The sequence below is a fragment of the Gambusia affinis genome, linkage group LG05 (assembly GCF_019740435.1).
Source record: "Gambusia affinis linkage group LG05, SWU_Gaff_1.0, whole genome shotgun sequence".
NCBI lineage: Eukaryota > Metazoa > Chordata > Actinopteri > Cyprinodontiformes > Poeciliidae > Gambusia > Gambusia affinis.
The window spans coordinates 6,369,744-6,441,832 of record NC_057872.1 but is presented as its reverse complement, the minus strand read 5'-3'; the positions used below and the strand labels follow the sequence as shown (position 1 = coordinate 6,441,832).

Below are 72,089 nucleotides of genomic sequence, written 5' to 3'. Positions count from 1 at the left end.
AATGTCACATTGTAGGTGATTTATTGTCGTTTCTCCATCACAAAAAGGGTGTTTGCACTTTTGAGAGTTTTCCAGAATGTATAAAACACTTAATGCGTCACATACATAACATTAACGGTGACATCTTGTACTCTTAAGATACCGCGTCTAAAGTTTTTCCCACAATTTCCACCAGCTGGAACTCTTGTGGTAGGTAATTAATGCTACCAAATCATTTGTCAAATTTTCATTTTTATTGTGCAGGCTGTTCATTCTTAACGTTCTTACTGCCGCTCAAGTCCTAATTCATCTGACAAACCAGCGGAACTCGGGTAGACCCTAATCCTGGTCCAGTCAAAGTACAGTGGGAATTTCCACTAATCAGATTTTCATGGTTACACACACACACACACACACACACACACACACACACACACACACAAAAAAAAAGCAGAACAAGAGTAAAATCTCCACAGCCATAATTCAGAGGCAGCAGAGGCAATGGCATTAAAACAAAAAAAAAAAGGTGCTGAAGTCGAATAAAAATGGACCGCCGTCAAGGTCGAGCTGCCGCAGTCCTCCCAGACACGTAGCTTCAGGAAGCTGGAGATGTTGAAACAGATGTTTTTCATATTGACTCTGTGTTGCTGCAGCAGATGAGTGCTCTGTTTCATTAGAGCAACCCGCTGTCCCTCCAAAGCCATCGCACTCAATTTCATCCGTCCCCAATTACTCGCAACAAAGTGTCACTCTGTGTGTACTTGTGTGTGCGTGGTGATTTGCATGGCCCGTTTTCAGCAGCTAGTGCAGGTGTGTCCCCCGTATCCTCGGATGGCCTAGTGAAAAGGTTTTGACACTTTGCATTGGAGTGTGGCCACTTTCTGAGTGGAACAAAATGTGAAATCCAAACACAGGAGAGCTGATCGAAATGTTTAAACCTACAATACACACCTGGAGGTATGGATAGGTATGGTTTATATTTAAAAGTACTTTTATATAAAAAAAATTTTAAGGAATAAATATATAAAAAAAATAATTTCTATATCTAAGAAAAAACCATATATATAAATAAATCAGAATTTTATAATGCTGTGTTGGGTTTGTTGGAATTTTGAAAGCATTTTCCAGTCATAAATGCGACTAGGTTTCTTCTGGATAGAGCTGACATTGTCCTGTTCTGTGAGACATATCTGTCCTTGTCCCGTGTCCTCTTTTGCTTGCTCCTTTCTCTCACACACATGCACACACTGTGCTCTCTCCTGTCCCGGGAACGAATGAAAGTGGACATGCAGCTAACAATATTAAAGCAGGTCCAACATTGGCTGTCTCTGTTGCCCTATTCATCTGTCTCCTGGCTGTCCTATCCTTTCCCTTTAGAGATAAAGAAGACTGTTTACCTATTACACCATTACCCACAAAGCTGAAGAACGTCTCCTTTATCGTGCCTCCGTCAATTTGAATTGAATGCGTGTGTGCATAAAAGTGCAGTTCTTTAATTGAAAACTCGCTGTTGCTAAACTGAACTACTCGAGACAGTACAAATGCAGGCAAATCTTTGTCAGTATTCTGCTAATGTTGAAAAAGAAAACAGAATTTCTCAGCAGATGTGAAGTGCCACGAGGTGTTGCTAATTGCTAGTGGCTAGTCTGAAGGAGCCGAGACTAGATTAGAGACTGCAGATTCGAAGAGGACCGTCTTAGAAAGACGCGTCTTCAGGAGGCACTGAAACACAAAGCGGATACTGAGTAGAATGAATGAGTGTTGGCTAAAACAACCCCGCTTTTGCTAAATTGTTGCTCCTCATCCAAAACCCCTAAACTTCCGCAAATCATCGTTAGCCTACCGTCCTGTTTCGAATAGCTGTGCAGAGCTTTAGGAGTTGTCTTCATTTACTCGTGTGTCACAGAAACACAATAACAACATGGACTCTTCAGCATGAGAATGGTGATTTCATGTGACTGACGTATTCTTCATCTTTTTCCATGCTTCTGGTTTTCGTCTCCCAGTTGTTTGTTTTCTATCAGTTTGCAAACGGAGGACTTCGTAGCTCGGTGCACAGTGTCCTTATCGGTTTAAAATTTGGATGTTCCTTTTGTTCAGAATGTGCTTGTTCCCTTTTCTCAAACAACTCAGGTTTACTTTCATGGTTGTCGCTCAGTCACTTGGGGTCGATTGGAGATCGTTGCAACATGGCCCTGTAGACTGTCTAACCTGTTTGAGTCATGCTCTCCAGCAGCTGATAGCTGTAATTTCTCAATTTTTCATCTAAATTCAGACTTTATCCCTAAATTCTGACCACAGTATCAAAGGTTTGACTTTTCCCCAGAATTTCCAATCGCCAACTTCTGAGATAAAAAGTCAGAATTCTGAGACATTAAACTTGTGCTGACTTTAAGGCAGAAGTCTAAAGTCAAAATACAGAGGCAAAAAAAAAATCTAAACTTTGAGATTTAAGTCAGACTTCTGAGAGAGAGAGAAAAAATCAAGATTCGGAGAATAAAGTCAGTATCCTGCGTTTAAAATCAGAATTGTGAAAGAAGAATAAGTCTGATTTTTTTCATTGGCTCTAATCCTCTTCCATACAGCTGTTATTAGCTATCTATAAATTTATGTCTTATACTAACTGGCCACTCAAAATGATCGGTTTCCTTAAGAACATGTCTGGAACTTCAATTTGCAACTCCGTAGAAACACTGACACATTTTGCAAAACGGATAGCTGTTGGTTATGGATTTTCGGCGAGTCCATATTCATCCAGCAACTTACTAATTAGGCTCATTAATCTGATTTTAATGTAATTTCAGGGATCAATGGGAAATGATGTGAAGAACTGAAAAAACTCAGAGTGTATTTCAGATTAAGAAACCCAACCCGTAGACCGCTTAAGTGCAAGACATGCACACAAAAAATATATATATATATATATAAAAATGGAGCGGACGCGCAGTGGAAAATGTGCTGTCATTTGGTATCATTTTCTGCATCCTGTCTGGGTTATTGGAGAGCCAGTGAAAAGAAGTGCTGGTCTGGACTCCGAGCCCCAAAATCCCAAACGTTCGTCCACGTTTTGAAACGAAACAGAATTAAACTGCGAGCGACCGGCCTATTATCTCCGAATAAAGTTCCGTGTCCACTTTATCGAAAAACGTTTCCAGTAAGCGTGGGTGAGTCATCATTTTCAGAGAAACCGTACCGAGAGCACGTCAGCGCTCCCTCCCTCCTTTCAGCGCGGCTTCCGCTCCAGGTCGGCGCGACGCACAACTGGCCCTCGAGCCACACAAATGCTTCTTATTTTCACTGCAAACTACCTCTTCTGTTCGACCTCTGCCAGAGCAGGAAGGCACTCCGGGTTTTCGGAAAGAAAAGGCCTGGCAGCTGCCAAAATCCATCGGTGGTTGGGAAACAATGGCACGCCCTGTGTGGATTCTCAGCCGCTCCCCCCTCTCGCCGTTCCTTTTGCTCCGTCAGATCACGGTTGCCGCCTCCAATTTGTTTTGTCAGCTTTGGCGCGGGAACACCGAGGAGACCTGACCAACATGGTCGCGCCGCTTGCCAAAAGGGTGAAAAGAACGGAGGAGGGAATGCGAGAAATGTTGTAATTGCTGCAATAAGTAAGAACGAAGAAGAAGAAGAAGAAAAAACCCTTGAGAACGGTAACAGGAATCGCGGCGATCGAATTAGCTGCGCTTCCTCGTTCGACTTGTGTGTCAGATGTTCTTCGTTGGCCGCTGGCCACGCCGGGGTAATGGCAGGGAAATGAGAGCTATTATACAAGTGTGCGGGTATGAGTGTTTGTCGCTGCAGTGAGGGTCGTGGTTGCGATGCCCGGGGAAGTCGTGGCTAACTGATGCTGACAGATGGGGAAGAGGTCTGCATGTCTAACAGCTGGAAAATGAGAGCAGTGCTGTTCAGGCCCCTTTGACTGGGCTCTCTCTGAAAGTCTAAATGACTCTGTAGTTAGTTGGTGTCAGTAGCAGAGTCTCAGCTACAAATGTGCGCAAATCTATGTCTACATTCTGCTCTTGTCGGGGAAAAAAAACAAAACACAATTTTGCAATTATGGGCTTTCCATTAAATGAGAAGTGAAACTGATGCGTTAATATGTCTGTTCACGCGATAAGTCATTCAAAATCATGGCAGCGACGGATGTAAACAGCTACACAAGATATAGTTGCAACATGGAGCTAAAGTCCAGGCCATGTACATTTGAGTTAAGGGGCTCCGGTGCAAAACAAGAAGCTCTTGATTTTGAGCTCAAAGAGTATTGAAGATCTCCTTGAGTGGAACTTTGATGGCTCCAGTACCTACCAGGAGAGTGAGAGTGATCGCCCTCTATCTCCATCTTAAAATTCTACTGCAATCCTACAACGTTTGACCTTGCAGTGCACAAATTGAACAATGAATGTTGTCGGGTCCCAAAACATTTTATCTGGTGGGGGGAATCGTTCTTGTGCGATTTCTGGTGGGGACGCGTGGGAAGAGCACAAGATTATTACTTTATCTTGGCGAATTAAATTCCAGTAATAAAAAGAAAAGAATACATTTTATCCTGCCAGCGTGAGCGCTAAACTGAGACTTGATTGATATGTGCGGCTGAAAGTAGTTCCAAAAAGTCTGCAGGTGATTCTTTTACGGCCCAGATATGCGGTTCAAACTTGGAGGGTTTTATGAGCTTCGGACCGTTGTTATGGCGGTGCTCATTTCCCAAATGAAGCGCCGTTCACCTCGGCGTGCCCGTCGGAGGGAAAGATTTACAATCCGCTGCTTCGGATTCCTCTTTCTTCACTGCAGCATGTTTCATTAGCGCTCCTTTAATATGCTTCACACTAATAATTGGAAGTAAAATGAGCCCAGCGTTCTCCATAAATAGATCATAATTAGAGTGAGATTGTTTTTTTGGATTTTTATTTATTTTTTTGCCAGAAGGTTGTCATGAACTCTACAGGAGATTGAATAAATAGCTTTTAATGCTTTTTCTTGTGTTTAATTCAAAGTGCATGGATTTATGAATCAACTGCTCAGGGTTTATGGTATTTGTGTTTTTTGGTATAACATAGCTGCTCAGCTGGCCAAATTGCAGACTCTTATCTGGAAGTCACTTCTCTTTACATTCTGAAACCGTCTCATGTCTCTGCGTTTGAGTGAGAATTTTTAAATAATGATACCTTTAGAGCAAAGTTGAGACTTTTAATGCAACTTTTAGTACAACTTTGCCTTATTTCCCAAATGACATTTAATGACAACAAGCATTCATGAAGACACTTTCATGTTCATAACAGATGTTGTGTCATGTTTATGACAGGGTCAAGTCAGTCTTTTACACACCCCACCAAATAAAACGTTACCAGATTTTCTCCTGTTCACCTTAAGATTTTTGCATTTCACAATCTCAACGTTTGCCTTTTTGGTGCAAAAGAAACATTAATCCTGACTTTCCTTCAGAACGCCCCGCTGACCACGATGAGAAACAGATATACTGCCGTACCAAAGTATTCACACCCTTTGCAGATTGTCAAATTTGGTCACGTTGCGACCCCCGACCTTGAGTTTGTTTCATTTGAACTACTCTTGAGTGTAGCTTGCTGTTTTCCGATCAGCCGAATTCGTAAACAGAGTTCACCCACGTGATATTTGATTTCAGTATAAACATTTAGGGAACAAACAGTATCATGAAGACCAAGACTGTTTAGAAGAAAGTGGAAGGAAGAGAGGTACAAACTGTTCATTTTAAAAAATTTGCACGAGGCAACACTCGGCATCGTGATCGCAGATGTTATCGTGCGTCCGAAATGCTTTGTATGAAGCAGAATTAACACGAGTTGTCCACAGCTTTTTTTTATTTTTTTTTTCTGGCACTGACTTGAAAACTGATCAGATTTTAGAGGAAGACAGATGGAGCTCAATACACTACAACTGTAGAAGAAATCCCACCACTGTCTGCAGAAGACTTGACACACAAAAAATGACCTTTTAGCACAAAACTAAATCTAAACATAAAGCCAGAGCTACAAATTTGAAATGGCTAAAATTAAAAAAAAAACTATCCATTTGTTAGAATGGCTCAGTCAAAGTCTGGAACTACATTCAGGTGTCAATCCGCTGCTGAACTAAGGTCCTCTCTGTCCAGTCTTCCTGACCTTAGGATGTTTTTTTTTGTGTGTTATTAATACAAATGTTCGTTTTAATGCAACTGACAGTTTGAAAAAACTTGAGGTTCGTGTCCTGTATCAGAGTAATGTCTATTATCAGATCAGAAATCTTATTTGTGGAATTTGGAACAAGAAGTTACATTATTCTAAAGTAAGATGAGTAGGTATTTTTAACTTGATATTGTGAATAAAAACAAGAGAGAAATGTGTGCTCGTTAACTCGGTGAGGGCAGCATTTTTCTTGCATATTGAGAAATAATTATTTGGCTTAAATTGCAACATTACGTTAAAAAGTCAGTTCAAGATTAATGAACTTAAAAAAAACAATGTTTAAACAATTTAAGCAACTCATCTCTTGTTGTTAAATCCACTTAATGAACTGTCATTTCTGCGTTAAAACCAAAAGAATTTTCTTGTTGACCTAAATTGTATTTTCAAGGCAGCAGGTGGACTTTCATTTACCAGGTGAACCACCTTCAAGCGTTTTATGTTACGTACATCAATTCTCTCAGCCAAATTAAGTTTTCAAGTTTTAGTTGCACTTCAGTTCACTTAAGCTTCACTGACTTCAGCATGGAGGCATGGGGCAGGGCTAAAGGGGTACACGAAGCCTCTGTGGTGGCCTGTGGTCAGGTGCCAGTCTGGGCATCTTCAAGAAAGGGCCATCCCCGTGAGACAAGATATCACCATAGCCTGGTTGGCTGACAGCTTCAGAGGCCTTATTGAAAAATCAATGTCCATTTGCCCGTCCAGCTCACCTGGCCGTCTGCCAGCTCGGCTGAAGTCACCTAATGAAGCCTGATCCCGTTACCTGATTCCCGATTTTACTGAGTCAAAGTGACTTTGCAGCTGAAGTCATCGACACATCGGGGGACCTCAGACGTGAGTTCAACATGAACCGTGTGGCATGTCAGTGTTGTTGTTTTGCATGATCCAGCTCTTTTTGATGTAGAACAGCAAAAAGAGCCAAGCCACAGGGCCATCGATCGAAAATCAGGAGAGCGGGTCGCGGACAGTCAGAGCGAGACATTGCATCCAGCAAAGTCTTCAAAGTTTTGGTTCCAGGTTGTCAAATTGGGATTAATCTGCTGCGATCATGTAAGTGACCTGAACTGCCACTTATTGATGGCCAGACATTTGAGTTTCAATCATCCAAAGGAAGATGTAATTCCTTTGAAAAGCCAAAGTTATGATCAGAAATATAGTAATACCACAGAGATGAGGACAAATGTATCAATATGGCAAACCCACATATGGCAGTATACTGTATTTCCAACTCTACTATTGTATCAGCTTTGATAATGTTTGAATGAATGACAACTTTTCCAAAAATCAGAACGTTTACTCCTTTCTTTCAGAAGTGATAGTGGACCGACTTATTCCTATTACTGACAATGAAAAACATTAAACTCTCCCTTCAAAAAGCCCAGCAATCCCCTCAGCGTCTTTTGAGAAAACACCTTCTCGTAATCACTCTGCTGTTTCAGCAGTTGGAAAACTTGGGCAACCCCTCGGCCGTAAAGCATACCATAAATGACTCACGCCGGGCTTGGTTGCTCAAACCAAAATGCAGTGTGTTTCCTAGACTATACACTGTACAGGAGTAGATTCTAGATGTGGTCATCTTTTCTAGTTCTGTGGATGAAACCGCTGTAATATCGCTACTGCGATTGAGGCTTTTCTTCCAGTCACTCCACTCACAGTTTACCATTAGATGGATGGAGGAACTACACTATGCTATTGTGCATTGTGATCCATTTTTAGCCCATGTGAAGGCTGTGGTCTAATTGTGTCCGGGAAACCTTTGCTGTGTGTAAACACCAGGCCACTCTGACTGATCATTATGTTAAATGTCAGCTGGCTTGAAAGTTGTGGCTGTGGAGCAGCTGAGCTGCCCTTCCTCAGTGGATCACTTTTCCCTGTGAAGTTTCATCTATCCGTGGATGAAGGGCAGACAGCAGCAGCAGACAGGAATCCCTCCGTCTGTGACAGCAGTGCCCACTCCTAGGTGGTAGTAAGCATCCATCTGTGAAACCCCCAATCAGAAATCCAGCCCCACTAACGCTAGTGGGCTAAGGCAGGTGGTGGATCTGGCAGCAAGTGATTACCAGATTTATAATCCCTCTTTTTCTGCCTTAGCAGCGCTGTTTCTTCCCTCCAGAAGTAGAGAAGAAACAGGAGTTTTCATGACAAAGGCCACTCCCGGTGTAAGTTCTTATAAGTTTCAGTCATAGTGGGTAGGGAGGAAGGGAGTTAGGTGAGTTTTAGTGAGGCTGGGGGAGAAGAATGATTAGAAAGGTGCTTGAGAGGGATAGGATAAGGGGGTGGACTGTCGAGCTCATGAACAGAGACAACATCGTCCAGAACGGAGAGTGCCCTGCCTTTAAAGCAGCCAATGCTGGCAGCCATTACCAGAATGACGTATTCTGTCTGTGCAACTTGTCTGTCCCCAGTCTGACCCTGAACTCACACTGGACCCTGGATCCACTCACTGTCGGAGAACCAGAGACGAGCCAATGATGGGGAGGCTCTGTGGAGTTGAAATTCTTATATATAGCTGTATATATTGGGGTTCTATACAACATTGCTCTACTTACTGGGAATAGCCCCCTGCCCCTACCCTTTGGTCGTCTCTGCTTCCCCAAGCACCATCCCTGCAGACTATATTCTCTTCCCTTCCTCTGTGTGATAGAGTCTTGCAGAGGGGGCTCTCTGTGTAATGCAATTTGGTTGATTAAAAGAAAACATTAAAGCACTAGCTTATTGAGTTTGACGGCACGTACGAATCCGGATCTCACTGGCCACTCTGTTTTATTGGCTGGGAGAAAAGAGGATCACGTCATCCTCCTGTACCCCATCCCACCCCCCGCCCTCCGCGGCCGACTCCGCACTGCCATGCACACCCGTTGGCCCCCTCCTTTGCTCATCCCCTCCCGCCCCCAATCCACAGCCAGACAAACCTTGACAGGAGGACGTCCTGGCAGGACACACGTTTGTTTACCTCCCACCCCAACCCAGCATGTTTCCATCTTCTTAACCTTTTTCCGTACATTTTCACCTTGAACAGTCACAATTATCTGGGATTTAGCAGGAAAGATTATTTGCCATATTGTCCACTGATACGTCAACTAAAAGTTGAACAGACACGTTGCGCACCAACTTCTTGTTGGTCATGTTGTCTTGTAAGGACAAACAAGCTTGTAGGTTGCAAGAGGTTTCAACTCTTTCTTTCTCTGAAGTGACTCTTACAAGCTGCTTCAAAGTGTTGTACTCCATAATTTAGCCTCAGACAGGGGCGGTGGGAGCCGAGATATAAGGCACTGGGCGGTAGCCTTCAGTGAATATCAAACAGCCAATCTCTTCAGCAGAGGCCAAATACACTCTCCGTTCACCATATTCAGTCCATATATTAGAGTTATGTTGATGGTCCCTCTCAATCCGTTTGTGTACGGGGGGGCAACAAAACAACTTTGGAAGGATTGGAAGTCCTGTATTTTAGATGACATCATCTGTGGCTACTTCAGTTACACTGCAAGAAATGAATAATAGCCCGCCGAGGATGATGTAATGTTCCAGCTCTAAGTTGGGCCACCAAATGTAGACTTTAATCCATATTTGCTTCGGCGTCTTGTTGATGCCAAAAACTTCATTACATCATCGAAAATTTGGTTTGTCCTCGGCAAGACAATGATACAAGACAGAACGTTTGTTCAAAGAATCTGCATTAATCAGTCTAACACACACACACACACACGTAGTATGATTTTCTATCTTCACAAGGACTCTGCTTTGACTTTCATTCAATTTTCATTAAATTTTACAGCCTAGCTCTGACCCTTAACCTAAACATAACAACTACTAGTACACGCCTAACCCTAAACATAACCTAAACTCAATTTATACCTTAATCTCAAACCTACCTCATAACCCAAAAAGCTGCACTTCTTCTAAAGGGGTCTAGACTTCAGACCTCATAAGGAGCAATTGGTCCTTACAATGTAGTATTTGTTGGAAAGATCATTCTTACACTGTATTAAATACAAGGCCACACACACATACACAAGTTGGTGAAGTAATCATTATCAAGACATTACAATGATTTCCACTACTTATCCAGTCAAGAACATGTCCTTGACTTAACATCATTTAGGGGCTCTGTATAGTCGGGCCAATGTAACATAATCAGTTCTCATTGTCACAGTTGCGTAATGAAAATTGCATCATTTTTTTCCCAGGCTCATACCATCCACCACTTCTTGTCATATTTCCTCTAGCAAACTTTCCACCCTCCTCTCCATGGCAAACTATTGTGTGATTGGTCAGAGTGTTGTGGGCATGTTCATGTGGAAAACAGCCCTAAGTACTCAACTTCCATAACCCGAATTTTCAGCCAGAAAGGAGGATGAATAGTTTGAGGAACAATTGTCCAAGACCATGAGGTCACTGAACACGGAACTCCCCCTGCAGCGTGCAAACATCCCACCAACGACTTCTGTTTTTGTTATCGGCTTCGGATTAAATGGAAAATCAAATGAGACGCTGCAGCTCGTCAGTCATTATTTACTCCTCTGAACTTGTGAACTCGTTTCAGAGGAGACACTGCCACTTCCTTCTGGACTCTGTACTTTCTGACACTGAGTCCGCATTTGAAAAAAACAACTCTTAATTCCATCATGCTTGGCACTGGGATCCTTCAAGGTCGTGTGCTCAGTCCGTTGGTGTTCACTTTACAAACACACAACTATGAAGCCGAACATGAGCAAACATGATCATAAAATCCGCATGTCAAACAGCCAGCGGCCTGGTCAACTGTCAACAACCCGGTACTCGGCGTGGGCCAAACAAAGGAGATGATTATTCATTTTTGCAGATCACAACCTGAGCACAGTCTGGAGGATATAGTGAGGGGAGCCATGGAGGTGATTGGAGTCTCTTTACCACCTGTTCAAAGGTCAAAAGTTCACTGCAAGCCATGAAGTCACATGCCTGAAGATTCTTTTGATCAAATCTGACCAAGATTAACTTTTATTCCCCTTCATACAAATGGATTGTCTTAGACCAAAACTTCTTCATGTTTTAAAGCGACTTAAGTCAATAATCCAATTAGGAATGTTAGCAAGACTCCAAAATGCAGTTAAAAGATTTTCATTATCCTCTTAGACAGAGCTTTGATAATTTTTCAATGAAGAAAGGATAAAAGTTTCAGTTTCAAAGTGTGCCAAAATGGCAGAGAGATTCAGTGTCCCATCAGTATTCCTGGGGGCCAAGGGCCACAGCTGCCCACAAACAGTTCAAACCTGCAAAGGCCTGAGACATACTGATATCTTTACTGATATTGATGTCTTTACTGTTCAAACACCAAATATAATGTAACATGCATTTGTACATGCTCTGGATACCATCTTAGCACCACAGCAGAAGCTAACATCTACAATCCTTCCTATGTCTGCTCTTGTGGATGTTAGCCAATCAGCACCAAGGAAAAAGAATGGTGCTTCTGGATTGGCTGCTTTACAAATACCAGCCAGCTGACATTTTTTTTCTCCCTCCTAAACGGTATGCACTACTTCTTGTTGATCTATCAAATAAAATCCTTGCAAAGTACATTGAAACTTGAGGTTGTAATGTAATAAAATGCGAAGAAAAAAAATGCAAGGGATATTTCTTTTCCATGCTACCATATAATGTGATCTCAGGCTGATCACTTGTGAGATATGAACCCTCTTCATCGCATTATATAGGCGGTGAAAGAACCTCATAAATGTTTTAGTTCTCACACACTGACTCATCGTGCATCTTATGTCTTCAGCACCTGGAGGCCGAATGCTATTGCTACAGCATGACCAGCAATCTATAGTAATAGCAAATTAGGTTTTGCATTATTTTTCAGAGTAATTTTCAGTTGTGAACCTGCTGCTTAAAGTTTATAACAAGAGGACTGAAATGTTGCTGGCAATATCTCAGGCGGAGATAGCTATTGACAAGGTTTCAGTAGCTCAGAATGGATTCTGGCAACTTCTTTTTAAACCATCATCTTTGAAATTGCTGGGATTATAGAAACTGTGAGCACTTGTGGCGAGGATGGACTGTTTATAGCTGTTAGGATGAATCATCATGCTTATCATCAAAATCTTATTTTAGCTCCTCTGCTGCACTTTTAATCCAACACAGAACTGAGTTCTTTTCCTGTTTCTCGAGTCTTTTCCTTGTATCGAAAACAATATGTCACTTCGAGTTTAGATGTTTAGGCTTTCAGAATCGGAACGGTAACAACATCTGTTTCTCAGTAAGCGCACATGTTTCGGGTCTTCAAAAAGTAAAGATGGAGTGTTATGTAAATTAGGAGTAAATTAGGACTCCATCGAAGAAAAACACAAGATTATTAAGATAAAGAGTAAGATGAAGAGACACCATAACATATAACGCTGTTTTGGGGGTTTGATAACAAAATAAAAACGGCTATCAGAATTAAAGGATACATTTAATGTGAAGTCAACCACTCAAGCGTTAACGACTCAAACTCATTTCTGCTCCTGTCAATTTATGAAATTGCTCATTTGCATAATTTACTTTAGCACAATTAAGTAATTATGTCACCTTCATTTGTTATGAAAATCCTGTGTATCTCAAACATGACTTGAAAGAAATTTGACTTTGCAATTTTAACGACTCGAAATCGGGCCTTTATCTCTTAAAAAATTTGCTGCCCCTTTGGACACTCCAAATGTTACAAACGTTTAATCCAAATGGACACTGGACTGAGAAACAGTTCATATAATGAGCTCAGCTGATGCGCAGCTCCACCAGGTGTTTGCTAATTGCTGCTGCCGCTAGTTTGAAGGAACTGAGTGGGGGGAGCTTGGCTTACCCCAAGGGTTTTACAAACCTGAATGGTAGCCATGGAAGATTAAAATATTTCTCATAGCAACACTCCAGCTACGTTTTTGATGCCGGAGTAACATTATAACATAAGCTCAAAAAAGTAAATTTTACATAATGCTGCCCTTTTAAGACATTTTAGACCACAACACTTGCCTATTATACTTTGACATATGTTGAAACTGTTAATAAAGTGAAAAAAAATATATATGGATATATATATTTTTTACACTCAGCATCTCAGGCTGATAACTCAGTGAGAAGTTGTTTTGGTTAACCTTAACATAAATGATTTGGTTCATTGCTATGACGAAGCACATTGGGTTAATTCTTCAAAGAGTTACAAATAAGAGATTGTCCGTCCGTCCATGTAGGTATTTTATTAAAAGTCTATAACACTTGACAATCAGTAAAACAAATCCCTTCCATGGCGTTTAGGCCATTCAATTATTTACTGTCACTTCCCCCAGTGGGTTTTCTATTGCATCGATGCAAGTTAAAGCACTGGATCAATGTGAGTGTGAGGTGGCTGAAGATGGAGAAGACAAACATGAGCGAAACAGGGCATAAGATGAGAGTCTGCTGCCAGAGTGGGGGCATGCGGAGGGGGGAGGATGAAGTGGGTCTGGTGGGCCGCGCAGGAGAAAAGTAAAGCTGAAGGTTAGGTTGATGAGAAAGCACAGCCTCACATCGGCGCTCTGTGCCACTGGGAAACCTGAGATGTGAGCAGATACGATTGTGTGCTAGAGTTTCCCGCAAAGAGCCCCCACCTCCTTCAAAAGCAACGCTTTTCCAGAGGGGCTAGGAGGAGGGTGGAGGTATTATCACGTTAGGACATCAGATCCAGGCCAGCAGCATCTTTATATCGGTTGCATAACGCATGCAGCTCAACGGGCAAGACAACTGGGCATCGGCATAAGAAGTCCAAAAGCGAGGATTGTAAATAAAGTTATGTAAAGTTATGAAGCGCAAAAAAAAAAAGAAAGAAAAAAGGTATCCAATAGCTTCGGCGGCAAAACTAGAATTCAAAAAGAGATGTTTTCAAAATCTCAATACATCCCAGCCTTCTGGAGAGCCAAGAACTGGATGAAATATTTGCTTTCCAGATTAGTGCCGGCTCCCTTTGTGTGTTAGAGCATCACCTAATGATAGAAGCTCCATGGCAGAAAGCAAGGGTCCTTAAAACAAACCAAAACAAATGTTTTCTTTACTTGTGCTCCAGCCACACTCCCCCTATTTCTTCACCCCAAGCCACCCTTTATATTGATCTTAGCCAATATCAATACATAGCAGGAACCAGATGTTGCAAAATACCACAATGTGGTAAAAGGACTTGTGAAAAAAAAAAAAAAACCCTCTGGAGGGAGGTGTGTTCCTGCATTTTTACATGTACTTTTAAGCATATCAGTAGATTTTATTGGAAATAGTTGACAGTAATATTTTTAATATGTTTTTTAATGTTATTTATTTATTTAACTGTTTACATTTTCGTCTTTATTTAACAAAATCAGCTCTCAGAATCTCAATCAGCAATAGTCCACATGCCATTGTTTTGCTCTGTTCTGAGGTCGGATGCTGCCATCTAGTGGCGTGACTACAACACAACCCAGCAGTAAGAGTAAAAAGTGCTGCACAGGGGTGACTGTAACACTAGTATAAAGATGTTTCTATTCTTGTACATGTAAATGATACAACGCTGGGGACTGTGATGCATGCACATAGCAGCATGAATACTAACATAAAGGGCTGTGTGATTTTCTGAGTGGAGTACAGAAATCTTTTTCAAACCTGTCTGACTGGACAAGGTGGAGGACTGTCTGCAAATTTTCCAGCTTCTCGTAAAATAAGCAGAAAGACTGGTTAAACTTTTTCTTTTTCATTCTTGCTTTTTCAATCACGTACAAAATATTACCCAAACTGAACTCCACTGTTTCACGTTTTGAAATGAAAATAATTATTCATGCTTTTGTTTAATCACGATTGGATTCTTGCAATGCACTCTAAGAGTGTCTGTGGGGGTGTTGTGTGGCCCTGCGGTCCCCCATGTCTGCCTTGAGGCCCCAGGGGGGCCTAACACCCAATATTGAGTGTTATTGTGGGAAAAACCTGATACACAAACTCACACAGATGCTTGGATTCAGGTGTTTACAGAAACACCCTATATTGGGCTGCGGTTGCCACTATGTCTTGTGTTAATTGGTACCATGTACTTGTCTGTGAGCATGTTGTTATATATGCACGTGTTGTTTGTTGCCGTGGTTTGTTTTTGGTTTCCTAGCGCCAACTCATTGCTTTCTCTCTTTCTGGAGGTTTAAAAGCAGACTTCTAGGGTGTTATCTTCTATCCCCCTTATCCTTCTTTCATTTCGCTCATTTATTCTTATCTCCTTCCTTCCCTTTAAATGTTTCGACCCACTTCTCTCCCTTGTGGAAATAAATCTGGTGGGGTTCCTTCCTAGTATGGCAGCAGGTTGTTTAAAATCCCAGTCTTCTGAAAAAGCTCTTCAAGTCTTCACATGTGACTCCAAACGTGAACTGTACCATCTCCCAGCCTTGGGCTCCAGACAGGTTTGACAGGGGGGGCATTGGCTTATTTTTTTGGGGAAAAATGAATACGTAGCAATAATAAAATTACTCAAGTAAAAGAAAAAGGTACAGTGCCGTAAGACTACTTTTATAAGTACATTTTTACTCGAGTTACTCAAGTGAATGTAACAAGTACTACCCACTTTTGAGCATAGACAACAGTAGCCTGTACTTAAGCTTAATATGATATTAGTATGAGCTAGTAATCTTTTAGCTAACATTACCTGCATCCACCAGCATTACCATACTCAATCTATTAGTTTGGGGGGAAAACTGTGCAAAGTTAATTGAGTTTAGCTGGTTTGTTGCCATAATTCTAACACACACCTGAGTAGCTCTGCGCAGCAGCAGCAGGTCTCCTTCGCTGCCGCACAGGTGTAAACACATCGCTAGCGTCTCATGTTGCGTTTAAAGGCGGTTCGGGAAAAACAGGTTACGACGTGTTAACAACGAATTAGACAGTTTTAACTGCTGAAAAAAAGTGACAGACGGCACAGATATGGGAAGTGCGGAAGCCCCTACTGTATCATATTGATGTAATAACAGAGAGTTGGCCACTTTAAGGTAAAAACAACAAACAGCTTCCAGTCCAGGGAGGGCACGGCTGACTCTTTGGGCGGGCAATGAGTCCTTTGGACTCTGTGGTCTCTTTTAAAAGCCAATTAGGGCATGTCTTTTTGAATCTGCTTTTTTTCAATCTCTCCTGTGTTTTTATCCATTGGTGGGTCTTGGGAAGCACTTTATGACTTTAACTGTCTTTTACATCTACACAAATTTAAAGATTTCTGCTTAGTCCATGCAAACCTCCCAGAACATTGGTCATCCATCTCAAGGTGACAGGACGGGCAAGAGGAGGAGCTAATAGGCCAACAATAACTCTGGAAGAACTAGAGACATCCATGGTTCAGGTGGAAGAATCTGCTGCCACAACAACCATCAGCCATTCACTTCACACTGACTTTAATGGAGGAATGGTAAATAGAAAAGCCATTGTTGAAAGTCATAAGATTTGTTGTTTGCAGTTTGCCCAAACCATCTAGATCAGGGGTGTCAAACTCCAGTCCTCAAGGGCCGGGTCGTGCAACTTTTAGATGAGCTTCTGCTGCACCACACCTGACTAGAACAATTAGGTCATTAAGGCTCTGGAGAACTGGTCTACACAAGGAGGAGGAAATTAAGCCATTTCATTCCAGTGTTTGGTACCTGTGGCACATCTAAAACCTGCAGGACATCGGCCCTTGAGGACTGGTGTTTGACACCTGTGATCTAGAGACACAACGAACATGTAGAGAAGGTGCTCAAGACATATGAAAACAAAACTGAACTTTTTAGCCAGCTACTGAGGCAACTAATTGCTAAATACTGTATGTTAACCATTGTGGAACCATTAGTAAACATGGTAGTATAAATGCTAAATGCTGGATGTGGCAGTCACTACCCATCACCCCCACCATGAATGGATTTGATAACCATGTGTCATGTGAGAAAAACTGTTAAACATCCAGCTAATTTAGACCAATCGCTTTGACTGAAACTGTCTGGGTTTTTGTTTTTGTTTTCAGATGCTAAACTTTGGCAGGCTGTTAAGGTGCACACACTCGTTTCGGCGTTCACATGTGCCTCAGAGCGTTGATACGTATCACACGGATCTATTTCCGTGCTCCCTCTCCACATACTAATGCCTCTCTCCACCGCCAGGATCATCTCTCAACAGACAGATGCTCTGGTAACACAACACTGATGGAAATTGAAAGGCAGTGCGAGACTATCAGCTCTGCAGCACCTGCTCTGAGTCCCGGTTTCAGACCAGACCGTACTGCTGACTCCATCCATAGGCTGTCCTCCTTTTTTTATTTTTCCTTCCTGGGTTACTGATCTAAAAATAGTCCAGTTTTCTTTGTCAACTTAAGGCCACACTGCAGATGCTGAAGCAGCAAACATACGCAGACTCCTGAATGAGCCGGGGAACAGTAGATGGAGTTCTAGAAGCGAAGCAAGTTCTGTTTTTTAATCCACTAAACCAGAGTCGTTCCTAAGAATATAAACTGTTAATGTCATTATTATTATTATTATTATTATTATTATTATTATTATTATTATTATTATAGTATTTGTAAAAGTTACGGAACTGTGAAATGTAATTAGTTGCTCTGTTACAGAAACCTTTTTTTTGTTTTGCTAATTTGTCCTAACAAACCCTATGTGAAAAAGCAATTGTCCCTTTTTTTAAATCATAGACTAATTGTGAATGTTACCAGCCACAAGCAGTCGACTCGTAGAATCAAGAAATCACTTAAACAGAATCCTGTTTGACAACATGAAGCAGGCTAAAATATTTCAAAAAGCAACACTTTGTAACCTATCTGGAGCATTTTCTGCCGTAAAACTTGCCAGCGATCTCTATAATTAGAGTGAAAGTAAAGGCACAACGCGAGGAGAGATGCATACAGGAGGCAACGTGTGACAAATGACCACATTAGCAATTTCATTCAAATTCAATCAGCAGAGCCCAGCAGGTCCGTGTGATTTACAACCTACACATCTGCATCATCCATATAGGTTCAAACCCGAACAGATAGGATATTACTGTGAAGCCAGCGACTGTGCAACCGCATCGCCAAAAGAGGAATTACTGTATCTCTGCCACTGAATACAGCACATTAAATATTCACTGCAGTAGAAGTTAGAGGCAGGGAGAAAAAGAGATGTGAAACCTGCACTGTCTTCCTGCAGCGGCTGAGTGGTTTTACTGTTTGATTGATCCGTCCGATCACCCGACGTCCTCTCTCGTACCAGCGGCTGAAGCGCCAGACGGTTCGGAGGAAACGGGAATGGCGATTGTTTTCCGAAAGGTGTCTGATTTGTCAGCGAGGATGCCCATGCCAGGAGTGACAGAGTATGACTTTGCAAGGTTACGACAGCCCGGGGGGCGGGGATGATCACAGGAGATTTGTGTTTTGTTGTAGAGTAGGTTTGCAGGTGATAGTCAACTTTTGTTGGTTCTGAAATAATGAAAATATGTTGGGGCTTAGAAGTGGCTGCACGGGAAAGAAAGGACAGCGTCAGTATCAAAATGCAAACCAGCCGAGCCAAATGCATTCTCAGCAATAAGCTGTGTGGACAATGAGCTTCCCAAATATCCACTACGCACACACGGACTAAAAATATCCTCTCGGAGGAGAGTAACTGAGAATGAACTCGGATCCCTTGGCATTAGCTTTCCTCTAAAAGGCAATCAATAAGAGTGGAATTTTTTTTTTTTTATTCTCCCCAACCCCTTGTTTTAGCTTATATGTGGAGAGCCAGCAGCAAATTTGTTTGGCTCTAATCACAAAAAGCTCAAATTCAATCTGAACATGCTGTATTTGGAGTACGAGGGATGTTTACAGATTCATCGGGAAAGGTTCCATGCAAAGTTCGCGCACATTGGCGTTTTGAATAAATTCACTTTCATCACGCCACCTTCCCCACAGAGTGGCTCCCGAAAACCTTCGTCTGGCAGATACATTCCAGATGGAGCTGGCCGAACGGCTGCAGGAAACAATTTCAACCAGGAAAGGAATACAATTCCAATATGTTAAGAATTAAAAAGCAGGAAGTAAAAAATATGATGAAACCCGATGACACAGAGCAAAACTGCTGGTTAGGGGTTGAGCTCTGAAATGCGTATTTGTAGTGCTTACACGCTATTTCAACTCGTCTATTTTATTATGTGATAACGGCAACCTTCAGCATTATGTTGGGATTTTATACCAGAACAAGAAGAAGTAGAGAGCATCTGGAAAGCATTCACTTTTTCCACGTTATGCCTTATTCCAAGCTGTATTGAATTAATTGACGTATTGAATTAATGTATTTCCTCAGAATTCTACACACAACTGTGATTTTTGCAAAAAGTATATCTTATATAAATTTGTAAAAATCACCCAAAAATCCACATCATCACAATGTGGAATATTTGTGTATGGATTTTTAAGGAAAGAAATGAACTTATAAACATTTTTGCGATAACTTAACAAAATGGAGGGAAAGCTTTTCCAGCTTAATTTATTTGAATTTGTTTAACATGACGACTTCATAAACTTTAACATATTTACTTGGAAAAACTTTATTTTGAGTACTTGGATTAAAAAAACAAAAATTTACACAAAGTCGGATCACCTGTTTTCTTTTTTCATTGTGCCCCCTTTTGGCTCTGATGCTCCAAAATGAAACAAAGTGCAACCGACAACCTTCAGAAGTCGCCGGTCATCAATTAGAGTTCTCCTCTGTGTGATTTAATCTCAATTTATGTCGCTCTCTAAAGGATTCAAGGATTCAGGTTCGTTAGAAAACATTTGTGATCAAACAAAGAAAAACCGCAGACAGATCAGGGTGAAAACACGAGTTTGGTTTGTAAAGCAGCACCTCGACTAATTGGAAATCCCACAAAGGAATGTTTGATCATCTAAAAGTAGAAAAAAAGAGAACAATCTGCAAACAAGAAATAGTAATCTGCCTAAACATATAGACAAGGCAAGCAGAGCATTAATCAGAGAAGCAGTCAAATGGCTAAAATACTGGAAAAAAACCCCAAAACTTTGTGACTTGCATGAAAATCCATCCTGCTTTATCCCGACATTCACTCCGTGACACACGGTGGGTGTGTGGGAATGATTTTCTTTAGCAGGGACGGGAAATATTATGGTAGAAGAACCTCTTAGAGGTTGCAAAACCCCTTGAAACTGGGGCAAAGGTTCACCTTCCAGAAGCACAACATCCCAAAGTATACAGTCAGAGGTACAGCGGCATAGTCTGGATCAGAGCCAGACACTTGTGTTAAAATGGCCTAGCCAAAGACCAGACCCAAATCCAATTAGGAATTTGTGGAAAGACCTTTAAAAAATTATGTCCGCCAACACTTCCCACCCATTTTAGTAAGTAAACTCAAACGTATCTAACGCCTTTGACATTTTTGTTTGCAGTTTTTTTTTAAAAGTCATTTATCCTTTTTCACAGATTAATTCGAGGCAAAATGTTTGTGTTTTTCCATGCCATTCTCCACATTAGAGCTAACCAGCCTTTTAAATAAAGTGCTTAAGTTAAGTTTATTTATTAAGGCAGAATGTTTTGTTTTACATTTACAACTCCAAAGTAAGAGCTCTGCGTTCAGCTTCATCCCATTTGGATCCCATATCAAATTGGTCACGTCTGCTGAACCAGACCATATTCCGAAAGTGAGACTGTTACTCAAATATACTGTAAAAAATAATTAGATTACACACACACGCACACACACAGTTGTGTTTTCATCTCTTGTGGGGACTTCACATTGACTTCCATTAATTTCTACAGCCTAACCCTTACCTTAACCTTTACCCTAAACCTAGCCATCACAGACCTAACCACTAACCCAAAAACAACAATTTTCCTCATGACGACAAAGAAAATGTCTCCACAAGCTGCAATGGTCCCCATAACACAGTGCTTCTCAATTCCGGTCCTCAGGCCCCCCTGCCCTGCATGTTTTCGCTGCTTTCCCTGCTGCTACACACTTGGATTGAATCTATGAGTGATTAACAGGCTTCTGCAGTACTTGATGCCTGCGGAACAGGTAATGCAATCATTTGGATCAGCTGTTCTGAAATAGGGACACATCTAAAACATGCAGAGCAGGGGGGCCTGAGGACTGGAATTGAGAAGCACTGCCATAACCTCACATTGTAGACAGAAATAGGTTCCCAAAAGAATATAAAAACCTGGTACACACACACACACACACACACACACACGCACACACACACACACACACACACACACACACACGTTCACGTCTCGAGTCTTAGCAAAGACAGGGCGGTGGCGGTCCGTGACCCCATTAGTGAAATTTGCTGGCGGAGGCAGTTTTAGCTCCTCTTCGGCCTCACCTGAAGGGATCGACTTACCCGGGAGCCTGGACAAATATCAATAAGTGTGATTTAGCTGTGCTCTGCTCAAGGATAAAGAGCTTATGTATGAAAGCTCTGAAAATACACTCGAGCTTGGCATGTAAAAAAAAAAAAAAAAATGCTGTCGCCTCAAACAAATCCCTGATTAAATGCCTCCAACACGTTCACTTGGCTGTATGAGTGGAGGCCCAGTTCTGGCTGCCAACCGTGACTGAAAGAGAAAAAAGCAAAGGGATGATGATGATGAGGAGGAGGATGTATGTCTCCGTCTGTTTATAGCTTCCATTTGTGTTTATGAGCCATTATGCATTGGGATGATGGCGTTATCATAGATGGTGGATCACTAGAAGACGATTAACATAAACTTGGTTACATTTTCAGCCTTTTTCATCTGCAATGTACAGAGCTGTGAACAAAAATTTCCCTGGTTACCCTTCTTTCCTTTTTCTTTGTAACAACTACGTGTTAGATTGTAAAACAAATCACAACAGTGAGAACGTGAGCAGCAGCAGCTGTCTGATTGGCCATTGCGGATACCGTTACAATAACCGATTCTGCTAAAGATAAACGTACGGATGGTATTTTTAAAATCTTGCCGGAACATTAGTCCTTTAATCCTGGGAATATCCTTCAGGTGACAGAAGGCCGACTTTGTAATTGTCTTTATGTGTCTCTGGATGTTCAGGTCTGACACCTTTGTTTCAGGCCTTTGTTTCTAGCTTGAAATAACTACATGCTGACTGTTGATGATTACTGCTTGGGTCAAACAATTACTACTTCAGTTTAGTTTCGGATTCAGCTGAAGAGAGTTATGGCACATCCATGGATTGATTAGCCACCCGGTGATATTGTAATGTAGGGCTGTGTATCATCTGCATACTCATGGTAAGTGATCTTCTTACTTGCTGTAATCTGAGCTAGTGGGAGCATGTACTGTAGATATTAGATAGGGGCCCGAGGATGAAACTCGGAGGTACCCTGGATTTAATTTTCTTTCCGCTCAAACCACTCACAGGTTCTACACTTGTGATTCCGAGTCATCTCTCCATTTGCTTCAGTAACATATCATAGTCAACCGCTACACCGAGGTCCAAACAGAACCAGCACTGTGGTTCTTCCACAGTCTGCATTTCTGCAAAAGTCTTTAAACACTTAAAACGAGTGGAAAACATCAGTTAAGAGGGATGAGTTTTCTGATTTCATCAGGTTCAGTGACAGGAAAAACTCTCTGGGTCGGATATCAACTGATCTATTATTACTTCTACGTTTTTAATGGTTGATTTGGTAGAACTGTGACACTTTCTCGACATTTGTTTTGATTGGATATAGCAGTGGTACTGAATATGACGTTAATGTGCAGATTAAGATTTTTGCATTTACTCCACAAATTGATTGCAGTTTGTGAAGGAGAGATTCTGACAAATCAACCGCTTGTAACGTTTAGCTAAAGTCTGCTTGGGTTTTATGTAGCAGTACAGTGAATGAACTGATACACACCATAAGTCCGTCTCTTCATGGCTCCAACAAACCAAATGAAAGCTTCAGAGTGACTTAGTCAAACACAGGACCATATATCCGACTGAGGTGCTGCAGCTGTTCATGCACCAAAAGCCTTCAAAGTTCAAAGTTGCTAGATTTAAGCAACTCTTCAAATATAAATGGACCAGATTTCCCCACAGCGACGTAAAAGTCCCAGTTATGACAAACAGTTGATGGCAAGTCTGGCACAGTCAGTTACAAGTTTTGGAAGCAATTACCTTTTCACAAAGGGCCATGTTGTTGTTTTTGGGGGTTTTTTTGATAGATTTTTATCCATCAACAGACTAAATTGTCATTTGAAAATACCTCTCTGTATTTAAATTGCTTATCCTTTTTTTCTCATATTAAACTGAAACACAAACATGTGACATAAAAAAACAACAACAGAAGAGATCCTGCATGACTGCTGGTGAGATTAAAGTGCATGAGAAGAAGAAACAACCTGCAACTTGGTCTTGTTTTTACTGAAAGCAACAATCGGAGCTCCTAATTGACTGACTTTTGCTTTCAATATACAGCGCTGTCACGTGGGATCTGGATTTACTGCTTCCTTCAACAACAACAACACTCTGCCTCATCGCTCTTATTCAATTTTATTACCTTTCCTGGAAATGGCTTCGTTTGACGGCTCATCGCCATTGGGAGCACACTCCATTGTGTTTTTCAGAAAAATACACAAACATTTGTCAGCTCTAAGGTCAGACAAACCAAAGCCGGGTAAAGCAGATCCACAGATTTTTCACAGATGAGCGCCTATTTCTTTTATGCAGTCTGATGTTTGCATATGTACAAATGCAAGGCGAAAGCATGAAATCGCAACAACACTGTGACCTCGAGCTCTTTGGCATAAAGTGATCAGCCTTTGTCTCCCATTAGCGCAGCTGACTCATGCCGTTGTGAACATAAGCCAATGATACGGGGTCATGCAGCCCTGCAAATCAGAGAAACGGGAACCAAGGTCACAGAGAGGCTGCAGAGAAATCGTTAGCACTTGTCTTGTGCAAAACAATATTTTACTGCAGTAAAGAAATATCTGTGATTATGAAGTTGCAGTGTGAACGCCAAGACCCCTCTCTGCCCCTCATGTGCAGCAAACAGTACTGGGTTTAAAAAGTGAGAAAAGAGCTTATATTTCTAATTTGTATTTATTTTATATATTTTATTTCGTTTATTTTTTTTATTTTTATTTTTTATTGTAAGAATCTTTTGTTTTCACAAATAAAGCTGGCATCTGCTTTGGAGCTATTGGCTAAAAGCTAAAAGGCTAGTTCACTGTTTCAGATATTATCTTCAGTCCACACGTTTTATGAGACCAGTTTGAATAATTAATCATTTGTAATAAAATTAAATAAAATTACCTAACGCTTATTACGCAGAAAGTTTTTTTTTTTAGTTTTTTGTTTTGTTTTGTTTTTTTTACTTTTTTGCCTAAAAAATAAAATTTTCAGCATTGTAAGGGAAGGTTTACAATTTTTTTAGTTAATTTGCATTAAACATCTTAGCTCAGAATCTGTATTTTTACCCGCTGCCATTTGATCAGCAAATCACTCTAATCACACCAAAACGTGAAGATTTAAGTGTAATAATATCCCGTATTAGAGAGATAATTGGCTCTTTGAAGTCATGGCAGCTTAGGATTTTCGAAGTAGGGCAACTCTTTCATGTGTTATTAGTTGTGCTTAAACCACATCTTTAAAGCACCGGGATGAGGGAAAGGAAAAGCTGGCTCGTGGAGAAAAGCTGATCAAAAACAGGGAAAGTTACAGGCGCTCGGGTCCGTGTTTTTCCCAAGACTCTTTCCGACACACGTCCGTCTCATTCGGAACGAGGTTGTGCTGATTGTGCCACGTATCTGCTGGCCGATGAAATCCTGTGAACAGAGAAGAGGAAGGGGGAGCGAAAAATGATCAGCTGTAACGTCAAACTGCTCACAACAGTCAAACCGGAGTGTGTCTCTGGCACACATGCGTCAAAAAAAAAGCAACAAAAAACTGCCAGGCTTACTGGCTTACCTCAGCACTGCGCCAGAGGAACTGTCACTGGATATTACGGCGTGGACCGCTGAGCTGATTCTCCTCCTTCTCAGTGAGACGGGGACAAGCTTCACAGGCCTCTGCTTTCTCCCAGTCATTTGCCCGGAGGGGGGACGGACGGACGGACGGACTGAAATGTCTCCCTGCTCTGCCGTGTCACTGCTGGAAACCTTCACATTAAAAATGAATGACTCAGATAAATAAAGGCCCTCAGCGTTGGTCACAGAGTGGTTTGTTTGGATTGCGTATGCGATTTGAAATTTTGAGACTTTCTTTGGTAGTTACATAAATGACATGTACAGATTCAGATTGTAATTTGCAGAATTTATGATGGCCCCTGAGTAAGATTTTTTGTGGGTGGGGTGCTTAAGGTGTCAGATTTCATTGTTTACTGTGGTGAGCTAACAAGGACGCTCACATAATTCACTTCCCATTATTTAATGAATGAATACCATACAGTAAATAGCATCTGGGTATCACTGTTTTGCAGCAAGAAGGTTGAGGGTTCGAAGTCTTTCTTCATGGAGTTTGCACGTTCCCCTTGTTGTTTCTCTCCAGGTATTCCAGATTCCTCACTAGTCCCTCAAAATGTTCCTTAGTTGTTGTTTGTCCTGTTACCCTGAAATGTATTGGGGAGTTTTATTATTAAGGTCCTGCTTCTTTGAAGGACCTTAATAATATGATAGCCTACATTTAGTTTTTATTTTCTGAACAGGTGGCAAAGACAACGGATGGGTGGATAGCAGTAAATTAATGGGGAAGACAATGTTATTTCTCTAATTTAACTCAGTTATTTCCCGATTGCAGCTTTTTATTGCAGATTCAGTAGAATCTGGCAGGAGGCGCCAATTAGCTTCGCTGTGCTTAAAAGTGTCATTTGGCAATTTTTCGAAAATTGCCTCTGATCATTGTGCGGTTACAATTTGAACCGCACAATGATGTCCGCCACCAGCTTGGTGGCAGACATCAGAAACAATTAACAAACGACAAATAAGTGGAATTATCCTGGGATGGCTAAAAATGGAGAGAGTTAAGAAATTTCACGATTCGAGATCTCGCGACAGTAAAAAATGACAATTTACGGTGGCCACGAAGTGCAAACCACATCAGCAAACGACTAAAACACATCAATACTAACTAGGCCCAATTACAAATGAAGAAAACACAATGACATTTACAAAACAGAAAAGGCAGAGGGGGATACCTGAGATGTCGCTGTTTTGACTTTAGAACCAAAAATTATACTGCCGTTTGATCTCTACAGACAGGTAGGCAAACGTCACCGTATTTTGTATTGCCTGAACTGCCAAAAAGAATGAAGCAGTTTAGGCTCGCTAGCGGTAGCTATGTATCCATCATGTACCTACTGCTACATTTGTTGAAATTCAGATTTTCAACAAACACGCGACTTTCCGGTGGCAAAGGTTGTCCAGTCAGCAATGGCTCAGGTTTTCCAACTCTCCCATTTCTTCTTTTATGTTGTATTTTGTAATTTGTAGTTGTGAGTAGGTAATGTTGTGATTTTTTAATTTGTACTAATAAAATTGTTCGGCTGTCTGAATACATGAATTTCCATCAGCATCTCCACCAACAGTAAATTCTGTTTGTCATGAAGAAACTGTGACCATTTACCGCTTAAAACGCTGAAGGTAGCGTCATCGTTTGGTACTTTAATGACTCCCGACTGCATTTAATTATGTCTGTTTCAAAATCCAAAACACAGATTAGTGTCAGTTTCATGAAAGTTTTATTTTATTTTATTTTTTGTGAAAACACAAAAGGGGACATTTTACTGCGTTTTTGGCAATAGAAACGAATTGAAATGAGGCAAAAAAAAAAAAAAAAAGACATAAAAATATGCAGACAAATGAAACCTGAAGCAGATTAACCTAAATGAAGCAGACATTCTTAAATTATTTGATAGACCAATTTAGTTTTTGGAGAAAAAAAAAAGGGAATTAGTTGTCTTTTCAAAAACATTACAGCATATGGCTGATGCTTTTAATCCTTAGTAAATTTTGTGAATGTGAATCTAAATGTAAGGTTATTCTTCTTGAAACTAATCACAATTTAGATTATTTTATTTTCTTTAATCTGTGTGAGAATTGAAATGTTCGTTGAGGCTGGTTGGAGCCTAGTTCACTTGATTTACATATGGGACTCTATAGGTAGGAAATGGGGTGACAAAATGGCTTGTATTGGGACAGTCCCTGGTTTACATACCTGTGCATCTTCATTACCTATACAGTAAGTTAGATCAACTCTGGACACAAAGTAACATCCACATGGCCCTAGAAGTGTTGACTGGAATTTGACTTATTGTTTAAAAAGTCAATAATAATAAAACTCAAATTATTTGTTTTTAATGAGAGTTGTTTTGCTGACATCAGTTATCAAGTTGACCCATTTGGATCCTTCAGAAGAAGACATGCCTACTTAGTGCCCATCCAGCCTGGGCAAAGTCCATGATTGGCCCACATACCTGCTGACTGGGGGTAATTTACCACATAGGTAGGTCTAGTGCTCGGGGGGTACGTGTCCCCCCAATATTGGAGACAGTCACATTCGTCCCACCCAATAATTTCACCGCAGTTGCGAAGAATTTTGAAATCTTCCACTCGCGTGCTTTTATTTTGAAGGCGCACCACAGCGCCTTCAGCACAGCGCTTCCTCCCCCTCCCCCATCTGAACGGCTCAGAGTGCTTAAAGGCGGGAGGAGGCAGCGGGAGTCAATACTTTACCGAATGAACGAGGTAACACGGTCTGTCGGGAATGTTGCCACGAATATCGCTTGTTAATAATATCTTGCTGTCAGTTTACTTTTATGTATAGGACTAAATATTTTTGGTTAAGCCGTTTTAATTCTGGAATAGTCACAATGTCCAAAATTTTACTGCTAACTTTGTCAAGAAGTTAGCTGCTTTAGCCACAATGTTTTATTTCATCACAATGAGACTTAAACAGCAGCAAAATGAGCCTTTTAATTATTTAAAGTGAGCAATGGCTACACAACACCTGATTATACTCGACCACTTAACATGTGTATTATATTATATTATATTATATTATATTATATTATATTATATTATATTATATTATATTATATACTCAGGAGGAGAATTGCAGTGCTAGAATGTTGTTGAAGAAAGGTGAAGAAGCTGGTGAGGTCTTCATTTAGTTTATTGAAATATGTATTAACCAGTGTTAATTTTTAAATAAACTAAACTATTTTATGACTAGAAGAGCAGGTCAGGGAAGACACAGGCGAGCCAGGGGGAGTTTCAGGATGTGAAGATGTAAAAATTATATTAATTATAATAGAACCAGAAAGGAGAACAGATCATGACTGGTGTCAGGTTGATTTCTTTCAACATTTCAATGTTTTTTCGTTATTTCCACACTGTAAGGGTAATTGGTTAGGAGACATGAAAAGAAAAGTGCTTGAGTAGAGGTTTAAAAATAAATGAGTGAAAATGTTTGCTATCAGAAACGGGTTACACAGTAAATCGAGTTGAGATGTATAATAATGTATACATCTGAAAATTGTTAAGTTGTTTAAATTCTCATTCTGTATGATGAAAACATACTTTTTTAACATATTTAGTTAATTCACATTCTGACACTGTACATTACTGTAGTGTCTGTTGTAAATACATGAATCTATGCAGGGACATCAGGCTGCAGAGAGTCAGAGGGAAGCAGAGACAGGAACACATATCAGTAGATATTTTAGTTAAATGTTTGTGGCTGAAATGACAGGAGAAAAAAAACATTTAGGCTTTTTTGCCTCTAGTGTTTTTTATGGCTCATGTTTGGTAAGTTGCTGAATGCAGGGGCTGTAAAGTGAGACCGAGTTATCAGTGAGGAGCTAAGGTGTCTGTTAGATGTGAAAAGTATCATTTTTATTTATTTTGTAGATCAAACTGTTGAACAAGACTTCTTTTTCAGATTTTATTTTTGTTGGTCAAACTGCTGTATTGAGTTTAAAACTGTTGAGTCCTATTTTATGAGCTGTGTTTTTTTCAAACTTTGGTTTTAGAAAGAGGCAGAACCTGTTCAGTTGCCAGTCAACTTATATCAGTGCATTTTGACCAATAATCAAATGTCTTTTGACCAATAACATAGATCAGAATCTGGTAGCTTGTGTGCGCTACCAGAGTATTTAGCTTGCTAGTTGTGAGGCAAATGATAAAGTGAGTGTTCAGTCCTGGAATGACAGTCATTATACTACGTGGATGCATAACTTTAATCTGTTTATTGGATTGTAAATAGTAACGCGTTAGAATACCTGTTACTGAAACAAGGGGTCAGATTAGAGTAAGGCGTTACTTACCCAGAGCTTTCCTTACTTACATTTCTGCTCAAGCTATTCACCGATATGCGTCCCCCCCAATGACAGACTCGTGTTGGCATGGAAACCCTAATCAACAGCTTATTCTATGGTCTGTCTTAAATGTGGAACCCATATAAGCCCCAAAATTGGCAGAAAATTGTTAGCTGTGGCGATTCACCCATGTGGACCTCGTTCATTTTGCTCAGGCTGATTTGGTATTAGTGATGAGCAAAAAACTCATCACTAATACCATTGGGTTCAAACTGCCCTGTGTTTGAACATAGGTTCAAACTACAACACATCTAGGACCTACATTCAGCCCATTCCCTACCATTGTAGGGTCTTACATGTAATAGTTAGTTCAGCAGTTGTGGCTGACGTTAATCCTTGTTCAAAACAAACAAGCGTTTCTATGCAGAGCGGAGGCTTAAGCCAAAGTCTCCACCATCTCGTCCTCCAGGGACAAGCGGGCAGAGGAGTGGCTGGGGCTGGATCTTGTCTTCAGGCTGATGGAGCCGTACAGTTTGGCCGAGCGCTTGGAGTAGGCCACGAGCTTTCTCCTGTACATCTCCCCCTTCCACATGGAGATCATGAGCAGCGTGGAGAGCACGACACCGCCCAGCGTCAGCAGGCAGAGTCCCGCGATCACGCAGCGGTCCAGGTGGGCGCCTATCCGGGCGCTCTCCATCTCCAGCCGCTCCATCTCCCGCGCCGACACGCTGTCGCGGTCCACCTCCACGTCCCGCGGCACGGCGTAGGAGATGATTACCAGGGAGATCCCGGTCACCAGGAACGTGACCGCGCTGATGAAGCCGTAGTCCACGGAGCTGCCGGAGCCTTCGCCGAAGGAGAGGTCGTCCTCGGACATGAACGAGAGCTCCGGCAGAGTCTCGGAGCAAGGCTCGCCGTTGCGGACGGGCCTGTGTGAAGTTTTGCAGCCGGTCTCCGGGCTGGCCAGTCGCAAGTTGACGTTCTCGTCGATGTAGGTGAAGGAGGTCTCCAATTCCTCGTCGCAGCAAACTCGGAGCTTCTCCTCGCCGCCGGGGGGAGGGCAGAGCTTCCCTTCCGCTCCCGCCCTGCGCTGCGCTGTCCTCGGTGCTGAAAGGCACCGGCCGCGGCTGCCGCTGCCGCGGGCGGGCGCGCAGCCGCCCTCCCCGGGGAGCCTCTCTCCTGTTGATCCGGCCGACTTCCGGGCGTGCTGCACACCGGAAACCCGGTCGAGTGCTTCTGGGTTCAGCTCGGACTGCTCGCCTGCCTCCTGTGCGGGAAGCAGCTTCGGGGAAGCCATTCCTGTTTCTCTCTGAGACTTCCTCCCACGGCGTCTCCACTCCACAGCATCCCTAAGAAGTGGACGACAGACACGCCGGCTCAGAGTTTGAACATAGCAGCCTACATCCGAGATCTATTTAAGAAAAAATAAATAAAAACAAACAAACAAACAAAAACTTGGTTGTATTCTGGCGAAGTTGCGGAAAGTACACGTGTTTATGACTCAGAAAGTAAGAGCACTTTAAAGCGGATGGGGCAATTTGAAAGAAATCCACGGACGCTTTTCTGAAAGGCGCTTTCAGAGCTCGGTGATTAGCCAGAAAGCCTTCGTATCCAATTAGGAAAACATACCACGTTTAAACCGAGCTTAAGCTAAAGCCATTTGTTCTCTAGTGGACAATATCTGATGTGCACACACACACACACACCCACGCACACCCACCCGCACACACGTTTGAATAAAAACTCATCAATTCATAGGAAATGCACGCATAGTACTTAGGTCAACCAATATAACGAAAGCCTATCGGAATCCCCCTGAACACTTTTTTCTCTTCCTGAATTCAGACACAGGATGTGGCATAAGCCCCTCTGCATAAGGGTGGACCGTGCACAATCCGCTTTTATTTGTTCTTTTCTAATCCCTGACAACAACGAAAAAAAATAACAACAAAAAAACGCATCAGTACACCGCACTGATATAACAGATACAGAGAGGCGGACGGACTCACCGCGCTACCTCAGCATCCCGATCGACTCCTTCTTCTTTTTCTTCTTCTTCCAGCCGCAGGAGCAGGAGGAGAGATTAGGGGGAAGAAAAAAAAAAAAAAGAAACCTTATCGGCGTGTGTGCTTTGAGTTCCCCCCCATTTCCCCTCCTCCTACTAATGCACGATGCTGTGGCGGAGGGGAGCTTTCCTTTAGTCCCTCCCACACGCAGAGAGAGAGAGAGAGAGAGAGAGAGAGAGAGAGAGAGAGAGAGAGAGAGAGAAAGTGCCTATGAAACGCTGAAAGGAGCGCCGTCGCTATCTGTGAGCCGATTGAGATCACTGCCAGTCAGTCAACACAAGCGGAGATGAGGATTTGAAGGCTGATCCGAGGGAAGACCCGGAACTTGAATCTCCCCCTCCCCTTCCTTCTGGTCAGAATTCTTCCTGCCTTTGGAAACAGTACCAACAGATGCCCATTTGCCAATGAAGTCGGGTCTTTTTTAATGTGTGTGGTGATGACGTCACATGAGATTAGCACTCTGTGTATCCGGGTATCTCGGTGTCCAGGGACGTCTCTAGGGTTAAAGTACACAGGTGGCTTCCTCCCCCCTCCGCCCTCCCTGGGGTTGGCAGCAGAAAGAGTGTAGGACATGCAGATCCCAAAAGACGGGCGATGGATGTATCGGTCTCTTTAAAATGAGATGATACAACATCTCACCAATATTTACGACACAACTACAATTCTTTGTTTGGTCATTTGTTTTCAGAGTAAAAGTCTCACGCATTAAAAAGGAAGTTTTTGTCAAGATCTCGGATCATCTGTTGTTTTCGTTTCGCCTTAGTTGTTCTCCGTTTTTAAATGGATAAGTCTGCTCTTAGTTATTGAAGAACATGATAAAACATGCCTTTGATGGTGTTTATTGTTTACTTCTTGTGTTGTTGTTACTGTTAGTTTTATCATTTCCCCAGCTACCTTCCACCCTCTCGCTTTCTCTCGCTCTGTCTCTCCTTCAGCCTGCCTTCTCCTCTCCCCTCACAGCTGCATTCACTCATCAGTCCTGGTCCACTGTTCCATCAGACAGACCCTCAGTGTTTGACCATTCACCCCTTGCTGGATTCTACCGTTACCGACAGTTTGAATCAGGTGCACACATCCCTGTGATCGCCTGGTTTTCTGTTTTGTCATATTTTTTTTTCATTAAAAGATTATCTTCTCGCCATGCCTCTGTGTTCGAAAGTGTTCTTAAATGCTCCCCTTAACATGAGAAAAACTGAATAGATCCATCTATCTGTCTGTCTGTCTGTCTGCCTCTGAAACTAGAATACACTGGTTTTGACATGTATGTAAAATAGAGGAAACAGTCAATGGGATGCTAACTCATTGTCAAACACAATAGAATATGCAATGGATGATGAATATAGCCCATGTGGCAATGCGTGCCACAATTGTTGCGTGGAAATGCTGTCAGTTTATGTAGTTATCATGACACACAAAAAAAGGTATCCAGCTTTGTAATGCAAATGACCTTGTCAAACAGCATGTATCGCGCACCGTCTGTTCAGTTGTGCCCTCTCAGAAGACCACATGGTCAGTAGGCCAAAGCCACCGTAATCCATCTTTAATCCAGAGATCTGATGGGTCGTCCCCCTCTGTTACCCACCTCATATTATCATTTTGGAGCTTTGTGTCATGTAGACTTTGAGCCCTTGTCTTCGGTGCTTCCCAAGCGATCCTTTGACGGTTTGTTTTCATCCCAGGTAATGGCACTTCACAAGCAGACACTCTTAAGTATCATCCTCTATCTATTTTCAGAGTGCTTTAATCCATGTTCATACTGAACCCTATGCTCCTTTGCTGATTGTTCCACCTTTTTTGGCGCAGGCGGAACAGAGCTATAAATACAGTCACCGCTTTTCCTGGGAGTCCTGGTGGCTGGGTGAATGGCTCTTGGCTAGCGTCCCGACCAGACTCCATTTAATGTGATGAGCAAAAAAGGAGGGAAGGAGAAAAAGGAGAAGGAAGAATTTTGGGGGCAAGAGATTTAATACCTCGTAGACCAAAATTAGTTCACAGAGGAGGGCGAGGACGCTCATGCGTCACTCGCCGATGGATCCTAATGCTTTACGGTCTGCTTGACCAGATTGTAGCCCAACCCCGGTCAATCCGACGCAGGGAAAGGCGGCTGGAGGCAGCTGAAATCCGACCGTGCGTTCCTCTCAGAGGAAGCAACGGCCAACTATCAGATGCCATCCATCTGCAACAGTGCACCACTTTTCCTGCTGGCAAGGACACCAGGCTCACAAAAGGAGGCGCAGCCTGGAGAGTCAGCATGTCTAACAGCTATCCTCACAGAAGGTCTCCTGACACAAGCATGCACCACCATCTTAGAGAATGATAATAAAAAAAGAGAGAATATGGATGTGAGTGACACTGCTGGGGCATACAGAGCTGGTGGAAGTGGAAGGTAGAGATGCAGCAGTGTGTGTGCGTGTGAGAGAGAGAGGAAGTTATGTAGTGAACTAATGAACGAAGGCAAGGGTGCATTTGCTTCACCTCCAGTTCATGCAAATACTGCTTGTCCAACCGTGCTGCGAAAATGACGCATGACATAAAATAACCTGGAGTGTGAGCGTGAACCAGGCTGCTACGAAGCAACACCAGCGCCAACTTTCCTTCTGTCTGATGTAAACCAGACAGTAGCTGCGTTTCCATTAATTAAGTGAGCGAATCTTTTACCTATATTCTGCTGCTGTCGCAAAAACGCAATTTCGCAGTGAAATAAGAATGAAATTAAAACCATATATGAACAAGCTTGTTCACGCAACGAGTCATTACAAATCACTGCAGCGATGGATGTAAACAGCTCCATGAGCCATTCATATTTCAGTCATAACGCTAGCTACCCGTGAGATACTTATGCTTGGGAGTGGCTCTGTATGCGGCGTTTTGGGGGAACATTGTAGTCGGTGATTTTAGAGAAGAGATATGAATTCAACACGTTCAAACAACAACACACAACCTTTCATGAACTGAGATGCTGTGAGAGCTCTGGTGGAGTTAGCTGCATAATATCCAAAATAAATAAATAAATAAATAAAAGTAAACCCATAGACAAACCATCATCCTCCCAACTACTTTCTGCCACCATCCTCATCGTTTCCGTCACTGGTAGCATCCGGCCTTTGATCACGAGACTCGTGTGATGTGCAAAAAGGGTTTCCATCACCGTTTTGCTAAATAGATCCTTTTCGATACAGCACAAGAACAACCTCATCGAGTGTATCAACTTGTTGCTTATTGAAAAACCAATAATTGCCATGTTTCAATGTAACACATTTATTTTTGTAACTTCAATTTCTGCAATTTTGTGGACAATGGAAATGGAGCTACTATTGTAATAAGATGTATTCTTCAAGTTTATGAAAACACACACACAATTTACCACCAATATTACTGTGTATCGGCACTATATGACAAATACATCAAATGTTATCTTGTGATATTCCAGCAAATGTGTACGTAGGTGCTTTCCCTGCAGCCTCTTTCAGTGCCCACAAGTTTCCATGGGAACCAGTGACTTAACTGGCCAATAGCTAATGGTTGTCAGCACTTCCTTCATCAATGCGGAAATTTGTCACAACTTCGTTTAAGATCTATTGAAACCTTTGAAACAAATTCACCTTTTGTTGCAGAGGCATAATCTCACAATATGAAAAAGCATGTAAAAACACACACCTTTAATAAGAGTTTATTTTGACAGATTAGAAGAACATGCACCGCTAGCGATCCTAATACTTTAATAACTGTCTTTTGCTTAAAGTCCTTGTGTCGGAACTCAAACCACTAAGCCTTTCAGCTAGATTCTCACAAAATGTAATGTGACTTCTTCATTTTCTTTTTGCGCAATCTCTCCAGAACAGTAGTTCCCAAAGTTAGAATCAGGACACAACAGGAAGGTTGGGGTCTGAAGATTTTATTCATAAATCAGACTGACTTAACAACGCTGCCTGTACAGCACTATTAAATCTTATAACGGTTGGAAGAAAAACAAAAACACACACAGTACTTTAGATAAAAGTATTATACTGTTGTTGTTGTTGTGTTGTCACTATCACTCTGTTTGATGTTTAAGCATTTTTTTATTATGTAGACCCACTGGGACAGTTTGTAGCTGAAACGTTCAAGCTTACTGTCATTTGATAAAAGCATGCAGTTTCAGTTAAAGGGCCAGCAGAGTTTAGCAGCCATATTTATACATAATGATAACAGGAAAGAAAAGTCTTTTTTCCTGGCTTTACTCTGAAACAACTGGTTGCTGTGGAGACTGGGTGATCTTAAAATGGCCTTGTTTGTTGCAAATCTCTTAACAGTCAGCTTTGTAGCTTTTTTTCACTTACCGACTTGATCACTGTGAGTAGTGACAAGATAAAACAACTCCTCATCTATTCTATAGTCAAATATTTATTTCCCAGGGAAACAGAAAATCATAAATTACTGATTAGGAGTTCAAAGAAACTCTTACCTCTGAAAAGTAAGATTTAAAAGGGTTATAGTAGGTGCCGACTGGGGATTATGTTAAAATAACTCAGTACAGTAAATAATGCTAAGCTTGGCCTTTTCTTAAGAATTCAGTGTGAGATTTTGCTACTTTAATTGAAAAAAAGGAACTAATTTGAGCCTTTGTTTTTCAGGTGGGCCGAACAAATGATCTTATTCTGTAGCACTGATTTGCAGCAACTTATGAAATATTAATACAACACTGAAAATCCAAAATGTCTCCAGTTTTGCGTCCATTTGTAAGGACGCAAAACTTTTTTTTTTTTTTTCCTATTATCTGTTTCCTAAAGGAATCAAACAGATTTTTAATTCTGTTAGGAGTTCAGAATTAAATGGAAACTGAGCTTCTGTCAGTCAATGTGCTAACTCCAGCTAGCCCTCTGTTTTACTCCCTGTGATGTTTTCCTTCATTCTTACTCCTGCTGGTGATTGCTTTTGTGAAATCTGCTGGAGAAACTCCTCAGAGCTCCTTCAGCTCTTGTGAACTTAAAGCAGTACCTCCAGAACCAGAACTTATATTAATTCTCTCAATAAATCTTAAAACTTGGTCTGTTTGCCAAGAGTTTCCTTCCATGTGAGGTCCGCTCTGTGAGGTGGAAGCTCAGAAACTTGTAAACTGCAGCTCTGAGGAGGAGCTACGTCCTCGAAGGCGGAGCTTTGGTGCACCCAGGCATTTGGCCCAGCTGAATGGTTGCCGCGGGAGATACTCAGAAACGTCTAATGTATCAACTGCAGTATAAAAAAAGAGCTTGAAAACTCCAGGTGACGTTCTAATTGCTGTTGTTTTTTTTTGTTTTTTTAAAAGAATCCAACAGCTAAAATGTTATTGCACATAACTTATTAGTTCTTCTAGATGGCATATGAGAGCTGAGAATGTTTCTTTACCCAAATCTTATTTCGCCTTTGTAAAACTATCAGCATGTAGGTCATGAGCAGCCCTCAGTGGAACACATTTCTCCTCTTGCTGCCTGAGCTCATCCTGAGGACTCTGAGGGGGAAAGTGTGCCACGACAGCACAGTCCTGTAGATTATTAATAAGCAGGTGTGCACAGTCCCCTGGGTTTGTTTGGAAAGTCTGGCACGCAACCACCCCTCAGCCCCCACCCAGGAGCTCTGAAGCAGCATTTCAGATGAGAGTGCTGCTGAAGAGCAGCACTCTCTTCAGCTGCTCTTCAGCTGAAGAGCAGCGTCTGAGGTCTAGTCTGGATTTGTTCCTCCTTTCTCTTTGACTGGCTGTCGGTCTGGGAGTGGATGTCGGTATAAAATATCCAGCAGAAGTTCAATAAGAGCAGTTTTACTGCATGGAGACGACTGGATATTATTTTAAAGGGGCAGTATGATCGACTTTTTAAAATAATAATAAAAAAAAGTTTTACATCATGTTATAATGTTATTCTCTCATCAAAACATACCTGGAGTGTTGCCTTTATTTATTCTTGCATGTTTGAGAAATCCTTTAATCTCCATGGCAACCATTCAGCTGTGCAAAACGCCTGGGTGGACTTAGCACCGCCTTCAAGGCGAAGCTCCTCCTGAGAGCTGCAGTTTTCATGCCTCCTCCCGCCTTACACAGCAGCCGTTCCCACCACTCAGCTCCTTCAGACTAGCCAGCAGCAATTAGCAAACAACTGGTGGAACTTTGCATCAGCTAAGTTCATTATACAAGCTTCCAATCAGTGCAATGCTGATAAAAAAATGTTGTTAAAGGTTTACTATCTTATGACTTCCTCAAGGCGGAGTTCCAGAAAGAGCAGGAGTTTCTAAAAGAGACAGAGGTCCAATTTCACGGTGTTAAATTAAGTTAAAGTCATATTTGATATATGTAGCATTTTTGTAACAACGGAAGGAAACATAGTTACTTCATTGTGCTATAAAATGGCCCTAAGTGCCTGGAAAATACATAATACCTGTCCTTTAACATGATCGCTTTCATTACATGTTTTGGACCTTCTCAGCCTGAGCTGTGACCACGTCAGGACAAGTTGTTATGCTTCGTTAAAATGCGTCCATCGATCCTCCATACCCTCTATATCCTCATCACAATGAATAAGATGCAATCTTGTTCCACTACATATGGTTTTCATAGCTGCCATTCTTTATTTGGGATTATTTCTGTTTCAATATGACACGATGCAATGTTCAGAATGAAAACAGAAAACAGTGCTCTGACGCTGATCTTTCTCCTCATTCAGAGTGATCTTGATCCTTGTCTGGGTTCAAGTTGCTGCTTGGTATGTGCAAGGCAGTGACTAAACAAAAATGGGATGAGTTTCATTCATTAGGCAAATGAGAAAGTCTGGAGTTTGGACCGAAGACCTTTATTAATCTTCAAATGAGCCAAAAAGTAAGTGGTCTACTGGCACAAATGCTGCTGCTGCTGGTGGCATTTCAGGGTTTAGCTTCTTTCTCAATGAGGAGGCAACACAACAGTAGCAGGAAATGTATTCTACGTTGTCCTTGACATTGAGAGCAACAGTGGTGATAGACTGACTTGTTTCTTTTATTCTCTCTGGTGAAAGAAGATGACATATTATGAATCCGAATGAATGTTCAAAACCACTTAGATAAAAAAAAAAGTGGGCTGAATTCAGTAATATGTTGCTAATTAAAACAAACACACACCCATATATATATATATATATATATATATATATATATATATATATATATATATATATATATATATATAAAATGTGTTTTTTGACATTTGTTTTGGCCCTACTAGTTGAAACTACTTTAAGCAAAAGAAAGGGGAGAAGACGTGGAGCAAAGGTCAGCTAGTCATCTTTTTGGACTATGGGAGGAAGCTGGAGAACCCGGAGAGAACCCACTAATGGGTTCTTGGAGAACATGCAAACCCATGAAGACAGAAGAACCCAGGCAGGGATTCAAACCCAGGGAACGGTTTTAGTCACAAACATAAATGTTTTAATCACACTAACAGAATTTACAGCCCAATTAATTAACAGTCATGAATTCAGACAGTGGCAGGAAGCCGGAGCGGAGAGAAACCTGCAAACAGGAAACCTGTCAAATCTTTTTACCCTTTTGTCCCATAAATTTTAGTCAGACACATGTTTGGTCCCAGTCAGATTTCTCCACCCTCAAAATGGTTACTAATTAGGTCTTCTAGAATTTTTTTCTTCTTCTGAATTTAATATTTTTAGCTCCTCTCCAAAGGCCTGAACATCGACCTTTGCCCCCCAAATCCAAACAACTCTTAAAAAGTGAAACTATGTCGGTTGGAAACGTTGCCGGTGGAAGGGCATCCAGGGGGCCGTTGCTCAGTAGCTCAAGGAAAGTAGTTCCACAGTTTGAGCAAGAGTTTTTGTTGTATAACTCTCTGTCTGTGTCACCGCCAAAAGAATCCAACCAGACCAACGCAGACTCCGGCAAACATTTGATGTCATAGTCCTTTCCCACGTCTGACGGCCGTTTCTTCTCCCTCAGCTCCATCAGAACTGGGGAGAAGTCTTGCTGAGAAAAATGTTTGCCGGGCTGATGGACAGCTGAGTGGATGGACGATTCCTCCAGAAAAACCTTTCCTGTGCGAGACACCTGCTGGTGACGCTCAGGTTTAGGACACTCTGGAAGGCAGCACTCACCCAGCTGTTGTGGAGCTCGTTGGAGAATTTAAAGAAATTCTCCTCCGTTTCTCCTTGTGCTGCAGCTGCTGTCCTCCCTATATCTGGGATATCCGAGCCAACTCTATGTTCTGATTTAACGTCCAGAGAACAGTAAACCTCGAATGCAACGGTAATCCTAGCATTCAGAGACGCTTTTTGGGACAAATTAGCAACTCCATTTCAAGTATGACAAGCATGATATTCATGCTTTGAGAATGAATCAGAAGCAAGACGTTGCACTTCTGGCGCAACATCTTGCTTCTGCTCGTTGCTATGGAAACTATCACATCTGTTCTGCATGACTGAAGCTGACATAAATACTTAAATAAAAGGTAATATGTTTTTATTTATTTAACATGAACAGATTAATAGATTTGTATATGAGTTATTTTTTGCATTTGTGGTTTTCCATACTTGCTGTGGTATAAATGTTCTTAAGCCATTTATCCACTATTATTGAAAATTATTATTCATTCATTATTATTATTCATGTATTATTCATTACACAATGCTAGGAACGCTCTGTGACTTATTAAATTCATTTATGTTTTTATTTTCACAGACAATTTAATGCTGTCACTGTTTTTTTAAAATCAAACATAAGAAACTAAAGCAGAAGAGCAATCTAGACATGCACTTATGCATCCTTTTATTGAGGTCCAGAACCTAGAAGTTCTTGGCTTGCGTCATTCAGGAGCCTTGGGGACAAAAGTGTTTCATGTTTGTATTTTCAGAGGCAGATTTCAAGAACAACTCGGCTAAGAGTTTGAGTCAGGTGCTATTCCAGGATGTAGACGTGTGTGGGAATCTCCACGATGTCAGTAAAACAGAGTTGAATTTGTGTATGTTGTTGTGTATAGGTTGTGTATGTGTGTGTATATGTCATCATACAGATTACACACCCACACACAGCGCCTTCACTTTTTCTGATTCAGTTATGCATTTACAGTCCTTCGCATTATTGTAGTAGCACAGCAAGACCACGAGATGGCAGTGAAGACCTATCCACACTAAGCAGCACAAGAACCAGTAAGCAAAACTAGTGAGCAGCAATAGAAATTCAGTGGATTTTCATTCAATGTTTTCATATTTAGCGACTTATTACCCAGTATGTAAAATAAATAAATAAATAAATAAATAAATAAATTTTCAACAAATGTAAATTTATTGGGTACAAAAAACCAGATACACTTATTGCGTCTTTAGAACCGCAGTCTTCAATCCCTTTTATAGGGATTTTATGAGTTAAAGTTGTTTACATTTGTTAAGGGAACAGGATGGATTGATTTAAATTATGTTTTTACAACTACCAATCCTAAAGCATTATGAGGATTGGCAGCCAACGGATGAAGAGTGTTTAACATTGACTTGCAAGTCTTTCCATGTGATCTGAACCATTTCCTAATATCTCAGGTTGAATGTTTAGGGTTGTTGTTCTGCTGAAAGGTGAACCTCCGCCTCACTCTCCAGTCTTTTGCATTTCTTTACAATATTCTGCTCCATGTCCTCCATGTTTACTTAAGATGATGTGTTGTTCTTCCGGCACATATTCACGTACATATTTACACAGTCAGCAACTGAGAAAGCAGTGACAAACAACACATTTTTGGCCATCGATACACGTCGAATATGTCGGTCTGCGTTCCATTTATTATGGTTCAAAAGCAAGATGTTTTGGACTTAATGTCAGATTTCAAACAACACTGCCATTCACTCCCTCATGCATCAAATAGGCAAATTCCCTAAAATGTCAAACAAGACATTTTTTAAATAAACAAATACAGTTTAAAAAAAGGAAACTAGTGCTGACATTTGCAGTACAGGGTGTTCAGGTGGAAAACCCCCCCCACGTATATCTGCATGCGATGAATCAATGCCATTAAAATTACGACCGTACATCACCTTGCTATTGATAGCGCTACCGGTGTACACTTCCCAGGGACCACACATCAGTAGGGCCGATCCAGCCGTAATGAGTGATAGCGAACACGGTGCAACACTTCACATTAATGGAATCGATAGTTACATAAAATGACGTATAAGCCTGCCACATGTGACACCTCCGCAGGACGCCTTCTCCCGGGTAGCAATTACTGAGTTCCTCTCCCCACCAGGGATTGTGTCGTTTTATCTCTTGACCTCCTGGGTCGGTTGGAATGAGGTTCTTTCACGGTGTCCCACCGCCGCCGAACCCTTCACTTAACCTCCCGTGATGTGGCATAATGGCAAAGAGAGAATCGATACGGAGGTGTAAATGACTGGCAGCGAGTTATTGTAGCAGCTCTGGAGGGAGTCAGGGATTATACAACTTGCTGATGAGGCTCAAAGCCGTAATAATTCTTTGCCAAGTTCTAAAATGCCTTTAGATGTCAGATGATGTGGCGTTTATATCCTCCACCCCAAAAGAAGAACAGCAGTTCTTTCCCTGCTTAACACAGAGCAGGTTCATGGCTCAAACCGCGCTCTGGGGGAGATTATGTACACAGTAATAAACAGCTGCACCCCCCTGCTGTGCTGAGATCATTCTAATTTCCATCCTCTCCATCGCCCATAAGAAAAACAATCGCACCAATCTGGACAGCTGGTGAAAAAAACAAACTGCCTGAAGCCTCCACCGATTTGTTTATCTCTGTAGCTACTGGATCTGAAACTCCAAAGGGCGGCCGGGGGGGATAGGAATATGTTTATCATATCAGACAAATCATAAACACGTGTGTCACAGTCCGTTGTTCCACGGCAAGTTTCCGCACACACGCATTAGTTCATTCAGACAGCAGAAGGCAGGCTCCTCTGGCAGGGCCACGTCTCCTCCAGCTCCTTTAGCTAATGTCGCAGGTCGCACACCGAAATGGAGAAAGCACGACTTGCTATGTCTCAACCTGACTCTCTGACCTGTGAGCAGTGATAAGGTTCACTTCCTGTTTGTTGTTGAAGAGATATAAAAAGTGATGTGGGCGAAGGCTTGGAAACAAACAGTAGAGAGGAGAAAAAGGCAAGAACCAGGTTTTTTTCCTCTTTTCACAAATGTTCTGCCTCTCATCCAGGAGACTCCGTCTGGTCTAAATGAACAGTGGCTTCTAAGTAATGGTCCCGGCTTTACACGCTGTACATTTGATTCTCAAGACGCAAGCTTGAGAGTCACATATGTGTTTTTGACCTACCTACCCATCAAGAAGAAACCTTTAGGTCACATAAGACGAGGTGCAAATGGTGGCGGAGGCACCTGGGGAGGAAAAGCATGGCTCCATTAAATTGTAGCTGCAGACTGCTGCCTCTTATTGGTGTGACTGTTCCATCCGCCTGCGGTGCCTTGCTCAGGTATTCGTAGCTCTTGGAGGATTCAGTACATGACCTAAAAATGTAGAGTATGCCTATGAAAACATGACCATTCACCAAAACTCAAAGGCTGGGCAAAAATGGCACTAATTAAGCCCCTTATCCATTGTCAAGTCTCACTCCAGCCAGTTAAAGTTTGGTTTTAGCCAGTTTGAGTGTGTCTCCATTGGCAGTGTGTGCCGTGAATATACGCAGGAACGTGGGCGAGAATGTGGGAACGTGAGCATACCGGAGCTGCGTCAACGCTCGGATGATGTCATTTTGCGTGTGTACCCTTGAGTTGCCAGTTTCTCTGAAATCTCTCAGTATATTTATTTATTGACAGTTGCCCCGTCCAGTTGATGGTGTACATGCTCTTCTCCAAGGACCACCTTCACTCATACAGTGGCGTAAATCCATTGGCTAACCAACTAATGCGGTCTGTTGCCAATCAAATTGCTTAGGTTGTACTATCCTTGAGGTGATTCCACTAAAACAGGGAATCTGCCAATGGAGATGAATCTGGCCGGGCCAACTAAATAAGAATTGGAGAATCTGTTGACAGGACAACTATTAGTTGACACTGGTGACAGTAAGAAACCTAATTTGGGCTTTACAAAAGAATGCCAAGATGGAAAAAGGAGTCCTCTTTGCTGTAGGCAAACATGAAACACGGTCCTCTGCTCAGATGAGACAAACATTTGAACTTTCTGACCTATATGCATGTCCAACCCCCAGTCAGAGTTTAGGGGAAGATGAGTGGAACAAAATACAGTGAAGTCCTAGTAAGAAGAGCCTTATATCAGGGGTGGCCCAGACCTAAACAAAACTGTGATAAAACTTGAAAATTTATGTCACAGAAGTTAAGGGAGTCTCAGGTATGTAAAGACTTAAGACAGAGATGAAACTGTGGTTCCGTTAGCAATGATAGACCTGATTGTGATGCATTTTCTTCACAAAAGACAATAAGAGAAAGATGTATACTTTGCATATAAATTCACACAATATGCACAGTGAGGTTTGTAATTGTGACAAATATGACAACATTTGAAGTTCAAGGTTTATTACTGTCACCCGTGTCATCAAGACCGGACATTCCCAAAATGTAACTTTCACATTAACGTTTTGATTTGATCTCAGTCTAATCAATCTTTAGCTGTCTGAGTTTGTTAAAAAAGTACGTTTTTCATCACACAAGAACTTCTTTTACTTTACTTGTATTGTGCCCTATATTTTACTACACTAACACCAGACTTGAATACTGCATTTTGCATGCAGTGGAAATGTACCTGAAATTCACATTAAAACATTGAGGGGAAAAAATAAATAAAGATGAAGATTTTAGTCTAAGTCTTACAATGTGCAAATATTTTAGCTAACAACTCTTTGAAAATGACCTAGTATAGTAGAAAAACCTCATTGTCCGTTTGTATTATCTCTGTTTTTTACAGATTAGGAGAAGAAATGAGCCCAATTTCTGACTCAGCCTGCCAGTCTGAAAGAGCATTGAGGATATAATTAAAAAATGATTCTCTGCTCATTCTATATTTAAGTATATCTTAATACATAAATAACTTATGAGCCAGTGTTAAGTGACATATAATTAATTTCTGTTAACTTACAAGCACTTGCAATTTAAAAGCAATTAACTTTTAAAACAGAATATTAAAAACTCAGTATACAAGACAAAGTTAAGAAAGATATTCAGAACACAGAATTTTTTGCTCCAGAGCAGTTTAAAAAAAATAAAAATACTAATAATAAAAATAATAATACAAATACAAACATGGCTTCTCTTTTAGAAGATATAATTAAGTGGGTGTTTTTGTTGCACCGAATTCAATCATTCCTTCCTAACATTTCTGTTTTGATGCTGCATTGAGTTTGATTCATGACATATGCTCCCAATTAAACTACCTTTAAAAAAAAAAAAATCAATCCAGTTATTAATGTAGCGCAAGTTAACAACAGACAGACACTTTGCACGTCTGACACTTCGTAACCAGAAATAAATAACTACAAAATCCAATCATACTGGCATTTAAATTTAGCTTCACTCTTGCTGATTTAGCTCTAGATGTCATGCAGTGCAACCGCATTGAGTTCATGATGCCAACAAGCCAAACCTCACTGAATTAAGTGAATGATTTTGCAGCGATCCCTCTTCCCAACATAGTGTTAATGATAAGTTGGTTTGAAGTCTTCAATAGTTTGATCAGTAAATAATTGATAACCATAATTAGATATTCACCTATTAAAACGTGAGCATTGCTAACGTCCTGCTGCAGTTGAAAGCAATGTTACAAAAATATTTTTCTAATACCCAAAAATACAAGATCTCATCATTTTTCACTCCGTACATCGATTTCTTTCTTCATTTTATTTTTTTAAAACAAATTACATAAACTCTGATTGCGTGGTAAAGTAACAAACATGAATGTTTGTCTTGCGGAGGGAGGTCGGAGCTGCTTTGTTCTCCGCTCGGCAGCTGGTTCCGCGCCTTCAGCAGCATCTGTTCTGCTCTCTAAACTTTCACAGCAAAGTCAAGGTGTCAGCTGCTGGGAAAATTGTGTTTACATTTGAGTTTGGAGCTCATCCGGTGGGCGTCTGGAGAGTGTGTGTGAAACCTTATATATATAAAGGCTATATTTTGTTTGTTTTTTTGTCTTTGTACACACCACATCCCGGACCCGTTTCTGATGCCACGAGTTTCTGAGAGAAAGACGACGGCGCTGCCTGTAAGGATGAGACGCCAAACTCATGCCATGTACATTTTTGCTTTTAACACTCAGGCGAAAGTTTCATGATCAAAATCTTCCCATCCAGGAGTCTGTTTGACGTCAAGCGTTTAGAAATTAGATGCAGCCCAGCAAAGATCCTACTGAATGCTCGTTATTCCAACAACAGCAGCAAAGCAAGCGAGCTTCTACCAAATGATTTCTGAACCCATGTGGAGGTGAGCATCAGGTCATCAGGTCAACGCACAGCAGTCCTCCCACATCTGGAACAAAAAATAGAAAGACTCCTTTAAAGACAGCAGCGCACACTTGTGGAGTTGAGAAGATATGAGGGATAAAATGGAGGTGAAGAGTCACACTACACACAATAAAACCATTGTTTTTTTTATTTTTTTTAATTTAAATTCCAAATCTGGAATTAGAGAGCAGACTACAAGCAAGACTTGTCATTCTTCAAAAACTGCCATCGTGGACAATACTGTGTCCTAAATGCTATAAAATAATGTAAGAATTTCCTTTCTTTCTCAATCGCCCTTGGCTAAAATCAGTCAAAATAAACTAACTGTGCACACAAGATTTTGAGCCATGCAGTTCATCTCTTCAGACGGCAATAGTAGCTCATTGAGGAGGTGGAGTAGATCGATCGATTCACAGATTATCTTGTCTCACACCGCCACGACATGGTGAAAATGGTAAAAAAAAAAAAGAAAAGAAGAAGAATATGGTCTTTTTAAAAGTTGCACGCTGCAGCTTGAAGTTAACAGAGTTAGTTAACAAGTTAACAAGAAGCTGATTCAGAGTTATTTTTTGTTTAATCAGGGGGTCGTAATCTGTCATTTTTCAAACTATCAGAACTGGAATAAATGGAAATAGAGTGTAATTCTAAGTTTTCAAACAATAAGCTACAATTGAATCAAATTCTGGGTGTGCTATGGCTTTTAAAATGTATAATTCATGAAAATTTGTGAATAATATTCTAAAAAAAAAAATTAAACCCCAAAGGCTACATGTTGTAGTGATCTTTGGATCAAAGTGGATCAAAGCCATAAGCAGCACCGCTGTGCTAAACCAAGTCAGGCCTGGATTCCTCTATATTTGTCCAGAACCACGAATGGAGACGAAAATCAGCTATTTCGAATGCCGTCGATTTTACAGTGTAAAGCAAGCAAGCCAGTCCACTTGTAAACTTTGGTGACCGTCTGCTAATCACATAGTCGGAGGTACTGGCACGCTTTCCTTTGCTTTCACACCAACACACGTTCATGTCTGATTAGTTGGTGTGACCGGTCACATGATTCCCACAGCAGCTGGGTTGCTCACAGACACACATGCGACCGCACTGCTGCAGCAGCTGCAATTAACCCAACAGCAGGTCAAATACACAAGACTCCATAAGAGTAATATGAACTGAGAAGGACTTGAACCAGAAGTAAGACACCTTCAGGATCTAAAAATAAAATCCTCCGCTTTCTCCTTTCTGATGGTTGCCATGACTATGTGCATTGACAGCGGTGTTTTGCAATATGGCTTTCCACCCAGGGCGACACAGGCTGGTGGGGGAGAGGAAGGGTGCAATGAAGCAAATAGAAAAAGTGTTTGTTTTTGAGTTGCCTTCTGAATGAGTTTCTGGTGTTGGTTCTCAGATGAAAAGCAATTTTAGCCATTCCCTCCTTCTACTGCGAGCGAGAAAGCAGGAAATTTCCAGATAATGCACCGCAACTCCACACAAAATACATCCCCTTGTTTTTAGCACCAAGCAGGGGACATCGATTTCTGATTGGCAGCACATGCATAAGATAAGATAAGATAAGATAAGATAAGACAAGGTAAGATAAGATAAGAAGACTTTATTCATCCCGTGTGTAATTCAAGTATCCCCTGACATCCCTAGTAGTTACACATACATACACATGATAGAGTGATCAAAATTTACACTATGAAATTATAAGGCAGAAAGTGTGGCATAAAAGCAATTTAAAAAAAAAACCCTGATAATTATTTCTTAATATGGCTGTTATGTGTTCCCCTTCCTGATGCTGCCCTGGGCAACTGCCCAGATGACCCAATATAAATCATTGAGGGTTTTTTTTTTAATAGAAGCTACATAATAAACCTGCAACAATTTCTACATGATTTTGCTTTCCCATATACCATCAAATCATTAGATTAATTATGATTATGAATCATAACAGAATAACTACATCTTCTCGTTTTTGCTGAAAACCCCCCAAAACAAAACAAGAAAAGGTATTGTAAATGTGAGAAGAACCAAAGGAGTTGAGAAGGAAATTCATTTGCACACTTTTATTGTCCACTTCTTTTCCTTGATTTTTGATGAAAGAGGTCATTCTATTTGTATGTGTACATTCTGAGGTAGAAAAGATCGGTCTCACATATACGTATCATCACCATCTCCCGAAATTAAGGAAATCCGGCAATAAATCGGTTCAGCCCTCGTATCTGTCTCTATTAAACCCCCTCTGGATTGGCTGCAAATCACGTCAATAGCATTCTACATTTTGACAGCTACAATAAAGAGTGGAAAGTTCTCCAGAAATTAATGTGAAGGGTGTTTATCAGCTACACATTAATTAGCTACATGTGGGTGTAATGTTGTTTTTAATTGAGACAAATATGCTGGAGCATGACGTGTTAAATGAAACAGCGCTCCGTTTTCCGTTCAGTTGTTAATGCAAAAAAAAAAAAAAAAAAAAAAAAAAAGACAAAAAGAAAAAGTATTGATTCATATTTGGGGAAAAGTAACACAAAGAAGAGATCAAAATAAGGCCTTAAAAGTACCAAGACATGAATTTTTTGTTATTATTATTATTTTTTTTCCCAACGAGTTGTGTATTTGTCTGGAAGTCCCTGGCCTGGGAGGAAGAAGTTGGTGGTCCCAGTGCGTCACCGTGAGGCTCTCGGGAGCGGAGGGGCTCTGCAGAAAGCCTCTCAGTCACCAGTGAGGCAGGAGCAGCAGGAACGGGGCGCGGAGCTGCTGCACGCAGCACATCCTCTGATGCGTTTTGCAAGCTTTTTCTGGCTGCATATGGAACGAGTACTGGAGATTTATTTTCCGACTTCGTTTAGCACCACACGATATATTCCACGAGGAGGGAAGATATGAAGCATTTTTATGCGTAATTAGAGGGGTTGGGGAGGGTTCTCTTTTTTTGTATATATTTTTTGAAATTTTATTCTACCTCAGTTTTGTTAGATATTTAAAGTGTTTTTTTTCCTTCTTCTTCTTCAATGTTTAAGGTGATTTCTTTCCAAAGCGCACAGAGCTACAACCTCTCTCTGTCATGGAAAACCTCACGGTGGATGACATAACTCTAGAGAATGACACGTCGGTGCCGGACAACCAGACTCTGGGCGTTTGGACCGACAACTCTCTCGAATACAAAGTGGTCAGCGTGTTCCTGGTGTCCCTCATCTGCGGCGCGGGGATAGTGGGCAACGTCATGGTCATCCTGGTGGTCCTGACCACCAAGCACATGCGAACTCCCACCAACTGCTACCTGGTGAGCCTGGCGGCCGCCGACCTCATGGTGCTGACGGCCGCCGGGCTGCCCAACATCAGCGACGCCCTGTGCGGCCAGTGGGTGTACGGCTACGCGGGCTGCCTGGGGATCACCTACTTCCAGTACCTGGGGATAAACGCGTCCTCCTGCTCCATCACAGCCTTCACCGTGGAGCGCTACATCGCCATCTGCCACCCCATCAAAGCCCAGTTCCTGTGCACCTTGTCCCGGGCGAAGAAGATCATCATGCTGGTGTGGGCTCTCACCTCGGTCTACTGCGTCATGTGGCTGTTTCTGTCCGACACCAAAAAGTTGGTGTACGACAACGTGGCGCTGCTCACCTGCGCCTACAAGGTGTCCAGGAGCCACTACCTGCCCATCTACTTCACGGATTTCGCCGTGTTTTACGTGCTGCCCCTCATGCTGGCCACGGTTCTGTACGGGCTGATCGGCAGGATTCTCTTCCTCAACCCGCTGCCGTCCGACCCGAAGGGCGGCAGCAAGAAGTGGAAGAGGGAGGCGAGCCAGGGCGGCAGGATGGTCGGCAGCAGCTCCTCCAGCAGCACCACGGCTGCCTCCCGCAGACAGGTGGGCTCCTGTTTACTCTGTAGCGCTCACTCGGTGTAGTGATGTGGAGGAGCAGCTCCGGCAGGTGCCACAGGTCAGATGGGCAAACCACTGGATAGTTGGTGGAGTCTTGCAGTGAATGTTAATCCATGGTGATATGGTTTTGTACATAAATGCCACAAATATACCGTCATCTCAACAACAGTGGCTGCATTTTTAATATCACAAAGCTAATTAATGCCTGTCAAACTTCACTGCAAGCCGTCATTGTGGATAGTTCTAAATATTAGCCAATTAAATTGAGCACATTTTAACGAGGTATATTACTGTAGATTCTAAATGATTCTAAATTTTGATGCTAGCTACTTTTGTTGTGGCAAACTATTCAAAATTTGCGTTTTGGTTTGACCTAAAAATGTTTCAAATGTTTATGGCTCTATTTAGCATTTTTTGGAGTATAGCTGATATGCTTTTGAGGTTTATAAAATAATAAACTAACAAATCAACATAATAACTTTGAGAATCCATCAGAAGACTTGTGGCTTAAAAAAAGTTTTTAGGTTAAAGTTTCATCTGGTTTAGCGATAGCACTAATGCTAAGTTACACTTGCTGTCAAGCTATGCTGCCAAAAGGAGTTTTGGAGAGAAATAAGTATGTTTGACATTAAAATAATAGAATTTTGAATAAAATGGTTGTAAATGTAATGTTTCATAATGCTCACATTCTAGTAACTTTAGCGATTATTTTTTGTTCAGGGTTTTAGCGAAGATGTGCTTGGTGTCTAGCAGAGAGTGGTAATGTAGATACGTTTAAGATGTTGTATTGTGACTAAATATAGTTGCTTAGTAAAGGTTAAGAGCCATTATATGATCTGTAGTTGAGAAAGATTCAGCAGGAATAAAAGTTTGTATCTAGCTTACATTAGCTTAGCGACCGCTCTAATGGTAATACCGAATCTGGTAGCAAGCTGAGCTCCTTGATGCTGATTAACTACATGCTAATGAACACATCTTAGCTGTGGTTGTCAGGGAGAGACTATACATATGACATTGTTAGAATGGATTTTAAAAACTGATCTCAATTTCAGCTGAACATTTTTCTCTTTATCACACACCAGTTCTTTATTTTGCTTCTTTTTGACGGGGACTGCTCCTCAATATTAGCCAAATGATCCTGATCATTTCAGTTTAGCTAATTTAGTTGGATGTAGTTTAGCTGTTGGTTTTTAATACTGTCCTTTAATACCGATTTAAAAACCTCCATGCAAATATTTGATTTTACTGTTTAAATTCAAATGGCGTGTTTTATAAGTACAGCAAAGTGATAGGTGAAAGATGCCCATACACAAATTGTTATGAGATGATGAGATGAGCTAAATAAACTTGACTTTATTTTTTATTGGCTCCGGCTAAATTAGGGTAGGAAATAAGGCCAAACATTTTCATTTTTTAATATATGCTGGGCTAATAAAGAAAATTACTCCCTGATCTGAAACAGTAATAAAAATCAATCTATAAATGTCAGATCTTGAAGGGTTAGACCAATAAGTTCACCCACTGATTAACTACATTAGGCACACACACATTATGCATGTCATAATATGCTAGATCTGTTTTAAGCATAGTAAGTGATATTCTATATAATTTCTTTCATACATTTCATTTTAAATGAACACTTTTCATTCTCTGTATGCAATTTTTTTTACTTTGAAGAGTTTCTCTTTTCTATTATTAAAATGTTTTGATTTCAAATTATTTCTGACAAGGTATAGGGATTCATAAAAGCTCTTTATGAGCAATCCCCCATGATGTTATGTACAATAATCAAATCCATTATTTGATTATTGTAGATTGTGAAGTGTGTGAAGCAATAAGTGATGCTTCACACACTTATCCATGTGTGGAACATCAATAAGTTTAAGTTTTTTTGTCCCAAATTAATAAACAAATCTAAAATAACTTTTTAAAAAATTGCATATCTGGACTCTGTTATGAGAAGGCCATCCGTTTAGCTGTGTGCAATTATTTTGAAGTTTCCACTTGGAAAAAAAACCATCAGTAAATGCAGGCGGTAACACAATGCCTCAGCTTTAAGCCAAAACGATTTACCGTGAGCTTTTTGGAAAAGGTCACACCTGGGAGAATTTAAAACACAATAATCCCTCCCATATGAGCGAGTTGCAAGGGGATTTTAAAAACGAAACACCCAAAATGTACACTTTGAGATAGGATGGACGATAGCAATCCATCCCTGAAGTGTGATTTTATTGACCCTTGATAGTCCGATTCTTTAGCGCTGATGCTATTTCTATTTCAGTCACCACTTGTTTGGCCTCTTTTACTGAAGAGGCCATATTTGCAAAGACAGTAGCTGAATGAAGTGTCAGCTAAAAGAAATAGATTTTCTTCCTAGAACATATTATTTTACATCCTCCTGCTTTCTAACTTTTTGATATTCAGCTGGAAGAACCCAACCACGATCCTCCAATTTTACTTTGGTATAACTGTGATCTGTCATTTGAAAACTAAACCAGGACACATTGTTCACTTTCAGGAAGATTTTATACACTCAAGCAAAAAATAATAAAAAAAAAACTTTAAAAAATTCAACCCAGTTACACCAAATTATACATTTCAACTGCAGGAACCATGTGGTATAAAGTGGATGCTGAAAGCCTGCACTACAAAAGGCAGCACTTTTTCATTTCTGCAGAAATTCTGGATGCATTTTGTGTAGATAAAGAGAGAATTTGCCATATAAATGTAAAACTACAACATGCATTCTTTGTTAACTTTAACTGTAATTACTATAAATCATTAACGTCATTCAGTCGTATGCAATATAAAGAGAAGAGATGCCTTCAGCTAAGGCAGCAGTTCAACTTTAAACATTGTTCTGAGGCGTGACTTTTGGTTATAACCATTGGAATTCTGATTGCAAACAGCGCGCCTCAGGAAATAACACTACATGTATAACTTTGCGATTAATTCTTCCATGTGAATAAACAAAGCGCTAGCTTGTGCTGGCTACTTACCAGGTGAAAGACTACTGTTAGCTTGGGTCAGGGGTCTTCAACCTGTGGCTCTGGAGTCGCGTGTGGCTCTTTAGATGGCACACTGTGGCTAATAAACTGAGCAATGTGTTAAAATGTGAACACAATAACAAAGAGTCGCTTCAGCAGTTTTTCCGAGGCATCTTCATGCATAACATTTCCACACACGCAAAAAATGACGTTTAAAGTGCAACGGTTACTCTTCTCATAAAGTACATTTTGTTTGTCACTATCACACAAAACTATGTTCTTTCTTGACGTAATTTTACATGAAACTAAACGTCCCACTGACGGAAATGTTTGGTCTCAAAACAAAAATTTAATTGCTGCTATGCAGTTTAAAAAGGCTAAGCAAATTGCTTGTACAGATGGCATAAAAACAAGCTCTTTTGTTTCAAAGAGTCATGTTGCGTTTGTGACTCTAAGCAAACTGTAGCGGTGTAAAGGTTGCAGACTGTTGCTTTAGGTGAACAAGTTTCTTACTTTAGTTTGAACTAAAGTCATACTGGAGACCCCTTAAAACTGACATCATTACAACCTAGTTTTACCATCCTAACATGTCTTTTATTCCTTACAGAGTATTGAAAATGTTTCAACCTGGACATATGTTCACTTCTTCTCTAACAAAACCAACTGTGGCACAATTTGTGAGCCAGTCTTTGGTTAAACCACTCAATCCCCGTTCCAGTAGTAGTTCCAGCATTTGTGAGGCTTTAACACTACGCCAGCCCCTCTTCTTGGTGTCTATTTTTAACTTTAAGTGATAAGACAGTAGTGTAAGTTCAAAGTATGTCTGCTTTTTATTTATCATGTTCACTTTCTCTGAACACCCTGCTAGATACGAGCAAAAGCCTGGTCCAAGTCTGTCATGTTATTCTTCTTTAAAAAAAAACACACAAAAAAAACCACTCCTCCAGTAGTGTGTCGTTTTTATTTTATTTTTTACCACTCTCCTCAGAACGAAGCAGAAAGCTCGAAGGGAAAAGACCCACCAGGTTGTCTCAGACAGTCAGCGGCGGGAGACGTTTGTTTATCAGATGAGGTTTGACGCCTTCCTGGAATGAAGAGGGTGGAGTCCCCTGAGGGAGCTCCACGCTTAGCTGGATAGTCAAATGAGTTAACCTTAACTCAAACAGGCTTTAGGCTGACTTTTCTTTTTTTCTCCACCATCACTTTAGCTGACAAATTCTGTTCGTCAGCATTAACATGCTCGTGGTGGACACGCGCGGCGGAACCATCCCAGCCACGTAACGACGTTACCTAAAAGTCAAGAAGTGATGAGGATTTCCCTTTTACCTTTGTGCGTTTACGTGTTCAAGTAAACGAGCTACATTAGAAATCAAATGATATGCTTCTAAAAATTTCTTGATAAAAACCGTGACGTTGATTGCTTGCGAGCCTTTTAGCAAGGGATCCATGTATCAGTGTCCTTAATGTCCCCTGGATAAATACCATTGAGCAGATCCAGTAGAGATCTGCTGTTGCTCACGAAGGAACAAAGAAGCCCAGATTGAGTGACCAATCAGCTGAGACACAAACAGAGCAGTGCTGACTACTCACAATACTTTCCTCCTATCATTACACCACATTGCACAGCCTCTATAGAACTCCTTATCAATGTGATTTGCTGAGGTAATATACATATATTATTAAAAATAAATAAGCCAATTTGGGTTATTTTGCCAATAAAGTGTAGGTTAAAATATGGACGGGGTTGAAGTAAAAAAAGTAGAGTTGGCTTTTTGGTTCGACTCAGCCTGGGCTTGGACATTCATGAACGTCACACCCGATTAGACACCCATATTGGTACTATTTTTAGTCTAATTCAGTTCCTCTGTGAGATATGCAGTTTTCCCTAAACTTTGATAGGGGAAATAACGCTGGTGTGTGTGTGCTGTCTGCTAAGACGAAAAGGAAAACCAAAACGGTACGATGAAAGGATTTCTCACCGTGAGTTCAGTGCAGTTATTTTTTTGTGTCCTTACAGTTCTTGTATTTCTTAAAAACGAGCACCATGGTTGGTTTTATTCTCCACGCTGTCACATAAAATGGTGAAAAACATTCCCCTTGTGGGGACCAAGCAATGTCAAAGGAACAGTTTCTGAAGTCTCCATCATAATGACATGAAGGGATTGGATTAATTGCGTGTTGTCAAAGGCTTCGGCAAGATTCTGGATAAGAAAGAGAGTCTATTCCACGTGGAGCAAACATTCCTGGAGAACTTCAGAAAGGAAACTGAAAAAGTGACTTACTGTTCCGTCCTTTTAAAGATGGTTGAGGAGGTTTTACTGAGTGAGCGCCAGAGTTTCCAAGTATATCATACATGTGCAACGCTGCTACAATGTCAACACAACACACACCCTACTGTTGCAGCAATTACTCATTAGTAACATTCTTTAGAGTCATCCTAAACTAGGCAGGTGCTTCACTCACCTCAGCAAGCTGAATTCCTGAAATTGAAAATGGCAGCAGGGCCTACGTTTTGATTGTTTTGGATAATTATCGGACCACTTGGAACTCATAGAGCACTGGAATTATAAAATTGCATCTTTTAATGTGAAAAATACAACAGTGATGTCTTATTTGTGTGGAATTTCCACACTTCAAATTCCACAGCCTCGACTCCAAAGCGCAAGTATTATTGAAACTAGAAGAAAATCAAGGTGAAACTTTTATAAACACTTTCAACTGCACATGAGTTCGAGAAATTGGCTTCACATTACATGCTTAGTCCAACACCTGAGCATGGAGACTGATTCGGCAAACACTTCTAAAAGAATGAAAATTTAAGCTTTGTGGTGAAATTTGTCTGCTTTTGGTGGAATTAAAACAAACTGGAAGTGATTGGGAATGACAGCAACTGGGTCACCACAGAGAGTCAGGTTAGCTCTGAAGCAGTGCAAAGAGAACTTTGAGGAATTGGTTACTTTGGCCCAGAAGCTGCATTTAAACCTTCCATCACCAGGGCCACAGTGTAAAGCAGGGCAGCACCGGAGCAGTAGAGATGTGCTCTCCATAATGCTTTTTTTTTTTCTGGAAATTTAATGGAGAACTCTGGGTTTGTAAGAGTCAGGTGACTTGCATGACTTCATTGTGTGAGGTCTAGTCATGATGAGGAGGGGGCTGTTTTACAGCAGTTGAACTCGGTCACGTAGTTCAAGTGATAGTATCTGTTGATGCTTCTGCATATTAGGCTTGTTTGAACAATTTCATGGTCCCAACTCTTTGGAAACAGTTTAGAGATGGCTCCTTTCCTGCACCAGTGTTTAAAGCCGGAACTTTGTGCACAGGGTTCTGGCTTTAACCCAATAAAACAACATCAGTGTCTGACCTCACAAATAGGCTTTTGGACCAAAATGTATTGAATTCACCTCTACACTTTGTTGAATATCTTCCCAACAGAATTGAAGTTCTTGCACTTGCAAAGGGTAGGAGTCAACATTATATTGTTCCCCTATGAATGAAGACTATAATGTTATGTTTTAATGTATTTTGCAAACAATGGGCAAATGAAGACATCTGTCTATCTAAAAAAAAACAAAAAAAACAGTATATCTAAATGGGCAAAGCAGGAGAAAATGCAAAAAGTGGAACTGTATTTGCAGCAAAATGTGCGTGTAAGTATTCACTATGCAAATAGATTATTTATTTAAAAAAACTTGTCTATATCATTTATATTCTCTTTTGCATTGGTCTTTTACATAAACCCCCTATGAAACAAATTCATTTCTGTGGTTCTGACATGACAGAATGCAAACAAGTCAAGAGTTGCTCTTTACGCATTCATTATTCATTCATTTAAATCAGTGCTTCTCAATTATTTTCTGTCATGCCCCCCCTAGGAAGAAGAAAACATCTCGCCCCCCAAGCCCCTGTGACTATTAATAGTATCACTGTCAATAAAACTGTTATAAGTACACCTCTGCATAACACTGCATACTTAACATATAAGAGAATATAAAAGAAAAGAAATATGGATCTTTACCACAAATAATAGTTTTATTAACTGTAACAGAAAAGATTTAAAGTGCATCTGAAATTCAAAAATAAAATGAAATCCTTGATTAAACTATTAACATTTTTTGACTGACCATGTCAAACCATATGATACTGAAAAATAAAATTACATAAAATCGATAAATAACAATGCATTCAAACTGATCACCAACATTAACTCAGGAGCACAATATTTAAAAAAACTTTAACCTGCAAAACAAAAATATATAAAATAATCTGTGCTGATTTTTTTTAATCAAAGATGATGTCTGGATTAATGGCTACATTACATTACACATTAAATACATTACACCCCAATCAGCGTGATTGGGAAACTATTTGAGAAACACTGATTTAAATGATGCCAATGATTCCTGATGCACTTTCTCTTCTAACTCGTGAAATGCTGTCATATAAATTAAACGTTTTGTGTTTTTTCTCTTTTTTTCTTTTGAAACCTTCAAAAAATTGGTCACTGGTTATGTTCCTCACCACATTATCATTCCCCAGACATGCTTTTACTGTACTTCTGACAGGACCAAACTGAGTAAAAAGCATCAGCATGTCAGGCGGCATGCTGATGCTTTTTACTGATAAGCAACTCCAGTGTACCTTGCTGTTAGTTACCTAAGCTGTGTGCTGCATAAAGTCAGATTCTTTCGAGGACAGAAAGTCCTTTTTTGACCTCTTTCATAAATCACCACAGGTTTGTTTTGCTGTATAATAACCAGAAACATGATACTGTCTGGATATTTTTACCAAAACTGTTACCTCAGATATAGATTCAATATCCGTGTGAGTTCATTATTATTTAAAATGTGATTATTAGTTGAATAGGAGCCTATAAAATAAACCTAATCAGATTTTGAGGATGTTAAAAAATTGAACATGAAATTGAGTCTGTTGCCTTTAAGCTAACTTTTTAAAATGTTCATTTAACATAAAGTTATGAGGAGACGGTGGTGCTATAGTCTAATATCCGAATGCCCGCTGACGACACGTTCATGTGAGTGAGAAAACCTCCCTTTGGACATTTGGTAGTTTAAGAAATCTGCAGAGAAGGATTTGAAAATTTGTCAAATACATTCAAAATCTGAACTGTCGTGTGATTGTAGACCCTGGTAAACTGAACAAAATCATGTATTTTTGAGAAAAAGAGCAAATAAATATTGGATGTAAATGGCATTGCTTTTCAGATATATATACCGCTCTTTCCTTTGATTAACTTTCTTCTATTGGTTCCGGTGTTCAGCCATGTCAGTCAGTAGTGCCACACTCTTTGATCGGGTGATGGATGGTTTTGAAACAATTGGTGGTTTCAAATGCAAGCAACGAGTGTTTTCCCTCCACTTCACTAATATGTACAACCTTTTGTTGGTCTATCACAAGCAAAGCTCTTAAATACTTTGAGGTTTGTGGTTCCAAAATGACAAAATTTGAATGCTTTTGCTTGACATTGTACCGAATAACATTTTCTGTTGCTCCACTATGTGTAAAGAGACTACTTCCTAATGAGCAGATACCTTGGGTAAAACGTCTTGCTTGCCGTTTGTTATTTTTCAGCCCTCTTCCTGTCCGTTCTAACCATTGTTGACCGACTGATGTTTCACCAGGTGACGAAGATGCTTGCCGTGGTCGTCGTCCTGTTCGCCCTGCTCTGGATGCCCTACCGGACCTTAGTGGTGGTCAACTCCTTCCTAGGCAAACCCTACCTGGACACCTGGTTCCTGCTCTTCTGCCGTCTCTGCATCTACCTAAACAGCGCCATCAATCCGGTGATCTACAACGCCATGTCGCAAAAGTTCCGCACCGCCTTCAAGAAGCTGTGCCACTGCGGCCCCCAGCGCATGGAGAAGCCCGCGTCCTACAGCGTGGCTCTCACCTACAGCGTCATCAAGGAGACGTCCAACGGGGAAAGCCCGGACCACTTCACGACGGAAATGGACGAGCTGCACTCGCCCTGCGACCAGTGCATGCCTGCCGGAATCTTACCGAGTGCCAAAAAGATTCAGTACGTGGTGGACGGCTCGCTCTCTGGCAGAGAAGTGAATGCCTGAGTAGAGACAACTTTTGCACCCAGAGTAGATATCAGATTCCAACTGAACATATTGTTGAGTTTAGTCAGGTTTAAGTTGAAGGCGAGCCAACATGTCCAGCTTGAGTTCTCCCTCTTGTTCATTTGTTTGAAGAAACTAAAGTCCGTTTGCTGTCATGTTTTGTGGGCTTTCAATATTTTGCACACACTAAATTAAGAGAACAATTTTGCGTAATACAAAATAGAGGGTATATGCAATTAAGCTTAGTTATTCAGAGAAAGTTTCATATGAGATGACTATGGGGAAAAACTGGAAGATTACTGATTTGAGGAGTTAATGCACAAAGCAACTCTGTTCTATGATAATCCATCAATCTATTTTTTATAGCCGCTTCATATTTGGAGGGTGTTTGTGGAGTAGAGTGCCCATTATTCGTGATAAATAAGCAACAAAGGGATGTTAAGAGAAACAGACATTCACTCTTACCTACGGGGAACTCAGACAGCCCAATTACCCCATCATGCATGTTTTTGGGACGTGTGAGGAACTTGGAGGTAATCTACACATGCACAGGGAGAACACGCTAATTCCACACCGAAAAGACCCCAGCTGCAATTTGAACTGAGGAACTCCTTGCTGCGAGCCATTGGGCCACTGTGCAACACTCTTCTGTAAAACACAGTCAAAATTTGCCTTTGAAATAGACATTTAGAGAATCCACTGGCAAACTTTAGCAACGACATGACCAGTTTGGTTAAAGCTGGTCACCTCTTTAGCCTATCCTGCCATTCATCTTACACTTGGATGAATGAATCGATGACCATGGTGGCTACAGAGTGGTCCACAGCAACCACCTGAGGGCCTTTTAATGTGATGTTTCAGCTTTATAAACAATCATACTTTTCAGTTGTACTGCTACAACAAAAAAATCTAGTTTTCCCCGCCCAATGTGTGACATTTCCTCAACATCAGATAAAACAGTAGGACCATTTGCAGATGCTAATACTGAACACATACGTAGGGGAGGATTTACCAACTATAGAGTCTTCATTTTATTGGTTCCAAAAGATCCTTTGGTTTAAATAATCTCTTCAGATTGGCCGACTATCACTACAGCTACACAAATCTCTGAAAACAGTCCATAAAATAACACGTTTTCTCAGCATCCAAACTATCTTTTTGCGACCCAGAAAAGTTTTTCTTTAATTTCTTTGACCCCCCTATGGAGTTACATTCAGTATTAATCACTACAGTACGGGAGCAGGTTGTTCATAACAATGGAGTAGTTTGCACAGACAAGTCAGGTGGTGTGTGGCTTATTTAATAAGAAGCAAAGATTTAAACCACTACATTGTTGGGAATCTCGTCTCATCCTCTGAACTTTTTAATACAGTGTTGCTCAAGGCACTCATGCATTCATTTCCCTTTTCTGGGTATGCAGTCTAATGTTTGACCTTAGGCGAACATCATTTACATCCTCTGCACGTCTGATGCACCAAGCGTGGGGAAAGCACCACTGCTTTGCAGATTTCTTTTTAATAAAAAGAAAAAAAGAAAATCAATTTCCAATAGATGCATTATTCACTGAGCTAATGAGAAAGAAACTCCGGAGCTAAAAGGTGGTGTGATGGATAATGTTTTATTTAACAGAATCAGAGACACAGACGTTGCATTTTAACGGCCTCGCATGAAGATGCAATGCGGAACTTTTCGAGAACTTTTCGTCAAGATTAAAATTTTGATGCCTTAAAACGAATTAGCTTTGGTAGAATTTTGAAATGTAATGAATACTTCAGCTGGTTGAAGGTAATTAACACTTTTTTCTCCTTGCTCAACACAGAGGATTTAGTCCATTGACATTCCAGTTAAATGTTTTGTCCATTTAGCTGAGATAGCTTTATTTCAACGAGTTAGAACCGCATCAAACAGGAAAAAAAACCACCACGGAAAAAGTTCACAAGCATTCATCACTGGTATGAAATCATAATCAAGTTTAAGGCTTTGGAGGATATGTTTGACTTGTTCTTGTAGAAGAATGATCACATAATTAAAACAAAATATACAATTGGCAGCACAAACAGGACAAAGTTGTACATAAACATATAAACGGGGAAATAAATTCCTTAAACATATTAATTTGCTTTAAAAATCACTAAAAACAGAACGGTTGTCACACAACCTTTCACAAACAGAAATGCAGACACATTGGATCCCAGCACCTCATCCGAACAGTCCTGGCTCAGAATCCATTCAGTGCGATTTTAAATAATCCAATTCAAGGCAACGTTCATCAGGAGAAAAGTCTTCTGCGACCGTCTTTAGGTGAAAAGGCTTTAGAGTTATTTTGCTAGAGAGCGAGTCTACAAAGCCAAGTGTAACTGTGCAATGCTGCCGATGGATTATCAAGATAGACGCTCCGATGTTTGAGGAATTTAAATGTGTCAAAGAAGCTCCTGTATCTGCAGCATCAAAGTTTTAAACATGTCAGACAGCGAAAGCTGCTGTTATCCTTTTCAGTAGAAGCAACCAGCTGACAGACCAATTACAGTGTGTCTTGAACCGAGTTCCTTGGTTGAACGATGCGTTTTTACACCATTTCTAAGCTGTATGAACTGATGGACGGAGACGTCCAGGTTCAGTTCCATCAGGGGCAAAATAACCAGGCAAAACCCCGTTAGTCAGTCCTTTGAATGGTAGAAAACAAACTAGTGGCTAAGATGGTGGAGAGTAAAACTAATCAAATGAAGAAAAGACATAAACATGCAACCACTGGAGGATATACAATGCAACATTACGAGACAAATTGAACAATGGCTGCTGAATACCTTTGCTTGGATCAGATCTTTAACAGTAAGAAAATATTTTGTTTGTTTTTATGATTTCTGGCTCAACAGTATTGAAGGTATGTGTTTTCCTCAAGGCTTTAAAAACTTCCTGAAATGTCAAAAACAGCAGTAGGCACCAAATATTTCTCTTAGCTTCGACATCAAGTTTAAAAAGTTCGTACTGTGACGACTTCATTGGTATCCTTACCAATACATTTAGTTAAATGAATTTTTGTTTGTTTGAGAAGCATAAAAATTAAAATGCTCAAAGCATCCCCAAAGGACAAAAATGTATATTGTTTGTAAACTTTTCACCGGTGAAATCCAAGTTTCTGATTCAATCCTCATATCTTGAAGTCACTATCATACAAAAGCTGCTGTCATTGCGTTTCATTTTGCACCCGACATTCTCCTGGGATTCGACTGGAGTTGCAGAATCCGTCCCTCTTTCCATTTCCGGCTCCCCCACCTGAAGCCATGTAATCTAAATTAATCCAAACTAACACCGGCGTGACATTTTAATTTCGCTTCCGGAGGCAGAACCCAGATGCCGAATTACGTGACCTTTAACGATGGACTCGGCAGAGAAAGAGGCGGACGCATTTAGACACTCACTTAAACTTGCTGTGTCAATTTAGAGTCACCTGAATGCCAATGATTCCTGCAGGGAGTTACTCGATTAGTCCTCCGACGTGACAGACACACCGAGCAAAGCCTCGGTGTTGCTTTGGTTGCCGTCAAGTGGACCGCCGTGTGGAGAGCTTGCGTGCGTCAGTGAGCTACAGTGAGGGAGAAATGTGTTCCTGCTGCTGATGCAAGTTGTTTTATTCAGTTTCAACTGGCAGAAGGCAGCACTTAAGAGTTATTTGTTCCAGGAGTCTCCACAAACCCATGATGGGACATGTAGCAGCAAGATGACGTGATGAAACCCATTATGCACCATATTTAATAAATTGATGAGGTAGCTTAAAATACATTTTGAAAATAACCTCTAATCGGGTGTTAGACATACTTCTCATTAGCGGCGATCGATACTGCATATCTTGGTGTCGATCCAATACCAAATAAAGTATCGTCGACACTGATTGATACCAGTACCGATACTTTTTCTCCGTTGTTTTCTAATTAAACAAACCGCAAAAATTATAATTTAAGAGAGGATGGAAGCAAAATCTTTCTTGTTGTACAATTGAGAAACTACAATACAAACTTCCAAGATGCAATATGGAACTAAAGTATTGATTGATCGGATATTATTGATATTTTACCTCTACCTCTCACTGACGTATTATTGTTAATAAAAAATATAGGCCTGAAAATGTCAATCTGCGCGTAATTCATCAACACAATCTGTTTCACTTAGTAACTTTAGTCATTAAAATCAAAGACATTTTCAAGAATATTCTAATTCGTTAAATATGACTGCATAGCTGTGCCTGCTTGTAGAGGAGGAATTTCGCAGCATCTCCGAACTTCTGTTTTGTGTGTAGGTGAGTTGAATAACCTGATGATGTGAACATTTTTGTTAAAATTATCATTATGTTGTCAGTATAATCTGAGACAGAAAACGTGTGAAAAGATCAACCTCCTCCATGTCCTCCCTGAGCTGCTATTGCCGTCTAAAGAAACGGTCAAAAACAATCAGAGCCAGGAGGAGGGTCTTAGCGCTGCCAGTCAGGCTCGTGTACGTCCACTCAATGTGATAATGATGGAGAAACAACTTAGGAAAACTGTTTATCTGCAGTCATTGGTGGCCATGCTAACTATCCTTAGCATTCATGGCTAAATACCTTATGGTGAGACCCTCCTCCTGGCTCTGATTGGTTGTTTCTGACGGAGCAGGGTATTTCTGCAGTTGGCACTGGGACATATAAAACTTTTTTTTTTTCATAACAGTTACAGATTGCAGCTTTAAGGAAGGACTTAGGAATCTCTTCGAACTTGAAAAGATGCTGGCTAAAAACAACCCTGGGTCAAATACGCATCATCGAACCCAGGGTTGGTGCAACTTGCAGAATGGGCTTAACTTAGCTGAATGGGTTCAAATGAAAGAAAGTTCGACTTTTTCATCATGTGGATGAACTTTGGTGAAGTCAGGGGAGGTCGTTGTATCATTGACGCAGTAACTCTACAAAACTGGCTCACAATGTTTTGATGCCACGTTTGTTTAAAACAGCCCACCTTCTTTCACAACAACACAAACCTATGAAATAATGGTGAGGAACTTTGCAGCTTCTGCATGTGACCAGCTAATGAAAGGGACACAATTAAATGAACAGTTTGTTTTTCTGGGGTTTTTTGTTTGTTTGTCTATATTGTAAAGTTATTTGAAAACCTTTGTGCCGTGCAATGTGAAATTCATGGAGTATTGTACTTTTAAATGTGCCTGAAAAGAAAAAGGAAAAAAAAAACCAACCTGTTTTGATCATTTCTTTTAAACTGTCTCAGTGCAGTGGGTGAAGGTTAAATGCTATGGTAGAATAGATGAGAATATTTGGAAACAAAAAGCTGTTTCAAGTTTGTGGTTCGTAAAGTACCTCACAGGTTTCGTTTTCTGTTTATTATTATTATTATTATTATTATTATTATTATTATTATTATTATTAATAATTTATTTTTTTATTTTTTATTTTTTCTCCTAATTTTGACAAATAGCAAACAGCTGTGATTGGAGATATTTTGTGTTCTGCATGCAGGTTGCTGCAAAAAAAAAACCCAACAACACACTACTTGCAACACACCCACCCACACACGCACACACACACACGCACACACACACTACGTGGGCAAATCCAGTGACATTTTGCACGTTTGTAGTTTTCCTCTGCTGCTTCATGGATTGTTTGAGTATTTTGTATTGTTTATTTGTCAATAATAAACAGCAATTACATCTTAGCCTTGGACGGTGTGTGAGTGTTACACCCTCACAGTTTGTTGCAACGTTTCGGCTCTTCACTACACCCACTCCTCAGTCATTACCGGGAGTCGGTTTGGCCGCCGTATCATCCGAGACTCCGCCATGAATCAGCCGCAGAGCTTCTCCAGGCGACGACCGGCTGGTGGAGGCATCAATCATTACGGCTGACGGCTTCACTGTGGAGTCACTCTGCATGCGGTGGCCTGACTCCAAACAAATTCATCTTCTTTAAGCGTTGGATGGGCCTCCTGAAAAGGGGCTGCAGTAACACCGTTGACGAGCGCGCATCACTTATCTTGAGCCGGGTTCTGTCAGCACGTCTTATCTGTCCCACACAGAGGACAGTAATTGTTTTTAGAATCACTAATATGTTAAGGGAAATGCATTTTGAATGTGGGATTTCAGGTTCTGTTCACTTTCAGGTTGTTTGAGGCTCACAACACGTCAGAAAACGGCACAAAACTCACGTTGTTCTAAAGTAGTGCTGCACAAGTGCGACACTTGTGAGTACGCATGTCTATTATGCATATGTCTTCTTCATATTGAAAAAGAAAAACATGGTGACCTAGATAGTGATCAAATTATGAATGCAACAGTATTGATGCTTCCAGATGTGACACCTGAGCACATTTTACCCAGGGCAGCATATCTTCGTATACCACTGAAAACCAAACCACTTACAAAAAACACCATGCCCATATTTTTTAGCAATAAAAATCAAAAATGTCTGAAAAATAAGCCATTTCAAAAACCTCCAGATTGTTGAGTCATAATCAATAGCGCCGTTACTTAGCAACCCCACCTGAGCTCAGCCCATCACCCAGCAACCCCAGCGGAACTCCAGCAGTTTGTCTGATTTTGAGCGCTGTACAATGGCAGCTGGAAAAGACAAGTGTTTTGTTGTAGAATTACCATCCAGAATTACCATCCAGAATTACCATCTGCAGTCTTGCTGGTTGAGCAGGAGGTTCCACTTCTGCTTTTCAAAGATATACAGTTGTATAGCTGCACAGCTGTTTGCCTCCGTCTTCAAGTGCGAGTGTAAACTTGGGGTGGGAAGGGTGTGGCCAGCAGCAGCTAATCTGGATTTAAAGTGAAACAACTTGTTCTGAAAGGAGCTCAGCAGACCATAATCTCATTATCTACAAGTGATTTTGAGCATTATATGTTAAATGGACATGTTTTGTATCACCCATAGAACTGCCCTAACCTGTTCAAGGAAGCATAATAAAATGCAGCAGCAAATATGCTAATGCTAAATGAATAATATATGCTATAATGCTCCTTCCTTTATCGAATCTGAGGACAGCTATCTTACAGGTTTTTTCAAAGTGCCTGTCAGTCCCATCAGGGTCCGTTTAACCTCTTACTCTTTTCAGAAGCTGACATTTCACTATATATACTGCTAAAAGGTCACCAATGTATTTCCATATTCATGGAGTTCAAATGCGATACGCGTTGTTGTTAAGCTACGCAGTTTCAAATATCTGCTGAAAAAAATTGCATCTATGAAAATGAGTTCTGAAGCAAAATATTTATTTAGAGACTCTTATGCATGACCTTTCCAGCTAACGATTTGTCACTAACTACAACCTGTAGAGGGAAGACTGAGTCGATAAGGAAACAGCCGACAGGCAGGTTTCTGCAAACGCAACAGATTACGGAGGGTTTGATTTCATATTCTTCCTCGTCACTCTGACTGGAGCTCACCAAACGGAGGGCGAAACAGGATACAATCTCCGTGTGTTTCTTGCTATCGTCAAGCTGCGCATCCTTCCCCTTCCGTTTCGAAATGCCCAGAAATTCTGATAAGTGGATCGACACTAATAAAGATTTGCTGCCTCGGGAGAAACACGGCGATCCTGCGAAGGTTTTCACTCTGCTGGAAATGAGACGCTGAGCCGGACTGACGTGGTCAAAAAAGCTGCAACTTCGGAGCTGAAGCGAGAACAGTAGGCGCCCCCTCAAACAAGAAAGAAATTCATAATCTATAATTACATAGGTTTACACTGGAAACATGTTGCGTTAGTTATTAGAGGGCTTGTCCCTCAACATCAACGTTTCAGCATGGATAGCAGGGTATCCGTCAACACAACAGCAGCCATGAAAGATGTAAATACTCCTGGAAAATAGTTTTAATAAACCGTAGGAGGAGGCGAAGCTTAGCAAAGAAAAAAAAAAACTATCTGCTCTTCAACATAAATCCTTTCTAGAGAAAAAGCATTTATCTTTGACTTCAAACAGACTAGCACCAGCAAAGATTATTACTTTAGCGTGAGCCACAGAGTCCCAAATGGAAAAACACGGAGATCAAGTGAGATTTAGGAGGCTTTCAGACATGTTCCTCACCTCCTCGTTTATCCTTAGGACCCCGCTCCACTCCAGGAAAACAAACCACCTCAAAAATATCTGATGAAAGGCTCGTCGCTTACTTTCCGTCGCAAATGACAGCGCTTTTCAGAAAAGAAAATGTTTATGAGGCAGAAATCTAACACTGTCCATCACCGTGCGCATTTCAAGACACCATGGTGGCAGCACCATGCTGTGGGACGCTTCTACAGGAAGGACATGGAAAAAGAAAAACCCAACTGCATCCACTGTCATCTTACATAAAATTTTCCAAACATAAATACATGCATTTAAAAAATGAAAAGTAAAATGTAATGTGTGTGAATACAAAAACCCCCAGAAAACTGAGCCAGGAGTTTCAGGGGCTTTTTGTTTTGTTTTGTTTTTTGGGAAAGAAGAAACTTGTCAAGGCTGTTGGACATTTTTGGGGGGGCTCAAATACAAATTATTTGAAAAGTTGAAAAGATACAAATCAGAAAAAAAAAATGCAGGTAATTTTAAGTAAATCATTTCAAACAAAGGAAGAGAAGTGATGTGTGAATGGCAAGTTAACTCTAGAAATTAAAATCTTAAAATAATTTATGTAATCCAATAACACTAAGCTCACAGCTTGACATCTATACTGTCCTGACTCTACTTTCATTAAGCTTTAAATTGTATTTAATATTTAATAATTTCATGACGAGAAGAAAAATATTAAAAAAATGTTAAAGGAAACAAAAGCTGAACTTATTTTTGTAGAATATTTAGCCTTACAAGGCCATATTTTCACATTTTGAACTTTGATGTTGTTTTTATGTTATCGCCACCTGCTGGCGATAACACTGGATTTCATTTTTTTATTCCAATCCCAAATGAAAATGAGATTTTCATTTCTTTCTTTTGGTTTTCCAATGAAATCCCAAATCAGTAAAAAAAAATAAAAAATCTCCAGCATCCTAAAAATGTTTAAGTTTTCCAAATTTGTTTGCAATAAAACCTATTTGTGATTACCAAACCAGAACGTAGTAGCAATATTTCTAGAATCGTTTTCATCCCTTTTCTTACAGAACCAGGGATGAAGCTGATAGATCCAAGATGGACACATAGACACTTGCATAAACCTTTAAATCTTGATCATTTAAATATACAGGGCTCCATGGTTGACTACTACAAGAAAAAAATTAAAACCAAATGTTAATTTTTGAGATCACCATGACGAGTTAAACACCAAACTATTGTCGCGTTTCTGGTGTAGAAAGCTATTAGTCCAAAAAGCGTGCTGTCGCCATGCGGTGACGTTCCTTCCAGCTCACAATCACGGCTTTTCTTCTTGCAGCAGGATGTTGTCCGTTTTTCACTCAGAAGATGAATGTTTTATGTGAGAGCATGAGGTAAGTGTGAAGTGCTTTCTCACGCTCGATGGTCGGGAGCCGGCTGCCCCGACGGTGGACAGGTTGTGTGGTGTCGGCCGTGCGTTACCCGCAGGCCCCCCTGTGTTGTTTCCTGGCTCTGACCTGAGAAATGGGATCTGATGTCAGTCACTCAAGAAGTGACTGACGTCAGATCATCAGCCTGGAACCAACAAGTTTAAAGGAATCACAGATTGCACTTGTACCGGTGTTGAGCATGAGCAGCCATCACCATGTTATGAGTCAATCATTTTCCAACCCAGATGCTGGATTTTGGCTTTTGCCACATGATTTGAGGAGTTTTGACAAAAATAGGGTCAATACTAGAAACTCATTCATTCTTCACAGGCCGCCATTTTCGATATCGCAACGACCCAATCAGGTGTCACTGAACCTGTTTCATCCAATGAAATAATAAGTGGCACATTAAAACTGTGAAATGATGCCGTAAAGACTGTGCAAGGAGCTATATGAAGTAGAAACAATAAACTCTTCTTTATAAATAAATTGTTCCAAATCACAGGAGTGTGAAACTCGATCCATGAGGTCATTCATTCTATAGGAAAAAAAATGTGACAAGCAGATGGCCACTATTTAGGAACAAAGGCAGCAAATGTTGTATAAGCTGGTTACCATGTATTAATCCCTGGTGATCTGAAAAAAAGAAATGGGTTGAAACAGAAATGATTTAGAAGAGAAGATTTCATTTAAAAAGCTGATTGGAGAAACAGAGAAAAAAAAAAAGAACAGAAATTATATTCTGCTCAGGTAAAGTTAGTTCAAATTGTACAGAAACCAAAACCAGAAAGATGTGAAAGAAAATGGAAACTATGATTCTAATAAAATGAAAGATTAGACGGAATGGTAAAAAGTAGAGGCTGGCGAATCGATCCAGAATATCGACACCAAGGAAATATCGATGCTACCGTGGGAAGACTGAAATGTAGTTTCAGATTGCCTTTTTAGCTGGTTTCTCAATTTTCTCTAAAAAAAATAAAACATTTTGTTTTGATTTGCTCTCAAATTTTATGGTTTTTGCATCTAGTTTATTTAGAAAAAAAATTTACACAAATGATATTAGTATGTCATAAACAGGGAGAATTTTGTAGAAAGTTAAAGTAACTTTAACTTTATTTTGTAGAAAGTAAAAATAAGTCAAAGGAAAAAATTTCAAAAACACCTGAAGGTCAAGCGTTTGTTTATATAGCAAACCTGAATAAAAAATATTTATCGGTATCAGTATCAGTATCAGTATCAGTGATATGGGACCTGGGTTTACTTGGTATGAGATCGAAACAAAAATATACAGTATCGCACACCTTTAGTAAAACTCAGTTAAAAAAAAACAGTGATTAGTTGTACATTGACCAGAGCTGATGTACCTGTTAGTTCTGTAAAAATGGAAGTTGTCTATATGAAACCAAGCTTGTGGCAAAGCCCCCTGAAAATGTTGTGTTATTGCAGTTATTACCCCGAAGAGAAACGGTGCAGCATTTTATGGACTGATGAAAGCAATATTGTTCTTTTTTTCATTTTAAGGCGGGAGCCACACACAGACTGTCATAAGTGCTGAATTCAAGTCACAGTACTCTGTAAATTGCTGGAATTGAGTCACCATGCAGAGATATTTCTCATAGCATAGCAGGTCAAATCTGTTTTTCCCACAGGATAAATGGGCTTGACAGGGATCATGGCTCAGTTTGAATGCATTTAGGAAGTCGTGCTGTCTTATGATGTAGAAGAAATTCCTTTGTGGCGGGTGATCCAACAAGACAAAAACCCCAAACACATCAGGAAGCCAGCAGGTTTAACGCTGGCAACCACCAGCCAAATTACACAAAACTTAGTCCAAGAGAAATGTTCAAGCCTGCTGTTTCTAGGGCAAAAACCAAGAAATGTAGTCCATTTCTCATATTCCACTTGTCTTGGGATAAGATACCTGCTCACAATTACAAGATGTAACCATGTAGCATGAAGCTGTTTAGAAACAGCTAAATATGTAGCTGTGATTGACAGGAAAGCTACATCTTCAGTCTGGGCTTCACACCTAACTACAGTATCCATCAATAAAAACACACAACACACAATAGGAATCATTAAAGTATATGACAGATATAGTACATGCTTTTAGATATAAAGAACGATTCAGTTTTTGCGCCTCCTAATATTCCCGTTTCTTCGTTTTCTATTGAGCGTGAACAAATCCAGTTAATTGTTAATTATATTTCACTTTGGTAAAATGCTGTGCAGTGCTGCATTTTAGCTTTTAGAGCAAATGCTAATTTGGAGATTAACTCAATTCTTTTTAAATACACTGCCGCCATTTTGAGGGTTAGAAACTCATTGCAGGCTAATTCTTTCCAGGCAGGCCGACATTAGCTCAGTTTTGACACTGAAGCTCGTGTTGTGTTTAAAAGTTCTGGAAAACTCACAAAGCAGACCACCGGCTTTTGAGTCACAAAAAGGCCGATTCTTGATGTTGCTGCATTAAGATACGGCTCCCTGTGCTCCCTTGGGGTTGCTGCATTTTTTATTTTAGTTGGTAATTGAAAAAGAAAGAGCAAAGCTGAAGGGTTTAAGTGACACTAACCAGATGTACAACCACCTGCTCCTCAGACAATTGCGGCAGGGTGAAGGAGGTCAGCGGTACACGGTCTGCTGTACAATTGCTGGCATTTCTTTTCCCAGACCAATAAGCACCGAAGTGCGACTTTTCATTTGCTGCTGATTAGCTCACGCAGACAGACTTCATGGGACTGTAAGCTGACCCTCTCGGCGACCCAGGGTATTTTCTTTCCCCCTATGTCTAATTATATGTAATATATTTTAACTTAGACCAATAATTAATTACTGTTCTTTTTTTAAGAAGCAAGTACTAATTAGGAAAAATCCTGTATTAAAATCTCTACATTTCTCATAAATTAGTTTTTGCAAGACCTGGTTAAGATCCGTGTTACTGATGTGTGATGGTTAAAAAGGGGTTTCTCTGAAGTTAAAACTGCCGTATTTAACTTTTATGAGAAATATATATATATTTTTTTGACAGATGTAGCCAGGTGGTAAAGTTTGGTTGAATGAGTGTACTGTTTCAAAGTGTTGGTTTTCTTTTATATTACAGTAGCAATTCTATTGAATCATTTTGGTTCAGTTGTGTAATGTTATTTGTTTTTCACATTTAAATATGTGCAGGTAGTTGGGCTTAGGTGCTGCACATTTTGACCACCAGAGAGCAGTGTTTCGAGGCGATTGCTGTTTCCCAAGACGGGGCAGGAAATGCATCTTGTTGTCTTCCTGTGTTGCCATGCTGCGTGTTGAACGTGGATGTGAACTGTACGTGTTTTGGTGTTATCTGTACGTTTGGCTCCAAGACGGTGAACAGTGTCGATGGCATCAGGCAGCTTGTGTTTATGTTCTGGTAGAACTGACTGGCAGATTTCTATCACTTTTCTTCGTATGTCTTCTTTCTCAGTTTCTTCAGCTCCTTGTAGTTTGAGATTCCACCTCCTGGAATATCTTTCCAACTCAGCAAGCCTCTGCTGGTAGTTATCCACCCGACCTTCTTCTCTTGTAACTCTTTTTTCCAGGTCATTCACTTTCATCTTCACATCATTCATTTCAGCGCATAAAAAGTCAATAGCTTTAGCGTATTCTCCTTCACCATGCTCTCTAGGTTGTCAGAACGGGCGTTTATCAGCGCAGACAGACTGGATATGATCTCATTTGTAGCAGAAGGTTCCGGGTTGCTGCGATCATACATCACCTTCTTCGGTGCTGGCGATTTCAGAGGTGTAACAG

The 72,089-nt window shown here is 40.6% G+C and overlaps 2 protein-coding genes across 3 annotated transcripts; one reads left to right on the top strand and one right to left on the bottom strand.

Annotated features, from left to right (window-relative positions):
- Window positions 1-24,444: 24,444 nt before the first annotated feature.
- Window positions 24,445-31,612, bottom strand: LOC122831764 (transmembrane protein 74). 2 transcript variants are annotated; one of them, XM_044118191.1, is made up of 4 exons: window positions 31,425-31,611; window positions 30,194-30,764; window positions 25,071-25,261; window positions 24,445-24,928 (listed from the first exon to the last, which is right to left on the bottom strand). In XM_044118191.1, exons 2-4 carry the CDS (start codon window positions 30,710-30,712, stop codon window positions 24,874-24,876), a joined length of 765 nt encoding a protein of 254 aa, XP_043974126.1. In that variant the 5' UTR covers window positions 30,713-30,764; window positions 31,425-31,611; the 3' UTR covers window positions 24,445-24,873. The 2 variants fall into 2 exon arrangements, with proteins under 2 accessions (XP_043974126.1, XP_043974125.1); XM_044118190.1 differs by lacking the exons at window positions 24,445-24,928; window positions 25,071-25,261 and having other exon boundaries at window positions 25,277-30,764; window positions 31,425-31,612.
- A 16,971-nt stretch (window positions 31,613-48,583) lies between these two features.
- On the top strand, window positions 48,584-64,465 carry trhra (thyrotropin-releasing hormone receptor a). The gene is made up of 2 exons (XM_044118189.1): window positions 48,584-49,748; window positions 58,390-64,465. The coding sequence occupies exons 1-2, from the start codon at window positions 48,942-48,944 to the stop codon at window positions 58,831-58,833; spliced, it is 1,251 nt and encodes a 416-aa protein (XP_043974124.1). The 5' UTR covers window positions 48,584-48,941; the 3' UTR covers window positions 58,834-64,465.
- The last annotated feature ends 7,624 nt before the right edge of the window (window positions 64,466-72,089 follow it).

Coding starts and splice junctions, on each gene's coding strand:
- LOC122831764 (XM_044118190.1), bottom strand. CDS start 30,712: ATGGCTTCCCCGAAGCTGCTTCCCGCACAGGAGGCAGGCGAGCAGTCC.
- trhra (XM_044118189.1), top strand. CDS start 48,942: ATGGAAAACCTCACGGTGGATGACATAACTCTAGAGAATGACACGTCG. Junction 49,749..58,389: donor CGGCTGCCTCCCGCAGACAG/GTGGGCTCCTGT, acceptor ATGTTTCACCAG/GTGACGAAGATGCTTGCCGT.